The sequence below is a fragment of the Nymphaea colorata genome, chromosome 1, assembly GCF_008831285.2.
Source record: "Nymphaea colorata isolate Beijing-Zhang1983 chromosome 1, ASM883128v2, whole genome shotgun sequence".
In the NCBI taxonomy this organism is placed as follows: Eukaryota; Viridiplantae; Streptophyta; class Magnoliopsida; order Nymphaeales; family Nymphaeaceae; genus Nymphaea; species Nymphaea colorata.
In genome coordinates this window covers 18,406,910-18,467,857 of record NC_045138.2, presented here as the reverse complement: position 1 = coordinate 18,467,857, position 60,948 = coordinate 18,406,910, and the positions used below count along the sequence as shown (strand labels likewise).

The 60,948-nt window shown below is 38.9% G+C and overlaps 4 protein-coding genes across 6 annotated transcripts; 1 reads left to right on the top strand and 3 right to left on the bottom strand.

Annotated features, from left to right (window-relative positions):
• Positions 1-550: 550 nt before the first annotated feature.
• LOC116267430 (leucine-rich repeat extensin-like protein 3) lies at positions 551-1,972 on the bottom strand. Its single transcript, XM_031649142.1, has one exon. The coding sequence runs from the start codon at positions 1,874-1,876 to the stop codon at positions 686-688; it is 1,191 nt and encodes a 396-aa protein (XP_031505002.1). The 5' UTR covers positions 1,877-1,972; the 3' UTR covers positions 551-685.
• A 3,982-nt stretch (positions 1,973-5,954) lies between these two features.
• On the bottom strand, positions 5,955-14,419 carry LOC116245805 (sulfate transporter 3.1-like). Its single transcript, XM_031617370.2, has 12 exons — positions 13,714-14,419; positions 13,312-13,519; positions 13,025-13,196; positions 12,401-12,466; positions 11,642-11,755; positions 9,366-9,482; positions 8,488-8,614; positions 7,996-8,282; positions 7,536-7,726; positions 7,342-7,427; positions 6,905-6,981; positions 5,955-6,303 (listed from the first exon to the last, which is right to left on the bottom strand). Exons 1-12 carry the CDS (start codon positions 14,030-14,032, stop codon positions 6,100-6,102), a joined length of 1,968 nt encoding a protein of 655 aa, XP_031473230.1. The 5' UTR covers positions 14,033-14,419; the 3' UTR covers positions 5,955-6,099.
• A 2,883-nt stretch (positions 14,420-17,302) lies between these two features.
• Positions 17,303-25,003, bottom strand: LOC116264175 (sulfate transporter 3.1-like). 2 transcript variants are annotated; one of them, XM_031644250.2, is made up of 12 exons: positions 24,607-25,003; positions 23,968-24,175; positions 23,673-23,844; positions 23,322-23,387; positions 22,440-22,553; positions 20,603-20,719; positions 19,625-19,751; positions 19,178-19,464; positions 18,905-19,098; positions 18,719-18,804; positions 18,275-18,351; positions 17,308-17,830 (listed from the first exon to the last, which is right to left on the bottom strand). In XM_031644250.2, the coding sequence occupies exons 1-12, from the start codon at positions 24,923-24,925 to the stop codon at positions 17,633-17,635; spliced, it is 1,965 nt and encodes a 654-aa protein (XP_031500110.1). In that variant the 5' UTR covers positions 24,926-25,003; the 3' UTR covers positions 17,308-17,632. The 2 variants fall into 2 exon arrangements, with proteins under 2 accessions (XP_031500118.1, XP_031500110.1); XM_031644258.2 differs by lacking the exon at positions 22,440-22,553 and having other exon boundaries at positions 17,303-17,830.
• A 22,840-nt stretch (positions 25,004-47,843) lies between these two features.
• Positions 47,844-50,797, top strand: LOC116259072 (trihelix transcription factor GTL1-like). Of its 2 annotated transcripts, XM_031636698.2 has the most exons (3): positions 47,844-48,015; positions 48,133-48,618; positions 49,309-50,797. In XM_031636698.2, exons 2-3 carry the CDS (start codon positions 48,149-48,151, stop codon positions 50,570-50,572), a joined length of 1,734 nt encoding a protein of 577 aa, XP_031492558.1. In that variant the 5' UTR covers positions 47,844-48,015; positions 48,133-48,148; the 3' UTR covers positions 50,573-50,797. The 2 variants fall into 2 exon arrangements, with proteins under 2 accessions (XP_031492558.1, XP_031492550.1); XM_031636690.2 differs by having other exon boundaries at positions 47,844-48,618.
• Positions 50,798-60,948: the final 10,151 nt, after the last annotated feature.

Sequence of the window (60,948 nt, the reverse complement as noted above, 5' to 3'; positions counted from 1 at the left end):
CATTGTACTTTGATTAATATTTTAATGTTTATTGTTGAAGCGGCTCTTCGTGTTGCGGACTGATATGCGCCTCATTGTTGAAGTCCACAAGTCCGGTGGTCCTCTATTATCCAACTATGAGTTAGGAAGCTTTTTTACTATAAATTTTTCAAGATTAAAATTGAATAACCCAGATTTCTCTCATTCGCCGCTCTATACCACTTTCTCGCTCATTAGATGTATGACATGAGAAAATAAAAAATACCATGACAATTAAGTAGCATTAATGCTTGACATCTTTTGTAGGTATCCGGCACAAGAAAATGTATTCTTATTTGGATTCAACTTTACTTAATCCAACCTTGTTTGGAAACAAATTTATATTAGTTTAGATGTTAGTATTCCGAACCCAAATTTGGATGTGGTTCTCCATATTAGTAACCGGCTGGCATCGTTAGCGGCAGTGAGTTCTCGTTACCTGATAGTAAACAATGAAAGACTGCAAATCAAATACGGAAATGCTACTTTTATTACTCTCTCAACAGAAAAAACATTGCTGTTTTATTGCTTCGATTAAATCGCGCTCCCATTTTTGCTCATACATCATTCTTTTCCTTCACTTCATCTCATTATAAAGGAAAAAGGCAACGTTAATCCAACGGAAGAAGAACACAGACGCTGTAGATTGCACTAGCTTCGCACGCAATCAGGGGTATGGTAATTCATAGTGTGGGGATGGTGGAGGAGGAGATGGCCATATCAGCGGCGGCGGTGGTGGTGGCGGAGGAGGAGGTGGAGGAGGAGAAGATGGTGGAGGTGGCGGTTTCCGGCGGCAGCTTACAGACTGGCAGTCAACTGGGTGACTGAGGAACGCCTCGCACTCCGCCACTGCCCTCTGTTCCGACTGATAGGGGATGCAGTTCTGTCGGTCGTCGGATCTGACGTTCCTCCAGGGTAGTTTCAAGCAGCAGGCGGGTTCATCGCAGAAGTAATTGTAAGAGTAGGTGAAATTCTTGAGCTTCGGCAGCTCACAGATGCTCGCCGGAATCTCCCCGGTGAGCCTGTTGTGAGCCACGTTCAGCTGCTCCAGGTTCGTTAAATACCCTATGCTCTCCGGTAAAGGTCCCACGAGCTTATTGGACCCTAAATCCAAAACCCTTAGGTTCTTCAGGCGACCTATCTCCTCCGGGATGCAAGAACTCAGGTTGTTATTAAGCAGCAGGAGCTCCTGCACGGTGGAGCTCAGCCTCCCTAAGAAGTTTGGCAGGCAACCCTTTATGTTATTGTTAGCGAGCACCACCACGGAGACCGACAGGTTCCCTATATTTTCCGGCAGCGTCGTCAAGAACCTGTTATTGTTCAAGAACAACGCGTCCAAGTTCATGTTAAAGAGCTTCGAGGGGAGTCGCCCCTCGAACTCGTTGAACCGGATGTCGAGGTACCTGAGGTTGTGGAGAGACAGGAGTGCGTTTGGGAACTTTCCGACGAACCGGTTGTTGCTCAGGTCGAGCTCGAATAGGAGGTGTAGGTGCTTGAAGCACTTGGGGATCCTGCCGCAGAACCGATTGGAGTTGATGTGGAAGAGAGCCAGATCGGTAAGTCGGCCTAGTGACTCCGGCAACTCGCCGGCGATGTCCTTGTGGTTGAGGTCAATGCCGGCCACCACCGTGGTGCAGTTGTCATCGATGGCCGGGGCGCAGAAGACGCCGGTGTATTTGCAAACGTCGTGGCCGACCCAGTTTCCGGTGACGTTGTTCGGGTCGGAGAAGATGACTTTCTTCCATGAATGCAGCGCAATGTAGGCATTGTGCAGACGAGAGTTGGGGAAGGTGGCCCTGGAAGCTAGTGGGAGGGCCAAGAGGACAAGGAAGAAAGGTAGAAGATGGTGGAATGCCATCGATTCGGTGCAGGGTTGCAGCCTATTTGGTGGTGTACATTACTGGTGATTCCATGCGAGAAACAAAGATAGAACAGTATGAGGATGAAGAAGAGAGAACCGATCAAATTGGAAGTGATAGGGAGGGAGGATTCGGATTTATAATCTTTGGAAAGCCATAGCCTAACTACGTTCTTGTCTTTTATCGTTTGGCAGGTGATTAAAATTTTAATACCATCCAGTCACCATAGAGATAAGTGTCTAAGTTAGTAATGGATGTTTTGTTTAATGGAAATTGTTGGTAAAAGGTATTTCCAAGTTGGATATGCTTGAAAATTTCTTTTTTGGTAACATGAATTTTATATAGCAGAGATCAAACAGAGAACTTCTCAAATAATTGAGATGATTTTATTTGAGTTGTTGGTACATGACTTTGCTAAGAAGCTTCAAAAAAGGCCGGTGTTTGGTGCAGCTATGCTTAGGATAAAGTGTACACATGCAAGAAGGTCTAACTAATTTGATTCCACTTGAATAGATTCGAGGGGTAGCAAGCGAAACCAAACTCGTTGATTGTTGGCAGGCGAAAGAGTTGGCGATTTCGCTTCTAGAACTGCTATTGTTCCCCACCAACTATTACAGGGGTCCTTCCTTGGAAGGGCATGTCTTCTTTAATCTAACTTTATCTTATTTTAGAAGGGCGTCTCTTGTTGAATCTAACTTTGTTTTATTTTATTTTTTCCTCAATAATCAAGAAGTGATGCATTTTTTATGATATGTACTTTAGATAATACCTTCATTTAAGAGCTCTGTTCACTTAAGAGTTAAAACTTTAATTATATTGCATGGTCAAAGATTCAATATCTCGTAGATGTCTGCTTGCCCAGACATTTTGTGATAGAAAATCTAGCTTGTTAGATATTTTTATGCGACTTCATGTTTTCTTTTTTCTTTTTCCAGCTTGAAGAATCTCATGCAAAATATTTACCTTACAGACAATTGTTTTCTTGATCAATCTTAACTTTTACTATTTCTGAGAATTAATTATCAGAGGTGCATCGACTCTCGCTCAAGTGCAACATATTGACCATCTTAGGGCAAGTAGAAGGTCAAGGTAACTGAAGTGTTGATGTACAAAATACATGTGCTATTCAAAACTTGAATTGAAGATGCTTGTTTTATTTGCTACAAAATATTAAAGGTACAATGGATTGGGTCTGTGGTACATTTGGCTGCTCCCATAGCATCAACTTCTTGATAATAAAAAATGCTATATTTTTCATAAAAACAATTTGAATCAAAACATGTTTTATATCAAAATAGTTTTTATAAATATGTTAGGATGTCTATATTTTATTTGAAATACTTTGTAGCAAAAAATTAAGAGGTCTGGTTTTTGTCCCTGACTTAATAGTCTGGTTTCTACCCATTTCTCTCTCTCTCTCTCTCTCACACTCATACCAAGTGATGAGTATCACAATTTGTTGGGTTGAGTGGCGTGTTATAGTTACATTCTAGTTCAATTCTTAGAGGGTGTTATCTTGATGGTATTGAGGAATGTTAAATTTGGGATTAGGGTGCCATTATGAAGGCTAAGTGGACCAATTATTGTCCCTTTCTCTCTCTCTCTCTCTCTCTCTCTCTATATATATATATATATATATATATATATATATATATATATATATATATATAGATAACAAACTATTTGTTGCTCAATGTGGGAAATTCTCATCATTCAAAATTCCTAGGATATAAAATGGGCAGGCTTGCGACCCTTTTGAGATGTGGGCTATCTTCTATTATTCCAATTACATTCTTGGTATCTTATTTTATCTCCTTTCCAACTAATATAGGTTGCTAGATAGTCCACATTCGATGCTCCTGTTCTTCCCCAGTAGGCAATCTCGGATCTGATCTCTCTCTTTCTCTCCCTCGCCTACCCAAGGTCTCTAGTGATGGGCACAATGGTAATCAATTAAAAAAGAAGAAAGAATTTTTTGCTGGTAAATGCTATAAGGTGTCCCTTGCTGTGTTCACATATGGTCCGTCCTGTCCCCTAAGTAGAAGACTATTTAGCGTATACTCTTAAGAAACATAGTTTTTCTTCAATGACAAGTCGCATCTAAATTAAAAAGCTCTGGATAAAGGATCCAAGTTCAGGTAGGGTCTGCCAAGACCTAGCATTCTTAGAGTCTAAAAACTTTATGTGGAGGAGCCAAGTTTGAGTTAGGTTCGTTACTTTTTCAAAATACTTTCCATGATCTTGAGCTTAGATTCTAACGTATTCTCGAAGGATGGAACATGTAAATCCTCCCTAACGTGAGTTGTAATCTAAACAAAAATTAAATCAGACAAAGTTTCATATGATTATTTAAAAAATTTAAACGTTGAACCGAAGACATTGCAAAAGTAATTTTCATAAAAGCAACAGAAGAGCTTTTTTGATAGTCTTCAGCAAAAATATAATTCAAACTATGGTTGATTTCTGCGGACCCAGACTGTTAAGAATTCAACTTGTGGTAATGATGCAAATGGAATATCGGATACATTAGATCATTAATTTGAATCCATTAATTAGTCGAATTTAGTAAAAGAATCAAATTTAAATTGTTTATTGGATCTTGGTTTAATATGCAGTTTCATAACTAAATAAAAAATTTAAACCTGCGCCTACCGTTTAGTATTTAGTAAAATCCGACTTATTACAAACGAGTGTTGGATGTTATGTTAATTGGCCATTATTTCCTCCCTCCCTCCCACACATTGTTGTCTGGCGTTTCCTCATGTTGCTGGGTTTCGAATATCACTTGCCCAAAGCTCTTTGAGACGTGGAATTGGCATTTCTTTTCATTATGATGTTCTTATGAGCTTTTATTCTTGAATATTCGAACACCCAACTTCGTTTTTTAATTATTTTTGTTGTTTTTCAGTTGAAACAAAATTCCTTGTAAGTTTATTTCATTATAATGTTTTTTATGAGCTCTTATTCTTGAATATTCGAACACCCAATTTCTTTTTGTTTTAATTATTTTTGTTGCTTTTTCAGTTGAAACAAAATTGCTAGTACGGTTCGGGCTACTGATCTCTGTTGTTCAAGTTCTTTTTTTTTTTCAAATTATTATGTTGGGCATCTTTTTCTTGATTGTTTTGTTAGAAATTACCATAAATTAGAAAAAAAGGTCAACAAAAATTTCAGTTAATATCTTCTGGATAGATGATGTCTTTCTTCTGTCTGTGAGGTTGCGATAGCAATGCACACGCCCTGAACATGGAAGTCCGTTCTGCCCTTCTGCACATCTACTATAGCAATGCACACTCCCTGAATATGGAATTCCTTTTTATTCTTCCTCCTCCCCGTCAAATATTTTTTGTTGTTCTTTGTCTATTGCGCTTAACATGGTTCTGCTTTTTAATGAGGAAAAGAAATTCTCCTCTGGCACCTCAATAAACATCTCAGTACTCCGGCAACTGATAATTTTTTACCTTCCTGTGATGTCTTTAAAAGATTTCACATGTTTGAAAGTTTCTGCATATTACTTCAGTGTGAATGTCTCGTATTGATGCTCTTTAATTGATCTTTTCTGTTTCTGAGACAACCATGATTCAAGAAACATAGTTGTTGCGTTTTAGTCCACTTTATTGCGCAATACATTTTACTCACAGAGACGCATCATAATTCGTCTACTTGGATCATTATTGGATTGAGAGTACAGATTTGGGTATGCAGTGTTTGATAGAGGCCTTCCTAGGATTTTGGTGAGATTTATGAGAAACAAAAAGGGATAACTGCAACAAAGGAACTCAGGCATTTACCACAATTAGGAAGAACTTAATTTAAGATTTTTAAGATATATTCAGTTTCCATGAATGGCACTTATCACTGTAATTGCATTCTTTGAAACCTGAACTTCCTGCCCTTCTTTTCTATTGGTGCAAGGCTAAAGTTTGTCAGAACAGTATTCTTTTAACATAGAGAGTTAAGAGATGCTGATTGCCTGTCCCTTTCGTAGTAAAATGGGCACTGGAATGCATGATTTTAGCAACTATTTTCCCGTTTGACAATTGAGCTACAAATTGCACTCCATGGCAACATAAAATATTAGCCAGAAAGATGACAACTAAACTTCAAACCTTCACAAATATTTAGGGAACCAACTATACCTCTGTACACTGCAAGACACATCTGATTCTGCAGTGCTTACTGCTCGGGAATGACAACAAATTCATGGCGAATGTTTGCACCATTAGACGTTGGAATGAGCATCATCTATGTCAATGGTGCTTGATTTGGTGATTTCTGGAGGTTTACAAGTTTTGCAGAGCATAAAATTGCAAGCGGCTACTGCTTCTTCCACAGTAAGAAAAAACCATTCTTGGCCTAGTGAATCGACGAATGTGGAATTCACCAATTTCACCATTACATCTTTTCCAGGGTTTGCTAATGCAAGCTGCATAAATCACAGGAAGGGAAATGAGGATCCTTAATTAGTTACTCCTATCATCTAATATCGTGCTAATCTGTATAGTGTATAGGCTACCAAGTCCTTTAGTCACAAATACTGCCAGACTAAGACAAATGGTGTGTTGCAGGCTTGCAGCGATCTGCCGATCATCATCTGATTAAGTGAAATATTCATTTGCTGATCTGATCATTATTTGGATTCAGATTCAGAAGCAAAAAAGAAGGATATTAGCATTCCAGACTAATAACCTAACAATTATATCTGGAAATCAGTGATTCAGATATCTGTCTAGACTGGAGTAAAAGTCTCGTAAACTTGATCCAAGTGTAACTCTGTATCAGATCTTCTCGCCTATTTCAAACCAAAAGTTATCAGAATGAGGATTTGTGTAGGTGCTTTGAGCACTCCTAATCATAACTTGGTGCTTTGCCATGGCAATTGCAAGAAGGTGAAAGTGCTGATCCTTCGGTTTTTTCTTACACAAATTGCATTTGCGTAAAGCAATCAATGCTTTCTAAACTTTAAACAAGCATATGGCTTTTGTTTTAAGTAAAAACTGAGATCTAGAAAGTAATAGTACTATTACCTTCAGTCCCCTCCTTTCCATGTTCTTTTTGGTCTCCTGTAGCAAGCTTATCCCACTAGTATCGATGTCTCCCACCGCTGTAATTCAACACTCAACCAGTTAACACAGATCCAGTAATACAACAGTTACTGCTATATATATCTTTCCTTTCTTACGCAAGGAAACTGCACCCATGTAGTGAGACTTAGTGGCACCAATCACCAACAAAAAAACAGTAAACCAGTGCGCTCACCCCCAGAGCATAGCTAGCTTGCACATCTGCTGCTCTCATGGGTTTTCAACTCAAAGTGCTTTCATGGAAGCAGAAGCACTAGTGAAGTTAGGCCTATATCACTGTGACAAGATGGAATTTCTTGTTTATTCAAAACGAACTACACCGCATACCACAAGTCCGATGACACGCTGTGGAACATCAACTTTCCATGAAATAGTCTTACCAGTCATGTCAAGGATCACATAATAGAGGATGTCCTCTCCAGAAGCTTTAAGCCTATCCTCTTCCTCATCAATCCACCTTAAGATTCTAAGAAAGTGGAGAGCACAAGAGTCAATTTTAAGATATCTGTGAGCAACATTTACACAGTCTGTAGCACTCTAAACAACCATGGAAAGAACTAAGAATGAATCTAACCTTTCCCTCAGATAGCTTGCATTTGCAAAGTACACTGGTGAATCAATTTGAAGGACAAGAATGCCAGGAATGCGTGTGGCAGTTGGGTACTGGATGAGACTTCGGTAGATTTCAGAGTCGGCGATACTGCCAAGAACTGAAGTTCGAGGCCTTGCAATGAAGAGAATAAGTCTCACCACAGACAGAGCAACCTGCAAAAGAAACAAGGCAGTTCATCACGATTGTTATCATAATCACAGTTAATAATGCTTCTATTATTTAGATCACAGATGAACCAATATTGTGCCTGTGCCGAAAAACACTCTATGAATTGGGTAGGACTCGTGATACTTCGAACTCTTAAGTCTTAAAACATGTTTCCAGTAAGGTTTCACGGCCTGTAATTAAGCACTTTCTAATTAAACAAGAACACAAACATGGAATATGTACTTAGAGGTTTTCAGATGATCAGAACACTTACCGCAATGATGAGGCCAATCTCTACATTCCAAAAGACAACCCCAAGGAAGGCAACTACGCAGACAACGAAATCGGCTTTATCAACCTTCCAGAGATGGATGAATGACTCATAATCGATGAGGCCAATCATTGCAGTAGTGATGATGGCGGAGAGCACAACAAGGGGGGTATAGTAGAACAAGGGTGTCAGCAAAAGCAGCGTTACCATAATAACAGTGGCCATCACAATGTTGGAAGCTGCAGTCTTACAACCAGCGTTGAAGTTCACCGCCGAGCGCGAGATTGGTGCTGAAAATTGTTCAGGAGAATGTCATGCAATTGAAACTACATTACAGATTAGAGCTAAGAATGCAAAATTCAGAGCCACTGGTCAAGGCAAGCATCAATATATTTCTGAAACAGAGAGAGAGACAGAGAGAGAGGATGGGAGAGGACAAGAATTGGGGACAAGAAAGAGAAAGAGAGAGAGAGAGAGAGAGAGAGGGGTGAACACCTGTGGTTATATAACAGGAAGTACATGACCCAACAATGTTCATCGTCCCAAAAGCTATCATTTCCTTGTTTCCGTCAATCTGATAGTTCTTAAACATCGCAAAGGTTCTCCCAATTGCAATCCCCTCCTGTCAATTTCCCAGAATATGTAAACTATCAAGCGGCAAAACGAATTAAATATCATTAGACTCCTGAGAATACTATGAGAACGAAAATAAGATTGGATTTACTCATGTCAAAACGTTCTTATACATCTGGCTGATGCAGCTTGCTAAGTCATATCTTTTATGGAACTAGTGCCTTACCGTCTAGTGAAATCCGCCTGTATAGGCCCCTCAAACCGCGTTCTTTCTTACCTTCTTTGTTATGTCCATGTAAAGTTATCAATCTAGATCCGAATGGAACTGCACGTCACCGTACAAGAACTTGTAGAATCTGATGCTTCATTTTTGTATTATGGGTGTTCCATGAATTTGCCTCAGGAAACACCAGTACCTTATACCAAACATCTCCATAGTGTTTTATGAAATTGGATTTGTTATGGATTTGAATGCAAGAGGCGGTGCCGAGTGCAAAGTTTATTACTAATAGAATATACCAAGATCAAACTTCTAGCTAGCTACTGAAATTCCTCTCAAACTTACTTGGGTTTGGTCCACGTAAAATGACCATTTACATTCTTTTCACTCCATCCGTATCTCACGTAAATCCAGATCCCGATCCAATTCAAATCCAAACCAGAGTCCTGCTTGTTCAGATACATCAGGAGTAGCAGATTTGGACGAAAGTTCTCTCATTTCACAAGCTAAAATTAGCAGCATGGTATCAAACGGTGGAAGCAACAAAGAGAAGCTTCGTTAGAAGGGGAGGGAAACCTACGGCAAGGGCAACGATGCCGATCACGATCCCGGTCTTAACGGTGAGGCCCAAGTACTGAGACGAGAACGTTAGCTCGCTAATGGATGGTGGATTCACTCCTTTCTGGAGGGTCCCAATCTGCAAAAAGCAAAATAAATAAGAATCATCTTAAAGACAGTTAAAATAATGGAATAACGTATGCTAGTTTTGAAGAATGTCTTTCTTGTTTATAATAATGGAATAGCGTATGCTTGTACATGTTCATTAACTGCTTGGATGGAACATTGTTGGAATCTGTATCTCCACATGTATCATTTTCAATTTGTGCATCTCATTCTATCTCAGTGGTAGACCTGATTTTTGACAAATGAGAATGGCAGTAGGTGGTGCTCTTGGTAATTGCCCATAAAAGTTGCTTGTTTGCATACTAAAACTGCCTCATAACTATTTACCTAGTCATTTGCTTATTGACATATGGGTGCCCATCAATAATTAATTTTTTGAAGTAAAAAATTTGTCACTCCACCACTGCTATTGTCATTTCTTAGCACATGGACAATTTCATATGTACCCTAATGGGATACTGATTTTAAATATCTATAACGGGTTGTAATCTGTACCCACATACCGACACGATTACTTGGGCAGATCACACATGTTGCCGTACCCACATACCAACAATAGCTGGTTGTAATCGTGTACCCGTGTTTGTACCCACATACCGACTAGGCAGATCACACGTATTGTCGTACCCACATACCGACATGGTTACTTAGGCAGATCACATGATTTAGGTACAGAATATGTTCACTCAAGTTTTTCTCCAATAATTGTTGTACCCATATATTCGATGGGTCCGACTGAACTGTTTAAAGAAAAATCGATATGAAAAAAAAAATTGATGGCCAATTAAGAAATCAGAATGGATTCTGATTTAAGGAACAACATCCAACCAGATTCGGACTGATATCAGACTTAGTTTTAAATAAATATCATATATTCAATGCTCTTACATTTTAAAAATCGATCAGATTTGATTCAAAATTCAGATTTGGATTCATGTGTTAACGTAAAAATCAAATTCAAATTGTGAAATCAGATTTTGGATTCGGAAATGGCTTTTTGTTCTTATTTGTATTCAAAGCTGAAAGTGAACATTCAAAAAAGTGTATATATCTAATTCAAATCTGATCCATTGACATTCTATCAAATTCACCCAGCCAACAAAACCAAAACCACAATCGCAGTTTGAGCTACGAAAATTGTTCCTTACTTAGATTGCCCTTGCTATCATAAATAGGGAGACTCAAATTCCACACTAGGCCAACTTGATAAATAATGGAAATGATGTGACACTAGCAAACTATTTACCTATACCATTCATACCTTTGGAACCATATATAGTTATGTTCAGAAATCATTTGGTGAATTAGCTCTAAAGATTTATATTTATTCTTGTGTTTCATGAATCTACCTCAATTTTTAAAACAAATTCATGAAATAGTGTCACTGCTACCAAACAACCCCTCAGAAACAATGTTATTCTATCTTATGTGGCATACCATAGGTTTCATCTCAATTAGCATTAGCATTATATGTCGAAAAAAATACAATTAGTGATACTTACGAGCTTACCATATTATGTTGTTTAACGTAGTGACATCAGAGAACCTAGCTACCTAATTTTCTGTCAAGTTTCAAACAATTTAGTATTAGTAGCAGGATTAAAGATAATTCTCGACACCATTTGTTCACTAATGGCTACGGCGGCATGCGCTCGGAGCGACACTTGAGGAGATGTTTGGCAACAGGCAGCAGCAGCGTTGTCAGTCTAAGTCTAAAATTTGTTGACCCCACCCAAAAGCGGAGTCACATACGGACCAGTGGAGCCCTTCAATGTTATTTTATTTTATAGTAGTATTTTAAAATATTTGTGCTGTTATATATATAATTCTCATTGTAAAGCTATATATGATCGAGTGTCATTCCAATTATTATTTTTTATTTTTAAAGCTCGGATTGACCTCACTCTTGCATGCCAAATTCTTTTGGGGTTACCAGCAATAGCAGTATTGTTTTTTCTTTTCATTTTTGTCAAACAATGGACGGGAGAGACTGCATGCACGGCCCAAGCACTCAAGTGAATGGTCGGGGCTGTTAATGACTAAAATGCCTTGGCCCAAATGTGAGAATGCCCGCAACAACAGAAGACTAACTATCAACTCAAAGGGGCATAATTGGGAAGGTGAGAAAACTCGTTCTTTTTCATGTGAAAAGAAATAGGAAAAGTCCCTTACCACTTGGATACCGTGTTCGTCGGCGTGGGTGAGGTAGGAAAGAAGGGTTCCAAGTATGACTGAGGTCAGTGGAGCCATGGCTGACATCCAGAACAGTCTCGGCTTTTTCTTGCTCTGCCACAGGAATTCAAAGAGAGAGATTAGTTAGTAATTCAGTATGTTCGAATTATGAACAACAAGCAGAAGCAGATCTGTACTACTCTTCTTTCTTTCTGACCAAATGAAAAGAAAGCATCTGTCTCTTTCTCTTGTTTATGGTAAAGGGAACAATGAAATTAAGATGGAAGACTTGCTGGTTGGTAGAACAATTGGAGATGATGATTGAGCTGACGATGATGATGATCTAAGAAAAACTCAGTCAATCAACAAATAAAGACATGCTTTAGATTTTTCAGATGTTACCTCCATGCCAAAATTTGTTACGTTCCTTTCAGCTAAACGTTCTTGTTTATTCAGCAAACGGAAGCTTAATTCGGGATCTAATTTGACAATGTTTCCAAAGAATGATCCCATTGTGAGGAAAACATGAAAGAAAGTGAAAATTAGGGGCAAACGAGACAGTTTCCTAAGAATGATTAACTCCCAATAAAAATAATATTACATACTTTTCCATTTAAGAAAAATATTTGGGAAATAAACATAAGATGAAGGGTGCTCAGCGTTAAACAATGTAAGAAGATTGCAACCTGAGATATGGAAATTGACAAAGGATGAGACAAATATTTTGATTGATTTTTTAGTTCACCGTATGAAGCTTACTATGTAGCGGATGAGGAGGAGGAAGACTAGGAAGGAACAGCCAAAGACCGCGCTCTGCCATCTCCACTGCAAAGGAGAAGCAACAAAATCAACAAACACAATAGTTCTTCACCATCAATTAAACAACTTCTGATCAAAGAAATCTGCTTTCTCTCTGTCTCTCCCCCTCTCACTCACAACCACCCATTTGAGCATTATCTATCAAAGAAGCCATCTATTTCAGACGGGCATGGATGTAGGTACGAGTGTGACGTCAATTACAGAGCCAAGTTAAAAAAATCTCACTCACTCACTCACACACACACACACACATATATATAATTTTAACTACATAAACACATATATTCATTGCTTACATTTACAAAATATACTATTAAATAAAAACTAATATATTATATATAAAAGATACGTAAAATATTAAAACATATCTAAAAATAAGAAAAATACAGCCACTGTATCCAGGGCCCCCGCATCGACACGGTTCTTGGCCTTTTCAGCCATACCCACGTTTCATAACCTGCCATGTTTTTTTTCTGTTGTATTCACCTCGTTTACACAACCCCCAGCAGATTTCTTGTCCGCTTTTGAGAAAATAAAAGCAGAGAAAATGAGAGAGAGATTAACCAGGTGAATCTGGGAGAAGACTGAACGCAGGACGTCGAGGAGGTCGGTCTCGTCGGTGAAGCGTTCCAGCCCCAGCAAGTCCTTCAGCTGCTGCAGGGAGACTACAGTCGCCGCCCCCGCCATGAACCCCACGATCGTCGCATGCGACAGGAAATCCACCATGAACCCCAGCCTGACCAAGCGCCCACACCACCCCATATATATGTATATATATATATGTGATGGCCGCTAATCAGAATCAATCTAAGAGATGATGAGAAGTAAATCAGAAAGATTTCTGTTCACACCTGAGAAATCCAAGGGCGGCCATGAACACTCCGGCGAAGAAGGTAGACCTGAAGGCCAGGCGCATGTAGAGACCCGGCTGCGTCGCTGCCGAGACCTCTTTCCCCAGCATCGACGCCGTCAGCAACGACGCCACCGCCACCGTACCTATTGCCACGTCCCTCGAGCTACCCATTAAGCTATATATCAACGGCGGCACGACGCTCGAGTCTGCACCCAAAGCCAAAGCCAGCTAAGACAAGGAATTAATTCATAAACTAAACTTATTTTCTCATCGATGCTGAACGCAAAAGAAGCCATCACTATGGCGACGGTTATGGTGACTGCAACCAGATGATGGGATCGACAAGAAATAAAATGTCGGCAGGATGGCTTAAGCGACCAAGAGAGGGAAGAGAACATACAGAGGCCGTAGATGGGAGGTATGTTGGCGAGCTTGGCGTAGCTGATGCCCTGCGGAATGGCGAGACTGGCGATGGTGATTCCGGCGATCAGGTCCGACCTCAGAAACTCCTTCGTGTACGTCGGCGCCCACTCCAATATGGGGAAGACATACTGGAGCGCCAGAACGGCTCTGCGGCCGGCCGACTGCCCCTTAAACCGGCGTAGGGGGTCGTCGGGGAAGAACGTTTCCTTTAACAACGCTTTCATCGCTTCGAAGAAAGGCTCCGGCGGTGGCACCGACACCCGACATGCGCACTCCGTTCCGTCAGCATTGTCCATCTCAGGGTGAAAAGCTAAGTAATTCCGGCCGGCGACGGTACCCCTCTACCGCGGCAGTGCCGGCAGGCAAGCGAGGATGGTGGCATGTGGTGGGGAAGGAACCCTGGCCTCCATCTTATAGTGCGAGAAGGAGTCATTTTCCTGGTTCACTGTGAGGCTTGCTTTCCACCATGGGGTCCCATACGAGCATACGTGGAATGTGGATGCTGGTGCTCCAACCTCTGTGTGCCGGAGCTGTTGATGTCGTCCTTTTGACGGGGCCCTGCGCCATTATTACATGACGTGTTTTACGTTTTCATTGGTTTTGGAAAGGGAAGGAACCGGGAGAAGGGGAGGTTGACGGGGCCCTCTTTGGAGGGGAAGGAGGAACTAGGGAGGGTGGCTGGGCCCTCCCTACCGGAAAACGGGGTAAAAGCGCCGTCGGCGACAGCTTCTCTTCCCTTCCATCACAAATACAGAAGGGGGAGGAACAACGGGCCTTCCTATTAGGGGGAAAGAATGAGGGAAGGCTGTCGCGTCTCGTCTGTCGGCCCCTCCCTGCCAGAAAAAAAGGAGGAGAAGGGGCCGTCATTTCCTCTCCATTAAGGGCTGGTCTGTTGAGCTTCAAAACTTGAAGCGGCAATATGTTACTACCCGATGCTTGGCTCCTTGCAATTTTTTCTCTAACATGTTGAAAAATGTTCTAATTATGTTTCGCGTTCATTATTAAACACAAAACAATATCATAAGATATTGCAGTTTTGAGTATTTTCAGAACACGCAAAAGAAATCTCTACAAAAACTCAGTTCCATTTTATACATCAAGCCCGATCAGTACAAGGTGCCAAGCCGCCGGCGTGGCTCAGCTCCGGAATTACCTCCGGCGATGTCGGTATGTATAAGTGATCATTTAATTCGATTGAGTCTCAACTTAGTCCAGAGGAAACTGGATAACGTGGGTTTGTGGTTTGGGCCCTTCACTTGCGGTGGTTGGTGAAAGTTGAGTGCAAGTAAGCCACGAAACCTTGTTTTGGAGGTAATCACCGAGGAATCCACCTTCCCTGCATAGCGCCCTCCATTACTTACGTTGGTCCTTACGTCACACGCAGCTATCAAACATTGGTTCCTACCGGTTTTCCCCGTACTGTCAACACCAAACTCGATTTCCAAACGAAGATTAATAAACATGTGAAATTTGACGAACATTTGAAAGATCAAACTGTATTTGGATTTAGTAAACATTTGAAACTTTAATTAATTCTAACAAATGCAATTGTAAGAAAATAAGACATCGAGCATGATTGGCTCCTACAAGTATTCCCAGTGTGAAGTTCCAATTTTGACGCAATATCTGCAATGTGTATGCCCATTTCCTGCCTTTTAATGTGTTACAGGGAAGATGTAGTGCAGAGCGAAGCGGCAGCGAAAAAAAAAAGATGCCATTTAAGATTTCAACTCAAGAAGTTTTGCTTCCAGGAAGATATTAGTATTAGGGTTGCAATTGGATCGGCTCTCAGGTGCAAGGGTCATGGGGAATTTGTCTGTAACCAACTTGACCCAAAATGTATTTAAATTAATGCTTTAGATCAACCCATTTGCAACCGGAATATTGCACTATCTCTAAGAGTCAAGACGCAAATGGGCCAGGTCGGTTAGTGACTTGATTCCTTTAATTAGTTTTTAGCTCTGCTGCATTTAGGTTGTGACTCTCTGTTTTCTGTCTGTTTTTTTGCCGAGGTTCCTTTTTCAAATAATTATGTTGGCGTGTTTTTCTTGATTGTTTTGTGGAAATTATTACAAATGGGCAAAAGATCAGCAAAATTTTGTTGTTAATATCTTGTGGGCAGTTGTTCTCTTATATTATAATTCGGGGGATGATGTCGTATTTCTGTTCTTGAGATTGGTATCAATCTGTTATGCATATGTTTCGTAATAGTCATTTTTCTTGAGAGTGTATCTTTTCTTGTTACTGCTGCGAACTAGTTATTATATTGTTATTTTTACTCGGTGCTTCAAAAAGTAGATGACGAAAGAATGGGAAGATGAGGATGGAGGAAGATGGCTTAAAAGATTCAGGTCGAAAAATTCCTGTAGAATTAAAGGTATTTGCTTTCAAAGAATATTTTTGAGCATCTTCCTAAACTGAACCATTTGAAAAAGATTCACGTACCTAGGATACATGACTGCTTCCAATGCAGTATCTACTGATATCCGTTACTTTCGCCCTTCTGCACATCTTTAACAGCAACCCACACACCACGGATTTGGAATCCCCTGTTACTCTTCCTCTTTCCTGTCAAATAGTTTTTGTTTATTTTTTCTTATTGCAGTCAGCATGGTTCTGCTTTTTATAGAAGAAAAGAAGCTCCGGTGGCTCCTCAGTAGATATCTCAGAATTCTTGCAACTGATGAGTTTTTGACTCCCCATTATGCCTTTAAAAGATTTCACATGCTTGAATGTTGCTGAATAGTTTGCTGTATATTACTTATCACTGTGAATTTTCTGGTATATATTGTTACCCTTTGATTGTCTTTCTTGTTTCTAAGGTAATGATGCTTCAAAAAACAGAATACTTTCTGCTTTTCATCTCAGGCATTCCTTTGGTTTGGTACTGAAGTTTACATCCAAAGGAAAGCAATGGTTTTCTTCTTTCCACTTCAGGCAATAAGACCACCAGATTTATATAGGAGTTCATCCTTTGAAGAAGGAAACCCAACTAGAAAGCAGAATATTAATTGTCCTATAACCAGCATACTGTAGACAAGGAAAGAAATCATCGACAAGAAAGCTACATTCTGCTGAGGTGTTCTTCCAGAAAAGGCAAGGTTCATTCCCAAGACAGCAGCAAGATACAAGTTTGACGGGTCTTGATCTGCAAATGAAGTAGATAACCACATTTTGGTAGAGAAGTTTTGGAAATTTATTCAGATCTAGTAGACCAAATGCCAAAGAGACGGTTTTTTCCAAATGATCAACTATTGACCGTTCTGAGATTGTTATACTTCGTTTTGGATTCACAATTAGAGCTTATTTTGAGCTTATCTAAGACATTTCTGAAACTACTGCTTTCCTTCTCTTTTCATGGAGCCGGTGGACAGCATTTGTCACTGTTAATTCCATGCAAGCTGATTTTCTTGTCTTCTTGTCCATAGACGTGAAGCTATATGTTTGATAGAGCAGTATTCCTTTAACAAAGAGATAAACGGATGTTGATTGCCATTAGACCTGTTTGATTCTTGGCAAAATGGGCACTGGAGATGCATTGCTGTAGCAATCATTTCCATGTTTGATAATTGGCCTACAAATTTCCAACTCCATGGATGCTGTTGGACAGCAAGACGATAAGCATTAAAAAAAAATCATGAAAATTTTAGGGAATTTACACTTATTGTATGCAGTAGTTGACACATTGGCTAAATAAATCTGCCTTCGCACATATAACGAAAAGCATGTGGATCTAACAACCTCCACCTAATTAGTGTGAAGTTGCTTGTGGCATGCCTGCTTCACCTTCAAAAATTTCAAGCAAATTTGGGAAATCTCCAGTGACACTGCATCTGATGCCACAGCGCTTACTGCTGCCACACATCATGAGCTATTCACGGCAAATTTTTGCTCCATTAAACGTTGGCTTGAGCATCAATTATGTCCATGGTGGTTAAGTTGGGGATGTCTGATTTGTAAGTGTGGAACATAAACTTGCAAGCATCGACCGCTTCTTCCACTGTGAGAAATATCCACTCTTGGCCAAGGGAATCGACAAATTCAGACTTCACCAATTTCACCATTACATCTGTTCCGGGGTTTGCTAATGCAAGCTGCACAAATCATAGGATGGGAATCAAGATCGTTAGTTATTCCTAGCTATCATCTAATATCATGCTATCCTTTTTAGATTACCAAGTGGTTCTGTCACAAATAGGAACTTAAATGGTGTGTTATAGATGTAGCCATCACCATATCTGAATAAATGAGGCGCTTGTCATGGAGTAAAGTCTCCTAATCCAAATCTAACTCTATATTAGATTATCCTTTCTATGTCAAACCAAAAGTGAACAGAATGAGGATTTGGTAGGTGCTGCAGTACTCCTAAACACAAGTCCATGTTTGCCATGGCAACAACCAATGGGGAGAAAAACGCTTATCTTTATTATTTTTGCTTATGCAAATGGTATTTGTGTAAAGCAATTTATGCTTGCTAAACTTTAAACAACTATATAACATTCGGAAAAACTGAAATCTGGAAAGCATCGAGTCCTCACCTTCAGTCCCCTCCTTTCCATGTTCCTTCTGGTCTCTTGTAGCAAGCTTATCCCACTGGTATCAATGCCTCCCACCGCTGTAATGTAACACTCAGCCAGTTAGTGAAGAACAACACCCAGTTAAACAGAGGTTAGTACTACTATATCCTTTCCTTTCTTATTTAAGAAAACTTCTCCTAAGCAGTGAGGCTTACAGGCACCATGAGCAACATAAAAGCCAGAAACTAGTAACCTCACCCCGAGAGTCTATCTTGTGCAGCAGTGGCTCTCATGGGTTTTCAACTCAACTTTTTATCCTCGACACTGAACAACAGGTACTTCTTTTAGAGCTACGTCGCCGTGACACAGCGCATGGAACTCTATGTTGATTCAAGTCGAGTCACACTGCATATCAACATGACCTATGACACTATGAAAAACATCAATTGCCATGAACAGTCTTACCAGTCATGTCAAGGATCACATATTGGAGAGTGTCCTCCTCAGAAGCTTTAAGCCTATCCTCTTCCTCATCCATCCACCTTAAGATCCTGTGAAAGCAGAGAATACAACGAGGGTCAATTTTCAGAAATTGTGAGCGACATTCATTACATGTAGAATGCGACTCTGAACCATGGCAAGAAGGATAACCTTTCTCTCAGATAGCCTGCATTTGCAAAGTACATTGGTGAATCAATTTGAAGAACAAGAATGCCGGGAATGCGAGTGGCAGTCGGGTATTGGCTGACACTTCTGTAGATCCCTACAGAATCTGTGATTTTCCCGAGAACTGAAGTTCGGGGTCTTGCAATGAAAAGAACAAGTCTAAGCACAGATATAGCAACCTGCGAAGAGAACAACACAGTGTCATCATCATTACAAGTACATGCTGCTTAGAGTTTTGTAAATGATCAGAGAACGTACCGCAATGATAAGGCCAACCTCTACGCTCCGAAGGACAACACCAAGAAAGGCGACGATGCAAACGATGAAATCGGCTTTGTCAACCTTCCAGAGATGGATGGCAGCCTTGTAATCAATGAGGCCAAGCATTGCAGCAGTGATGATGGCGGAGAGGACAACAAGGGGGGTGTAGTAGAACAATGGAGTCAGCAAGAGCAGCGTGACCATAACAGCAGTTGCCATCACAATGTTGGAAGTTGCAGTCTTACAGCCGGCGTTGAAGTTCACCGCCGATCGTGAAAATGGTGCTGAAAATTGTTCAGAAGAATGTTATGCAATTGACACTTCGTTACAGATCAGAGCTAAAATGCAAATTCTGGGAGCCACTGATTAAGGCCAACTTCATTTATCTGAAAGAAACAAACTAGCTTCATCATCATCAGCCAGAGAGAGGAAAGAGCTGAAAACCTGTGGTTATATAGCAGGATGTGCATGACCCAACAATGTTCATCATCCCGAAAGCTATCATTTCTTTGTTTCCATCAATCTGATAGTTCTTAAACATGGCAAAGCTTCTTCCAACCGCCATCCCCTCCTGTCAATTTGCACAAATATGTAAACAAACAACTCCCCAAATAATTTAGTATCATTAGAGTCCTTAGAATAGTGTGGAAAAGAAAAATTAGATCGGATTTGGTAATGTCATCACATTCTTATCCATCTGGCTCATGCAAATTTGTTAAGTCATATCTTTTATGAAACGATTAGAGCTGCGGCCTCTAGTCAAATCCAGTATAGACCTCTGCAATCGTTTTCTTTCTTTCCTTCTTTCTCGTGTCCATGTGGAGGTACATATCAATCTGGATCCTCATCGAACTACATGTGATTGGAATAAAGCGTGTGTTCGGATCTGATGCTTATATTTTATAGGAATTTTCAAATTAATCGAAGCAACATCCACCTCCGAAGAGGTCATGGATGGACTGCGTTGGACGTGTTGCGTGAGGATGTAGACGGGTAGAAGCAAGCTCCGATCTTCGAACAGATAGCGTCTGGCCAAATTTTTTTCGGGTTCAGATAAGGAATCAGATGGAATCAGCCAAAACGGAATCCAAATCCAACTAGCTAAAAATTGGTCTGTTGGCATCAAATTAATGGGTCTAGCTAGCCAATGGTTTCAACTTATTCGGGTTTCTTCACCTGTTTGACTTGATACTGGAGCATTTGCATTCTTTCTATTGCTCATTTCTCATATAAATCCTGATTCAATTTGGATCCAAACCAGAGTCCTGCTTGTTCAGATAAAAGAATGTGAGTAGATATTGGATCTCATACATCCGCGTAAACTTTTGTTGTTTCACAACCTACTTAAAACCATGAGCAGCATGAATGATGAAAGCATCATCTACAAATTAAGAGGAAGCTTCATTGGGGAGGAAAACTTACGGCTAGAGCAACGATGCCTGTCATGATCCCGGTCTTAACGGTGAGACCCAAGTACTGGGTCGAGAACGTTAGCTCACTAACCGATGGTGGGTTCACTCCTCTCTTGAGGCTCCCAATCTGTAAAAAGCAAAAGAAACAGAAAATACCTTTAATACTGTAAAAAGCAAAAGAAATAGAAAATACCATTAATACGACTACAAACTATTGCTGCACGACGTGTCAACTCAAGAACTCAGCTCAAAGAACTTGAACTCAAATTCAACTCATTTATACAGTCAAGCTAGAGTTTAAATTTATACAGAAAATGTTACATGAACCAAGTTTGAGTTTTAAGAACTCAATTCATTTAAACTCGACTCAGCGTAAGAACTCAACTCATTTAAACTCGACTAAGCTCGACTATGTAAAATTGGTTCATCATAGCTGAATTAGTTAAACGAGTTAAAATAAATGAGATATGTTAATAGAAACAAGTTGAACCAGTTAAGTGAGTTGAGCTTGAGCTCTATGCTGTATTGGTTGAATCGAACTCGATCCTGGCCTATGGAGCTCAGCTCGAATTTGAGTTTTTTAGTCAAGTCAAGTCGAGTTTAAACTTATTAGACTCGTATGCAGCCCTACTAAAACTAACAACATATAATGACAATGACACCTGAAAAGGTGGAGGAAGAACGCTTTTTAGAGAAAAACAAGGTAGCTCCTATTATTTTTTGATAATAGAAACAAAAATATCCTCAATACCCTTATCCCTAAAAATTGCCAAACCTTTTTTAGGGTCGGTAGAAAAGCAGCATTGCTCTCTCCTTTTTTTCTTTTCTTTTTTTTTGTCAAATGATGAAGACTGGCCCGATACAGCATTCAACTCAAAGGTTGTGAGCTTAATGACCAAAATGCCTTAGCTTAAAAATAGGAATGCCCTCAGTAACAAAGAACTAACGACCCTTTATGAGGACACCCTTTATGAGGACACAATTGGAATGGTGACAAAACACTTTTCTGACAAATAGACGGGAAAGTCGTCACCTTATGGTAAAAAAACAAAATATTCCCACATGCCCCCACACCGTTAGGCTAGAAATGTTCAACGATCCAGTCCTGCTCAAACTCAGCTCGACTCGCATGTTGCTCATCTCAAGCTCGGGCCGAGCTTTAAGAAGGAAGCCCAAGCTCAACTCGGTTAACTGAGTGTGAGCTTGAGCTTAACTTGTTGAAGCTCGTTTAAGCTTATCAGCAAATAATGATCTCCATCGCCTTCACGTTATGGGAAAAACAAAATAGTAGCAATATTGTTTCATTGTTCTTCTCTAAAACATAAATTACTCACGTGAAGAATACTAAATAATTTTCATTTTTTATATCAAATATCAATTATACACCGATTCATCAAAGCTAACGTTGAAGCCAAAAAACCTCTTACCTAGCTTGCAGTTGTAGCTCGATAGAAAGAGGAGGTGGGAAGAACAAGAAGACAAAAAATAGAAAAAAAAAAAAAATATATATATATATATATATATATATATATATATATATATAGAGAGAGAGAGAGAGAGAGAGACAAATATAGAGAGGGTGAGAGGAAGGGAGAGAATCAAACGACATAATAATAGGAGAAGTAAAAAACAAATGAGCCAAATCGTTAAACTAGTCGAGTTTATCTAACTCGAACTCGACTTATTTGTAACTTGAGTTTTAACCCGAACTTACACAAAGGAGCTACAGTCGAACCAGAATTACATTCCTATGATCGGCCCCAGCTTTCACATCAAGCTTTCAATAATAGAACTCTTTCTCTCTCCCCTGTTTAAAATATGTGTCAATGGAGGCATAGATTACTTACCACCTGGATGCCGTGTTTGTCGGAGTGGGTAAGGTAGGAAAGGAGGGTTCCAAGTATGACTGAGATGAGTGGAGCCATGGCTGATATCCAGAAAAATCTCGGCCTTTTCTTGCTCTACCACATGGAGAAAGAGAGATAAGGACAGATACGAATAAATAATTCAGTACGTTCAAACAATGAACTACCATTCACTTTTTCGACCGAATGAAGGAAAAGTAATTGTCAGTTCCTCTTCAAAGATGGGGGACTTGAAGGCTGGTATACCGCAACCGTGTTTACGTAGAAATGACGATTCAGGTGAGGATGGTGATGTAAGAAAAAGTAGTCAGTCCAATAGCAGATAATTTACTCTTCATTAAGACCAAGACCACCAAGCAATGCAACTGCTTCAAGACGATAGGAACAAGGTTTGACAGAGATTCAGGTGGTCATCAACAAAATCTGAGGTTAGCTAGTCAACTTTAGCTGCCAACCAGTTCAATACATGTTCATACATGTTCATGAAGATTGGGAATAAGAAATAGAAAAAGGGAGTTCACTTCCTTAAATTCTTGGCTAAATTGCGACACTGTATTGAAAATTCGGCGATGCTTTATTGTTTCATTCCTAACCTATAATTCCAAACAAATCGGGAAAGGAATTCAAAATTGGAAATAAAAGGTAGGTCAAAGAAAGGACAGTTCGACCCCTCTAAAAATTATTAGCTCCCAATTGTAAAGTAATATTTGCATGAGAACTTTCCATTGAAGAAAAACATTTGAAAAGTAGACATTAGAAAAAGGGTGCTAAAAGTCAGAAGATTGAAGTCTGAGAAATGTTGAGACTGACTAAGGATGAGACAAACATTTTGCCTCGCTTTGTTGTGGAGTTAATGAAACTTACTATGTGGCGACTGAGGAGGAGGAAGATGAGGATGAAACAGCCAAAGACCGCGCTCTGCCATCTCCACTGCAAAGGAAAACAACAAAATCAACAATCACAATCATTCTTCACAATAAATTAACTTTTTTTGCAGAAAGTTTACTCTCTCTCTCTCTCTCTCTCTCTCTCTCTCTCTCTCTCACACACACACACACACCAAGGCATGCAGGCTTTATGCACAGACCAAGGATTCACCTGCATCCCGTCCTTTTCTGTGTTTGGATTAACCTCATTGTATGCACACATTTAAATCAGGTATCGATGAACTACTAGCTGATTTCTAAGAAGAGAGAGAGAGAGAGAGAGATTAACATTGTGAGACTGGGAGAAGACTGAGCGCAGGACGTCGAGGAGATCGGTCTCGTTGGTAAAGTGTTGCAGCCCCAGCATGCCCTTCAGCTGCTGCAGGGAGACTACGGTAGCGGCCCCCGCCATGAATCCCACGATCGTTGCATGCGACAAGAAATCCACTATAAACCCCAACCTGACCAAGCGAAATGATACCCCCACGAAAGGAAATAGTACAAAAAGCAAGTCAATATTCTAAGAGATGAAGAGGTGAATCATATCAAGAACAGGGCAGATGCTTCTCTCTTTCTGTACACACCTGAGAAATCCAAGGGCGGCCATGAACACTCCGGCGAAGAAAGTGGACGTGAAGGCCAGGTGGATGTATAGACCCGGCTGCGCCGCTGCCGACACCTCCTTCCCCAGCATCGATGCCATCAGCAACGACGCCACCGCCACCGTACCTATTGCCACGTCCCTCGAGCTACCCATTATCGCATAGATCAACGGCGGCACGAAGCTCGAGTCTACACCATAAACCAGACAAAAGTCACAAGAAAATTAGGACAAGGAATCAACTCGTAAAGGAAAAGACTTCACATGATTATCATGATGATGCTAGCTGCATGTAAAACAACCTGCTAATATTATCCTTATCGAAAAGAAGAAGCTATTTTTGCTGTTACTTTTACTTTTATCATCACAAAAGTTGCCGTTATGCTTGGGTGTTTGCTAGCTTTTGTGTCAGAAAAAACCAATGCAACGAATTCAACCCCACCAGATCATAACAGACGGTAAGAAGGAAAAGAACAAATTGAGTTTGTTCACTAGCAACCCACCATCAACAAGATGGTTATGGCTGTCACGATGACTGCAGATGAAATCATCATATTCATGGGATTGGTAACAAGTAAAATGCCGGCAGGATGGTGCTAATTAACTATGAAAGGGAACCTACAGAGGCCGTAGATGGGAGGAAGGTTGGTGAGCTTGGCGTAGCTAATGCCCTGCGGAATGGCGAGGCTGGCGATGGTTATTCCGGCGATCAGGTCCGACTTCAGAAACTCCTTCGTGTACGTCGGGGCCCATTCCATTATGGGGAAGACATACTGGAACGCCAGAACGGCCCTGCGGCGGGCCGACTGCCCCTTGAACCGGCGAAACGGGTCGTCGGGGAAGAACATTTCCTTTACCGACGCTTTCATCGCCTGAAAGAAAGGCTCCGGCGGCGGGACCGACACCCGGTGCGTTAAATCCATGTGCCCGACATTGCCCATCTTATAATAAACAGGCAAAGAATTCCAGCCGGCGAGAATTGGGCGGTGGGGCGGCGAGGATGGTGGTGGCGGGGATGGAGCACCGGGACGTCCATCTTATAGAGTGCGAGAAGGCGTCATCTTTCTGGTTCACTGTGACGCTTGCCTTCAGCCATGTGGGTCCCAGCGCTGTAGACGTGGACTCTATTTCTCTAACTTCTGTGGGGCCGCGGTTGTTGACGGGCGTCGGTTGTCGGGTCCTGCATTCCTATATACGTGTCGTGGTTAGCCATTTAGCGGCGGACACGTTTACTGTGTCCATTGGCTGGACAGCCATTCCAGTGCAAACCGCGTGGTTATAGTTTCGTAGAAGATACTTAAATGTTGTGGTAGATCTGTCAGTATTACATGCTAAAAATTAGGAATTTAAAGTTTGATGAGAAGGAGAGGTCCTAAGCATCTCAAATCACTACAGACCTAAAAAACTTAGACATGAAGAAGAAGTTTCAGTACCATCTTTATTTTAATAAAACAAAACATAATGTTTCGTTTGATTATTAAATGTTTCTTAAACCAAAGACATTGTGTTTTAAGCTTCTTACAAAATGCACCATGTAAAGTAGATTTTTCATCGACAATTAGGAGTTGTTTATTAACATCAACAAGCTGTTATGTCCTAAAAATTAGGGAAGATTTATATAACAAAAATCTAATGTTACAATATTCTGTAATTCTTTTCTAAATTTTAGAACAGATTCATGAGATATTAACAATTTTAAGTCACCAAACTCACCAAAGGTGTCCAAGTAGATAGGTGGCTCAGCTTCGCTGAGAAGTTGTTATGTATAAGTAATGGATTATATGATGGTAAATTTGAGTGCAAGTTGGACCCGGAACCTTTTTCTTGTGGCTAATCTTGGCAGAGTCCACCTTCCCTGCGTAGCGCCCTCGGTTGCTTGCGTCGGTCCTTGCATCACATCGACGGCTGTCCATACCACGCGTGTTTAGGCTAACTGGATCTCACTTAATAATACAACCAAAGTCATGTTTGGAACTTGTTGGGGAGTGCGTATACCATCGATCTCAATCACTTGAAAGAACGTTAATGCTCTATAATCGAGCTTACAAATTAATCAAGTGGCCGATCAACAGCTTTAGCTTGCTCGAAGAGTGAATTGCTTTTCGGCGACAAACTCTCGCCCCCTAATACGACAGCTACGTGCCTCCCTGTACTAATCGTTTGAGTGCAATTCGCATTAATGAATATCCAGTTATCATAGCCTTTTCTTTCATAAGAAGGTCGAAGATTGCAATAAATGCGATTCACGATATTAAATGAAACTCAAGCACAGTATAAGTATAATTGGAATATTGTAATGTAGTGTTACATAAATCTGCATCGACTTTTAAGATAGATCCATGAAACAATGATGAACTGCTCCTATTGTCAAACAATAAAACCTAACCTAATGCCTATAGAAAGTATATGAAGGCCAATTTGGTCACACCAACTTATCTTCATGAAGCCAATCTCAGAAAATGAAGATAGAATAAGAAAGCAATATGATAAGATGTAGGCATCTAACTTGCACCAAGTAGGGAACGTAAATTTCATTGATCATGAATGTCTAGCTGAATTTCTTTTGTCCTCATTATACGAAGAAGACAAATTCAACTTATTGCTAACTGGAGGAAGCCATTTGGTCTAACTCGATCTGTAATGGCGGTTTCCGAAGCAAGTGTGCCAACTTGACGGGCTACCATCTTCCAAAGTGCTCTGTCTAGAGACAGTGACCTCCAGTTTTTTTTTTCTAATTACTTGATTTTGTATGTGATTTTGTATGGTTGGCTGACGCAGGAGGGGTGCATCAGGGTCTATTTCTTATATTTTGGATTTCATTTAATTATTCTCATTTGTTAGGATCCAGATCCAAGATCTGCTTTTAGTCTGTTTAAAGATGCTTTTCTGTAGGGAGCTTGAGTTATCGACATTCGAAAAGCATAAAGATTGTTTGTGTTCTTTTCTGTAAGTTCCGTTTTTGCATTTCTTTCGGTCTCTCTAAAGACATTATTGATCGTAGAATAGAGGAGAGGTCATCTTTTCCACCACATCAGTGGCTGAAAGCAGCAATGATTGAACTTCAAATTTTCTCACTGGCAGTTCTTTTGCGACAGCAACATCCATCCGTCTTGGCTTACCAGTTTGGATATATAAAATGTTCGTGGAATTAATTGAGAAAAAATATTCAAACTCTAGTGTGAATAAAATGTGAATTGGAACTAAATACGGTCAAAATCTAGCTTGAGTTGACCTCTAAAGATATTGTCGTAATGTATGACGTGAGAGGATAAGATATACATGGAATGACGAGCATAAAACATAGATAATTCAACAGCATTTGGTCATATAAGAATGCACTGATCGAGTGTTCAAACTTAGGAAACGATCGCCTCTTTTTTATTGAAAGCAACTATACAGTGTGCTGGCTAAATGGGGGTGGACAAGGCATAGCGTTTGTTTGGGCTTCTGATGTGAAGAAAATTGGCGTGACTAAGTAGGATTTCTTGTTGGGTTAGTCCATAGCTCACCTCCCTGGAACCATTGAACAAGCACCAAGAAAAGATTGAATTAACTTGATCATAAGAAACAAGGTTTTGTTTCAATGGCATTCCTGCCGTATGCTTACACGCTTGTCTCTTAGATTTTGTGTTTTTCCTGTCTTTCGCTTAACTGATCATGTGGTAGCCATTACTTCCTTGTAAATTTGTTAATATTCTTGTGTTTTAAGGCAACAAATGCGGTCATCTAGAACATGGTTGGCGTCAATATGCAAGTCCTCATTTGTTTCGAAGTTTTTATTTTTGCAGTTGGAACTTCTTGAAGGAATTTGAATTCCAAAGAGTTGCCTAGACCCACTTGCTTAATCATCTTGAAAAGAACCAAATAGCTTTTTATCTGTGGTTGATGAAGAGTAGAACCTGCCAAATTGACGATGGTTCACTAGCTGGCTAGCTGGAGCACAGTTGGGGTTGCCTTTAAAGACCTTTCTTGAGATGGCGGCTTCTGAGGAAGGCGGTCAGGCTAATATTCTGTTACCTCTAAGTCTCACTTTCTGATGTTGTAGTCATGGAGTGCCGTCGATTATTCAAAGTTATGCCTCAAAAAGCAGTACAAATCAATTAAACAGGCAAGAAATTTGGCAGGAAACTTGTAAGACAAAGTTTGGCAGCAGAGTGTTTCCTGAATCCGCTTTAAATATTAGAGCAGATACTGAAAACGTAGGAATATATGTAGATTTTATGAATCTGTTGCAATCTTTATATCAGATCATATAAAAATATGTTCATGCTGCCAAACCACTCATAAAAGAAACACAGATCAACTAGCCATCAAATCGCCCTGACAGATTGAACAATGGTGTCTTCATTAACACCACCAAGGTATTTAAATTCCCAAAGTGACTGAGGTACTCCTGAGTAAAACAAAAAAAAAAAAACGGAGCCAAAACACACAGCTTCTGGGACACAAATGAAAGATCCAAACTGTGCGTGCGTTTGGATAATGGTCTAAAAAAAAGGTTTTGAGAAAACCAAATTATGTGAAAACTAGTTAAAACCCATTTTTCAAAACTTTGTTTAAATATTTGGATAACAAGAAAAAAAAGCTTAGTTTGTGTGATAAGAATAAGTTCTCAGTCAGTTTTAATGTTATTTAAACGCTCTTGAAATGACACTTTGGAAGCACAGCCTGGTTTTGCTTCCAAAAGCTGGTTTTGAGCTGTCATCCAAGCACCGCCTATTTTTTTAAGATAATTAAAATGTTGAATAACATTTCAAACATCCCTGAAGAAAGAGACTACAATTGACTGTTGTGGTCGAGCAGTTGATCTCCTCACTCCTAGAGTCACAGAAAATTAATTATGTATGAGTTACTATCACACGTAATGAACAGGTGGGAACAGAAGAATGTGAAATTAAGAGAAGATCGTGATGGTTGTCAACTTGAAGACGTCAGCTTGAAATGTGTATATGTAGTGGGAACATTAATAATGTGAACATAATTTGGCGGATCGCATAGTCTGATTACCTTAAAAAGGATCTGTTTTGCTTTGGTAGAGCGAGACCACCAATCATGCAATGGCTGTTAGATATGGAGGTCGTCTTCTCCGATTTCCACACTGGACCTCAGGTGGACCCTGGAATGCAAGGAGCCAAACTCACATTTAGTTCCATTATCTGATGGCGTCTGCTTCTTGATTGAGTTCACATGGGATGGGAAATTGGGATAAGAGCAAACAGGGCCTGCCAATCAGTGAGTTCATAGTGGGAAGAGGAGGAGAAAGGAGCAACCTGATCCCACCACACAATCATTCACCAAACCATGGAGATCATCATTTCCTGGACCAAGCAAACAGGTCCAAATGGATTTGAAGCCTGAGTTTATTTGGGTCTCCCGTTTGAATTGAATGCTCGATTGAGAGAACTATCGATGCCAGTAAGACGACCAAGTAGGAACTATATCAAATGGAGGCATTGAAAACCAAGGCAGGTAGGCCGGTCACTGCTTCTTGGCAACTAATTGCATTTGGAATTACAGCTTGAATGCGATCACTTTATTTGAGATGGTGGTATGGTCCTGAACGGAAGATATGTTTCTTCAAAAAGTAATTAGTTATTGAATATTTAATGGACACGTAAGTCCGCTTGGAGTTTGTGGCCCTGCACCCTGATTTCTTGGTTCCTTAGTGCTGCGTGAAATGGTCCTTGGGTGCTGTCCATAGGAACGTTGAGGGATGGCTTGCCATTTTTGATATATATAAAAGGAGGAAACAAAGGGAACCTAAAAGTATGCTTATTTAGAATCCCACTAAAATTGACAAAATTCACAAGAAAAGTAAGTGGTGTTATTTCAAATGTCTCACCTTACACGGCCAGGTGTCCAGTTTGGCGGCGTGAGCGTTGTCACACAAATGGGGAAAGAACCATACCACCTGATTATTACACAGAGCCCGATAAAAGAATTTTGCTGGGCAAGCCTGACTTGGCTGACTGAATTGTTGGCTGACTGAATTAAGAGCTCACGTAAAACCCAACCTTCTCTCTTTTATATGTATATATATATAAATGAGAGAGAGAGTCGATAAAAAGAAAATATATAACAAAATTTGGAGACAAGAAATACCTAAATCATGCTCGTGCTGACTTAAACAGGTCGGTTCTAACCGATTTTTTCGAACAACACCAGTACCGGGTACCAGTGGCATTGAAGACTGAAAAAGGTGGAAGGACATTGAATGACAATAAAATTTGTTAAATAATAAATTACACAAATGCCCATACACTTTAGAAAAAAAAACTCATAAAAGTGAGAGTTACCTAAAATGAACATAATGCATAACCTTTATAAAAATACAGGCACATCTCTTTCCTTCAAGCATGTTATTTATTTGTTAGGTAGAACGTCTTAACAGTCAAGTCATCATCTCTTCTTCTCTTTTTTTTTTCTGTTTTTCATTGTTTTTTTATCACTGTTCTTCCTCCATGTTTGATTACTGTGAATATAAGATCCTTGGTGATCTCAAGGATCTGAGATCCGTGGTGATCTCAGATCAAGATCTGCGGTTTTCAAATCAGACCTTCCATTTCAAGTCCATGATTTTTACTTGTGGATTTGAAATTCAAAGTAAAGATGGTTGTAGAAATCCACATTTTGATACAAGTGTGGATTTCAACTATTATAAATTTGAGTTTCAATTTGTGATCTATGAGAAATCAAACGTGCCTTTCGAATATGACTCTTTGGTAAAACAAACACATGCCGGAACAGGGAAAAACCCATGGTGGAGCCACGTGTCCTTGTAGAACCTCGAGATGAACATTTTTTTCGTTTGGTAAATGCTAATAGCATTAAAAATATATAAATGGGAAAAAATTGTGTTGTTGCTGTTAATAATAACGTTGTGCAATACTTACAAAACCAGAATGTTTTAGATATATTATCATTTTCATTGCTTGGTTGGTTTTTGAAAATATCATAGTTCACAATAAATTTACGGTACTTTTGCCAATATTTATTATATTATTGGGAGATGGGTAGCCGTTGGATTCTCAATGCATTAAAAAAATTATTCCACAAAAAAAATGCCATCAACATCAACTTAAGGGTGAGTAGGAGGTTTATAACCCACCATTGGTGTCATTAATTAAAAAATGTTCCAAATAATCGTGTGTGTCATTAATTAAAAAATGTTCCAAATAATCGTGTGTGTCATATTGGCGATGTTTAAGGGTGTGTTTGATTACGGTGGTGAAATGCAGTAGAGGAGGAGAAATAGTACAGTATTTTTTTTTCTTCTTTCAAAGATCAAAGCACGAAATCTTTCATCTCATTGAAACCTTTTCCCCCGGAAAATGCACGAAATCTTTTTATTTCTTAAAAATAAACTTCATCTATTCATAAAAATGCTATATTGCTTATCTTTAACCTTCGGCGGAAACAGCTAAAATGAGTTGCCGGATTTTTGCGATATCGATCCGGTGACAGAGAAAACCGTTGTCCGATCAACCTGCTTGACAATAGAATCTGCATCAGCCGACCGGCCATTTTGGGTACGAACGGATCCGGGTCATAAGAATCAGAATAGAGGTAATACAACTATACCAGTGTACAACTTCTCGTTGACACGTGTGAAGGAGTCAACCTGTTGAGTTGGATCTGGATCTAAATGGTATCCGACTTGGATCAACTTCAGACCACAGGTCCACCGATAGATTTTAAAGCATGGAAAAACTAAAAGAGGGTGTTTGATGAAGGAAACAGGAAGGCTCATTGAACCAACCTCCCCTTGCTACTTATAAAATCCTTCCATCGCTCCCTCTCTCCATCCCCAAATTTTTCTGCTGATCTTCCATTGTCTTCTATCTCTCTCTCACAGTGGTTATCAGGTGGTGACGGGCAGGAGACAAGCAACAACATGAAGGGTGGCGATGTGGAGGCCGGAGTGGCACCACCACTGTACCCGGGGATGATGGAGAACCAGAAGCTTCGATGGCAATTCATCCGGAAGATCTATTCCATCCTCACCGTCCAGATCGTCCTCACAGATGAATAATAGATTAATACATCATACACATGATAATGCCCAAAAGAAAATTTGCTTTCATCTGCAGCGTCCAAACTCAATTATCATAACTTATGATTTAAATGATCGTGAAATTAGGTTTAGGACGTAAAGCTGCTGTCAGAGCTGCACTATCTGCTGCAGCAATAAAAACTAAACTCTTTTCGATCATGAATGAAGAACATTATAGTGAATGAGTGCCACTATTGTAAACCGTCAGGTTCATTGCTGCCTTTGATTCCTTAAAATGCTTTGCATATCTGTTGCTTTGTACGAGACTGTAACTGTGAATCAGTTTTTTGATACGAAGGTAGCAACAGACTTCTTCTCCATGCATGTGCTTTCTTTATCATTTTATTCCTTTATTTCCCTTGGTCACAGATTTGGTTCTCTCTCTATAGGTTGATGTGTTATGATAATGGATCATATATTGGTGTTATTTTTAATAACTTAATTGGAGTTTAGTGCGTGTTTGAGCAAGTCTTCACCAGCTATTCATATTCTGTAACCAAATGAAACAGTTACTTTCTCTGTTCATGTGTGTGTATATATATATATATATATATGTGTGTGTGTACGTGCGTGCACACGGGCGAATGGTACTGCATTCAAATCATTGGTGTTGTTAACAGCTGATTTCCTCCTTTTAAGGTAGCATTTGTTTAGTTGATGAAAAAAATGTTTGGCATTAAAATCTCTGGTATTTAATGCTGGTTCATTCGTGGGGTGGAACAAAAAGTTCAAAGTTCCATAACCCCAACGTCTGCAAATACTTGATATTTTTTCATATTTCATTCAATGCGGTATAAAAATTAGTTGTTGTCTCTTAACTGTTGAAAAAACTATTGTTCCAACTAGCCATGCAATTTTGTAGGAACTTTCATGATCAGTCGCATAGCCACATGGTGACACGTGTGGGCAACTGCCCACACTAATCTCTTAAAATTTATTTATTTTTAATAGGCATCTTTCAACATCTATACTTATATATATAAAGGTCCCACCAAATATAAGTATTTTTAAACTAGTACCCTTCCAACCAATTTTTCTGGCTCTGTCATTACCGACAACAATCTGGTAATTTCTACACATGATCACCATATTTAATTATCTTAATTATAAAAGAGAACCAATCCCGCCCCTGCCACAAACTAGAAATTATCATTAGGTGAAAATTTTCACAATCAATTTTAGCATAAATAATTACAAACATTTCCATGCCATGGGAAAAGAATTCCCAAGGAAGATTAAACAACAATATTAATCCCAAATGATAAAACAGTAAGAATGTTTTATATCAAAATATTTTTTATAAGTATCTTAACAAGTTTCTATTTTATTTGAAATAATTTTTTGAGAAAAAAAATTAAAGGGTCTAGTTTTTATCCCCGACCTAAGTGTCTGGATTCTATCAGTTTCTCTAAATATTTGAGATTGATTTTTTTGAAATCCAACCTTACCAATATAACCTTAAGTATAAGTTGATGCAAAATATATATAAAGTTGATCATTTTTCTATTTTTACTAGTGTTTTTATAATGAGCAAAAATGAACGGCTCATATATATATATATATATATATATATATATATGAGCCATTCATTTTATATATGTCACACAAGAACATAGATACAAAAGACATCAGTCATTTCTCTCCTTCTCTCCGCACACACCCACGCACACACAAAAGACACCAGTCCCTTTGTTTTTAATGCTTTTACTTTCTCCAGTTAACCTTATGAATGATCTTTAAATCTAAAATATCATAAACTTATAAAAAAATGTTTTTTAATATGCAGATACAATTCTATATGATTTTAATTTGCTTTCATCATTTTGGTTATAGATATATGCAACGTGCCCAAGTTTCAAACCTGGTGTTCTGTATACAAAAAAAAAAAAGAAAACAACGAAATCAAGTGAAGAAATATATATCCATGTACTATCATATCATGTCATTTGGAAGGGGAAAAAGGGATATTAAGGTAAGGATGTCAATATATCTGATTTGGATTGGGGTTATCTGACTAAATAGTTTTCAAAAAAATTGGATATGGAAAAAAAATCAATATCTAATTAAAAATCGGATCATAATTGGATTTGAGAAATGACATCCGATTGAATTCAGATATACATAAATATCTGATTGGATTTAGATATGGATTTGGATTTGATTTATGTTTAAACAAATACCTTATATCTAATTCTCTTACATTTTGAATGTATGCCAAATTTGGTTAAAAAAATTGGATTTGGATGCTTATATAAAAAATTGGATTTAGATGCTTATATAAAAAATTGGATTATGATTGTAAAATCGGGTTTCGAATTCAGATATGTTTTTTCTTTGTTCATATTTAAATATGACTTTGAATTTGACTGCATAACCAAATGGCATGATGTATTTAATTTATTTAACAAAATGAAGTTTTTAAAATACACCACTTAGCACACAAGAATGAACAGCTCACAATAGGGACCCCAAGAACAAGGGGAAGGAATGAGGTTTTCGGCCTCTCACTCCAGTGGTAGAGTTCTCTCCCACTCACTCAAACGACTTAGAAAAGACATCTTTATTTTCAACAAAACATGGTTTCAAACATTATTTTTAAGAAGAAATTTAGTTGATTTTTGTTTATGCTATCAAATTAAGTGATGCCATTGTCTCTTAGCTTATGGCGCATAAAAAATTCAATGAACACCCTTAAATTTATCCATACTCAACATAGACAACTATCGACGGTATTATATGTATGATACTTATGAAGTTCTATATATCCTTGGAATATCAATAGGTATATGAGATATGTACTTTGTCATGGCTGCCGATGTACGCTCCCCAGTATTATATACAAAACCTCGATGCTGTATTCACAGTTAATATTTTGCATCGTGAACTACAAGTTCAATTAAAGGGCATTTGCTAAAAAGAGTATTATGTTTTTCAAGAACACAATATTTTTGTCTTAAAAAACATGATGTGATTATGTCTAGTGTTTGATTATTAGATGCAAGAACAATATCTAGGGACACGCCATGTTTCTTGAACAAGAATATTATGACATTCTTAGACCGTATTCTTTAAGAACATCAGGTACAAGAAAACACATTGTTCTTCTCATCAAACTCTCCCTTAGCATTCTCTTATTCCAATTTTACCGCACAAATCGGTGGCTTTGCCACATGTAGACACACGTTGTAAGTTGAGTCAGATGTTGGATATCATAATACAACAAGTGTCAAAAGCCCCCCCTTGGTTTGTTTTGAGTATAATTCAACATAGTCCAAAGATTAACAAATAGGGGGGACACGAGCTGATCAAGTTCATGTCACTTGAACTCGACTAGTTTATGACTCGAGTTTTAACTCAAGCTCGAGTTCAACACCTTCATTAAATGAGTCAAGCTTATATGGGTGAGTTCTAGTCAGAGTCCAAGTTGGCTTGGCCTGTTGTACACCCCTACTTACATGTGGCTCTGCATCTCCTTTTTTACAAGGTTGAACCTGGTCGTTCATAAACGTTATGTGTTCGAAACCCATAATATGCACCCTCCACTATATAGCCAAATCTAGTTGCAGCTCGTGAATTTTATGGGTTCTAATACCACAAATATTCTTCACTTACTACAAACTCGAATTGGTCTGCTTTCTAAGTTCGAAACAAGAACATGTACCTTACATTAAATGTAGGTCGTCCAACTCCCAAGCACAGCTTGTGCTACTATTCACAAATCTAATTGCATGAGAACTAAAAACCTCCTCCTTTCCCTCGCCAATAAGGCACAGAGTTGCATCCGTGTTCGACGTAGCGACAACACTGTCAATTAGGTACCTCAGGTCACCTCATACGTAGGGATGTCAATGTATTTGATTTGGATCAAATGTGCAATAGAACCATTCCAAGAAAATTGGATAAGAAGGAAAATTTAATATCTGATTAAAAAAACAGATCATATTTGGATTTAAGAAATGACATATGATTGGATTCAAATACAAATTCAGATATAAATGAATATCTTATTAGATAGAGATTCAGATCGAATTATTTACTTTTAAACATGCATCTCAGATCATATATACATTTTTAAAGTTGGTCAAATTCGGTTTTTCGATTAGGTTATATATGTAAAATTCAGATTCAAATTACAAAATTGGGTTTTGGGTTCAAATTCAGATGTGACTTTTCTTAGTTCGTATTAGAATGTGAGTTTGTGAATATCTGTAAAAGCAGCTACGATTAAGGGTATATTTGAGTTGAATCTTATCAGTTGACATCCCTACCCATACACCACATAGATATAATGCTAGCTAATAATGGAAGACCTCATTCACCAAAAGCTTAAACAACCATGTTATAATTTATGAATATTTTCATTTAGGAATGAAATCTTATTGAAATTGGAAATGAAAATGTTAGAATAGAACATAATTTATGAATCTGTTCAGAAATCTTATTAGAACTTGGAAATAAAAAATATAGGATTAAAAATAATTTATTAGTCTTCCATTTAAAAAAGAAATCTTATTGACAATTGAAATTCAACAAGCTGGTGATACGTATATAAAATGAAAAATCCACCACAGTCACCACCACTATTCACGGGGATGATAGAGAATCCCAAGCTTCTTTGGGCATTCATCCATAGATGTACTCCATTCTCCCTTTAAATATTATAATTAAAGTCTTTTTTTAAAATATAACCTTACCAATGTGATCTTAAAGATAGGTTGATGCACAATATATAGTACGTCAATTTTTTTTTGTTTTAATAGTGTTAATAGGCAAAAATGAATTGCTCTCAAAGCACCAACATTTTGGTAAAAGAAATCGATATTTTTCATAAAAACAACCAAGTTCAAAACATGTTTTATATCAAAATAATTTTCATAAATATATTAGGACGTTTATCTTTTATTTAAGATAACATTTTAGCAAAACAGTACTTCTGTCTATGCTGAAACGACTGTCCAGTTTAATCGAGTCTGGTTTCTTTTAGTGTAGTGTGTCTCCTTATGCGTCCTTCTATCATGTTCCACCCTCTTTATGGGTCTCTCACAACAAGATATTGAGGCACTCTCACTGATGTACTTGCCATATTGGTTTGTCTCCCAGATTAACAGGTGATGGTTGTTGGATTGCCAAGTCTTGCCAACAAAGCTTGTGGTATTTGTTTCGCCGTCAGAATTTTTTAGTGCCAAGCTTGGTGTTTCTAATTATTGAATACGATTCATGCCAATCTTGGGGTTTTATGTTGTTGGATTTAGATAATAACATGTAAGGGATTTAGGTATTAAATTTATGGTACCATGTTGTGCTTTTTAGATTCATATGCATAATGTTGTATGAAGTTTTCATTGTTGATTGTGTGTTTTATACAAGAAGACGCCTGAGTTATGCATTCATTTCCTTTCATTGGTTTCGTTTTGGCTGCCGATGTACGCTTCCCAGTATTATATACAAAACCTTGATGCTATATATACAGTTAATATTTTGCATCGTGAACTAGATAAAGAACATTTATAAGTTCAATTAAAGGGCATTTGCTAAGAAGAGTATTATGTTTTTGAAGAACACTATATTTTTGTCTTAAAAAAACATGATGTGATTATGTCTAGTGTTTGATTATTAGATGTAAGAACAATATCTAGGGACACGCCATGTTGGATCTGAATCTCATATTTGGATCCAGATCACATGCGAGCAGAGTTTTGGAATCCAAGCTGGAAAGAAACCCAAACACAGCGCTTTATGAACATAATGTTGGTCAGCTACATGAATTAGAAAGTATGGGACTTTGACCTATCAGATCCAAAACCAAATCACTAGCCTTTTTGACATTTTAAATGTGTATATAATGCTTGTAGATGAACCAAAATGTACTCACAATTATCAAACCAGCTTAAGTTAAGTTTTAAGAAACTATAGACCCTAGAAAACAAGTTCAAATAAAGATAACTCTAGAAAAGTCCAATTATCAAACTAACTCATAGTCTAAAAAAAAATCCTCAACCCTGACACCCCTCCTCCTCCTCTTCCTCCTCAGCCCTTAGTCCCCTCCCCTCCTCCTCCTCTCCTCATCGTCTTCTCCCTCAACACCACCACCCGCAGCCGTTCTGTTCTCTTCCACCGACATCTGAAAAGGCAGGTGTTGTGGTTCTCCAACCACTTGTTTATACAACGATCATGGTACCTATGCCTGCAGGGCATCTCCCTCGCTTCCCCATCTGCGCCAAACCCCTCCAAGCACACAGGGCACCGAGCCTTCTCATCCTCCACCACCATGCTTGCCGATGCCTCGATAGCTTCATAAAAGGAGGACAAAATATATTATATGGATTAAAAGAATTAAGACAGCTGAAATAAACTAGCATATCGCTTTGAACAAGTAATTCCTAGTTTAAGACAAATAATCCCAAAAATCATCCATTGACAGGTCTAATCCAACAAAAAAAAAAACACGAAGGGAATTAAACATTGCCCTATAGGAGATTAGAGACACCAATATCTTTTATGTTGTTGGCCTTATCCAAGAACACGAAAGGTAAACATTTAGGTGCAAACTTATTAAAAGCATAATATGGTAGATATGGAAAGCACCGAAAACCAAATGATCTTACACCGAAATATTCTTGTGGTATTTGCTACAACATATCAATGTCTCCCTTCTCCTACTATTGGGATGATGTCGTCATTGGAGAAATTGTTCCACAAACCACAAGAATATATTTCGGTGTAAGATCATTTGGGTGCTTTCCTTATCTAACATATTATGTTTTTAATAAGTTTGCACCTAAATGTTTACTTTTTGTGTTCCTTGGATAAAGCCAACAACATAAAAGATATTGGTGTCTCTAATCTCCTATAGGGCAATGTTTAATTCCCGTCGTGTTTTTTTTTGTTGGATTAGACCTTTCAGTGGATGATTTTTGGGATTATTTCTTTTAAACTGGGAATTACTTGTTCAAATCGATATGCTAGTTTATTGCAGCTTTCTTAATTCTTTTAATCCATATAATATATTTTGTCCTCCTTTTAGGAAGCTATCGAGGCGTCAGCAAGCATGGCGGTGAAGGATGAGGAGGCTCGATGCCCTGTGTGCTTGGAGGGGTTTGGCACAGATGGGGAGGCGAGGGAGATGCTCTGCAGGCATAGGTACCATGACCGCTGTATAAACAAGTGGTTGGAGAACCACAACACCTGTCTTGTCTGTAGCTTTCAGATGTCGGTGGAAGAGAACAGGCCGGCTGCGGGTGGTGGTGTTGAGGGAGAGGACGATGGGGAGGGGAGGAGGAGGGGAGGGGACGAAGGGCCGAGGAGGAAGAGGAGGAGGAGGGGTGTCAGGGTTGAGGATTTTTTTTTAGACTATGAGTTAGTTTGATAATTAGACTTTTCTAGAGTTAACTTTATTTGAACTTGTTTTCTAGGGTCTATAGTTTCTTAAAACTTAACTTAAGCTGGTTTGATAATTGTGAGTACATTTTGGTTCATCTACAAACATTATATACACATTTAAAATGTCAAAGAGGCTAGTGATTTGGTTTTGGATCTGATAGGTCAAAGTCCCATACTTTCTAATTCATGTAGCTGACCAACATTATGTTCATAAAGCGCTGTGTTTGGGTTTCTTTCCAGCTTGGATTCCAAAACTCTGCTCGCATGTGATCCGGATCCAAATATGAGATTCAGATCCAACTCACTCGGACTCCAAATGAACAAATCGCGTCGAGAATTATTTTTAGTCCTGCTACTAATACTAAATTGTTTGATAGCATGATTTCTGGAATATACTTTTTGGAAAACTTGCTCGTACTCGTCAAGCTCTTAGCTATTTGGCAATGTAAATTATATGGTTTTGCCAAAATTTGAGGTTTTAGTCTCAGGTCCAAACTTTTTAAACTTTTTTTCTGGAAAAGAAAGAAGAAGAAGAAGAACGCAATCGATCATTTTTAATTCGCGGCCATTAAACGTCTCCTAAGAAGTCGTTTGACTCGCTGTCTCTAACACAGAACAGTGCTGTATCAGAGTACTTAAACATCGGATACGGAAACTGCTGGAACAGGCGGAACGCACGGACAGTGAGTATTTTTTTTCGTGGTTTTGCAACTCTCTCTCAGGCGGTTGGCAATGCATTGCCAGATCTCTTAGGGCGTCTCATCTCTCTACCAGTTCTCCAAAACTGAACCTAGAAAATCATCAATCACAACAAGTAGAAAGTGGTGTCCCAATTGTCGATGAAAAGAAAGAAAGAACAAAAAAAGATTGTATTGGTGTTATCATAAGTAGTTTTTATTCATGAGTTAGATTGTCATGGGTTTAAATTGTCATGGGTTTAAATTGTCATGGGTACTACTCTTCCAAACTAAGATGTCAATGAATCGGATTCAAATCAGGTATACTTTTAACTATATTTGCTTTTTCATATATTCACATTTTCGAACCTGGTTTTGGGTTTGAATATGAATAAAGAAAAAATCATATCTAAATCCGAAATCCAATTTTACAATCCGAGTTTGGTTTTTATATCATATGCGAATCCAAATTTTAAACCGGATTTTTTCCCATTTTTGAAATGTAAGACTGTTAAGTAATATAAGTTATTTGTCTAAAAATAAATCTGATTGGATATTTATGTATATCCAATTCTAAATCCGATTGGATGTCATTTCTTAAATCCAAACCCGAGCCAATTTTTTAATTGACTATTTTTTTTTTTTTTTGTATCTAATTTTTTTTGGATTGGTTCGATTGGAGATCCGATTCAATTCAGATATATTGATACCCTAATTCTCAATTGAAAGAAATGACCATAAGCTCATTTAGGTCCCGAAACATCCTTAGATGCGATATGAGAGAGGTGCGCGATAGGGTGGGGGCAGGGAGGGATACCTTCAAGAGGTCAAAGTTTCACCCCATGCCCCCCTTTCTCCTTTTTTTTTTTTTTTTGAGATACCTCTTTGGAACAAGTAGCTAATTCATAGTTGCATAACGGTCCATTGAACATTCTAAGCAGCTAAAATATAAGAAATAAGCAAATAGATCTACTTACGAGATCATATTTGTAGTTCTTTTTGTAATTGCATACATGCGTGCTCACTGTTTGCAGTTCAGTAGAATAGCACTTGCAGGAATAAAATTGATGGTGTGTTGTCTACATGCTCCTAATGCCAACCAGCTATGATACGTTCCTCAAGGAGAACAGTAGAAGGATGTTTCTGTGCAAGTGAACTAAGCATATATATTAGATATATATATATATATATATATATATATATATATAAGAAAATATAAATACCAGAGAAGTAGACATGAATAACCAATGTTTCAACCAAGTTATGGGAAAGTGCTGATCCTTGGCTCTACTGTTGTAAATATTGGTTTTCATTTCTTATTGAAAGCATGAATATTAATGTGTCGTATGAGATATTTTAGAAATTAAAAAAATATTTTTTTTTATTTTATTTAAATATTGTCATCTATGAACTTAAATCAGCCCAATGTATGAATCCCTGCCCTGATACAATGTGCCAATTAGAAGTGAGTTTGAGCTGTTGTGCTAGTAGTTATGTTTAAAATATATAGGTAATAACCATTCAATGGAATTATTTTTATTGGGTAAAATAAACAATTATCAAAATAGTTCATTTTTTTTTAATTAATAAAAAGTGTTAAATGAGTAACATTGTGATTATGGAACTAAAAAAAGCATTTGATGACAACAAAATTATGTTCTTAAACACATATTCCCTAAATGCATACTCTGGAGATATAATGTGTTCTATAAACCTGCTCCAATCTTCATTAGGAACGAACACCCAGGAAGCTTCAACCTAAGCCTTCTCACAATGCTCCTAATTTCCCTAATGGACCACTTAGCCTGATATAACAATGGAATCAGCTTAAATTCATGGTTAACTATAGATTTGAGAGCACATATTTAAGACAATAGCACACTAACGTGCCTCAAATTCGTTATCTTCACTCAGGGGAGAGGGGAACTGACTGGATGTCCATGGATCTCAAGATGCAGTGTCTACAAATCCATCTTGTAGTCCTTATATCGTTCAATCGTAAGCAAGAATTTAAAATCCTCGGATCTAGCTTCCACCTTGCACAGGTAATCAAACACGCCCTAGTTCACAACAGGAACTAGATCCTCAAGACCCAGCGAGGGTTCAAGTTGGTAGTACTCCCATTGGTGCGTTGGTACATGAAGGGACAACACATGCGACCTCAAGCACAAGGTAGCTTCCTGTGTATAGTTCACGACTCATGGAGCAACCTGGTCATTTCCTGAATGTGGAAGATGACATTGTTTTTTTTTTTTTTTGTTTCGTAGTTAGGTCATTCCCTAGAGTTTGTAGATCATCAATCCAGTGCATTCCAAGCTCCTCCATTAGTTGGACTCAAATCATTGGAGACTCACTTTTAGTTGCTTGAGATGCTGAAGCATCTTTTGATGCTGGTGGGGATGAATTGTCATTTCACAAAGTACAGCAAGGAGGCAGCAGAGAAGAGCAACTTAGAGTAGCTTCCAGATTGAAGTGAGATTGATGATGCACTTATATATGTAAATCAATTAAACTCACAGGCGGTACATTTGTCTGTGTTTCATAACCCTTCCACTAATTGTTTTATGTGTCAAGAGTTGGGTCACATGGTACCCCAACGCGTACACATACTCACACACAGAACTGGAGGAGCACTTGTTAAAAAATACTCATATCTAGTGCGGCACTTGTATATATAAAAAAGATAAATGTTTAAAGATGATCATTTAAAAATAAATAAATTTTAAGAGACTCGTGTGGGCAACTGCCCACACCACTCGCCACACATGGTGACCCTTGAGAATTTGTACATTTATGGACATCAAATGATGCAAAGTGTACCGTGAGAGACGAGATAATTCAGGATGTGTGCTGTTGCACCAAGGACTGACTCATGGATAAAAGCTGGTATCAGATCCAAAGAAACCCTGCTCTTGGACGAACCCGAAAACTCATGGATCCATATATACTTGTTTATGGTGGATCGAGGACAGATTAGGACGCAAGTTGGTAGGAGATCCAAAACGCACACTCGGGACGGATCCAAAGCCCCAAAGTGGGATTGGATTTGTGAGTAGCTCTGTTGGCAGGATGAGAAAAGTGAAGGGAGCGGCCGGGCATTTTCATATATGCCAAAATCCTGAACTGCGTTTCAGTTATTTTTCTTTCCCTATAAAATAAAGTTTGAAAGAGATGGGAGACATTTTTCTCGATATCCTAGTCTCTTCTCTCCTTGTCTTCTTTTTGGCCTTTCCCCTTTTCATAAACCCTTGGTGTTCTAGTTTATAATGTATATAATGAGAATCAAGATAGAGAGGAAGAACTGGGTGTTTGTTTCAAACGCCAGATGAGACAGACCAACACCTTGCTGGATGCACGAGCGAGGTTCATTTTCCTACCGACCGTGACAACAAGGGAGAGTCATATAAAAGGGAAGGCTAATTACGTAAATTAACACCCAACACAAGGAGGGCGCATAAGGAAAAGATGAGTCGACGGACAAGGACGTGACTGTCCCTCACGCATGGGACGGACTACGAGGCCCCTAATCGCCGAGGACAGGATCTCACCTCAAATCACAGAAAGACCACCAATCTCCACGGGACAACGTGAAACGCACGCAACAGCTTTCCGTCTGCAGAAAACGAATGTCGGCAGCCTAACGTACTGCAGTGGCCTCGTCGTTATTTCTTCCCCTTTCAGGGTCGTGTTCCAATCTCGCTGCTGGGAAGCATAAAGTCTATGCGTGGGATCTTGTTCGCAATAAAATGCCAAACCCGGCGCTTTCATTCGGCGCAGGAGGTCACAGAAGTTTACCAAAATGCCCTGAATTTCGGGTCAATCTTCCGGAAAGGTATTGGATCCTAAGTGACTGATGCTACGTAATTCAAATCCATTTAGTTTGTTTCACTTAAGAGTTTAGATCCATTTCAAATGGGAAAGGAGAATGGCACACCCAGCGGGTCTCAGTGCTCTGTCCTGGATCATGCCCCATTTTCCATTTTTATTAAAAATAATTTAAAATAATTAGGAAAAAGCGCCCAATGATCTTTTTTTTACGTGTTTTCTGCTGGGTCACACCTTTCCTATGGCAAGTCAAGACAAAGTCTACTCATTGATGTGTGTCGGTACGCGATGCATTAATTCAATTTAAAGGTGTCCGGTCCGTTTGCTTGGTAGGTGGATTCTATGCGCATTAAACAATCATTCTCACTCTTCCGGTTTGGCGGATCATGTCGTCTCAAACTGAGCATTAGGTGAAATCCACTGCTCAAGCAAACAGTAGATTTCACAACAGCGGATTGCATATCCACGTTAATTTATAAAAAAGCATGGATTTTCAGTGGAGGGGATTCGACAGGAGATCGGCAGTTTTAAGATCCTTGGTAAACTTTGGTATGAAACGTGAAGCTACCAAACAATGCAATAGTATAATATAAAGAGAGTTGTAAAGGGTATTTAGTTGGAAGTGGTAGATTAAGATTCAGGGTTTGTTTAGATTGCAGTTCAAAACCTGCCAATGTGCCATTTGATGCGTATTTAGATGATATCTAAACCGAGTTTTAAACCTTGTTTTGATGAAGGACCTGAAAAACTTGTCCGTTTTTCTTCGTAAAACTGATTTTTAGCTTCAAACCAAGTTCTTCACTTATCAAACAAACCCGAGACCGTGTCCTTGTCCAACTTTCTACTTTCGAACCTGCGCGTTTGCTTGGCGGAAATATGTCTCAAGACATTTCGTCTTGTCCGTACCGAAAACCTTTCAAACACACCTTTACTCCGGTCATTTAAATTTTTTGAGGAAAAAAAAAACGCCTGTAGGGACCACAAATGCCATTTTAGGGAAATCATTTTTCAAAATTAGTTATTTATAAAATTACTGAAATACCCATGACTTGCTCGTATTCACGAAAATGTGCTCCATCCACGTGCATTGGGAATATTCTGTCAGGGTACATGTCGGTCGGTCGGGCGTACCCCTTAATTCATCGATTTCCAGAAATCGTCCCGGATACGAAGTCAAGGACAGGAACGTACCTCCCTTTTTTTATCCCCGGGCACAGATCTGATCCGGCCCGGTTTGTTCTAAACAACCGAACCTAATTTTGGCGCTCGGGCTTGGTCCTAATTTTGGTGCTCAAATACTTTAGATTCGAGGAATGATGAGTTTCAAATCCAAAAAACTGATCTTTTGAAAATTTTCGTATTTGATTCGTAACACCAAGCGAACAAAATAATAATAAAAAAGTATCAAAGACTTGTTGCTTATTACTTAGCCAATGATCCTTGTATTTGAGATGAGTAATCTAAACTGATCAGATATTCAACTGCAAGGGGCACATGTGTCAAAAGTCAGTGGATGCAAATTGTCCAGATCCGTTTTAGCTTAACTAACACATTGGAAGTCGGATCCGGATCCGATATGGTACATTAATCAAACATGACAAGACCCTTCTCACATCGAAGCATGTGCTTCCTTACTTATATCGAAGACCTATCATGATGTATGTCCAAACTAGGTATTGATTCTTACACTATTTTACAAAGGATGAAAAAACATTTGAATTTCATGTTCGGACTCTCAACTTGGAAGGCCAAAGATTCATGAATTAGTACTTGGAAAAAAAAATCATGGAAAGTCGAATTGAAGTTTTTAAATTTTAACATGACCGAAATTTCAATTTTCAAATTGTTTACATATGACAATTAAAATTTTCTAAAATTTACATGTAATTTAAAAAAAATAATTGAGATGAGGGTCAGGGCTCATGCGAGCTCTCCCTCGCCTCCACCCCTGCCCCTTGGCTTGGGTTCAATGTACTATCAACTTGGTATGGTATGACATTGTATCCTATTAGCATAAGATCACGCTTATAGGAATAGAAGTTGCAAGAGGTGTTTATTTTCTACATCAGTTCGACCAGTTTGACCTGCTACACTATGTATTTCAAGACAACTACATCAAATTACAAAACCAAAATTTAGGTCAACATTCACCATGAAGCTTTCCTCTCCTAGGCCTAACTAAGGCTTGACACAGACACGAGTCTCGGCCCGCGCTCCTGTCAATTTAGGATTCTGCCTTAGAAGAAAAATGAGACATAGCATGAAGCGTTAGATACATAGAGTTGGCCAAGTTTGGCCGACCCCATGACCCACCAAGAGTACTGTACGCTGCACTAGGCTCATGATCGTACTCAAGGCTGACCCACTTGGCCAAGATAGAGCCGAAATAAGCTTTAGATCCGCCTCGGGTGGGTCAGCTTACTCATGAAAGCTTATATGAGATCAATAAAACCCATGCCTTCACGATCTCTGTCTCCTAGTGCCCGGCTGTCCCACTTGGAGGACTGGTAAATATGGTTGGGCGGAAGAAACATCGGCGTTCAAACTTAGATACTTTAGTGCCAAATGAAGCCATTGTGTTTGAGACTTTGATCGGCTCAAATTATATGAAAGAACCATTTGAGCTGCATATGTATATAAAGGTCACACCTTAAAAGTAATATGACCGAGAATCTGGATTTATTAACTTTGTTCGATTATGCGAGCTTTTCAGGTGCTTGGGCAGCCTTATAATGGAAATGCACACGCTGCAGAATTGGAGTTCAACAGTATTTGATTCGGTGTTTTTTAATTAAACACCCTTCAAAAACTTAGTTCCACATGCAACTAGCGGCACCACCTCAGTAAGACCTTTTGGTGCTTTTGGTGACATTTCTACTATGTTTCAGTTTGCATATCATTATCTTAACTTTTGCAGCGTCATGAAGTTGACGCCATGGAAGGTACAAACGAAGAGAATCCACCTATATGTGTTCATCTTGACCATTGCACCAACTCCTTCTTTTTTCTTCATTAACATATTTTCTTAGTGTCAGTACAGGCGGTTAAGTTTGCTAATTAAGTTCAAAATGTATCATTTACAAAATATTTATTCCTTTTTTCATATATATATATATAACGAGCATATTCGTGAAATAAGATTTAGATTTTAACTTGCTACGAGTTAAATGTATATTATTTACAAAATAAGTACGCTCATTCATAGTTAAAAATATATTTGGTGTAGTTGTCATCGACAAGGCAAAAAACTTATTCAGGCCCACAGTAAAGCATAATAGCATCTTTGCTTGCAATTGACGATTTTAGAGTTGTATAAATGAAAGAGTTAATTGCTTCCTCCATGAGGAGTTGGGTGCAATGGTTAGGGTGATGGTGGTAGATGGTCTGTTTCAAATTTCGAAGTTGTCAACTCTTTATATTGCCCAAGGGACGGTTACCAACCAACATAGAAGTTGAAATGCACTTTAAAATAAACCCTATACCTTAAAGGAATGAGAGGGAGGTTGTGTGAAGACTTCGACAGGTGGTGGGAAACTCCGCTCTCCCGAACAGACTTAGTTACCTTCATGTTGAAGATAATTGGCAGCTCAATGCAAACCAGACGAAGATCCAAGGGGGGAGAGTCTTTTCTAAGTTTCAGGTCTATCTGAACCATCAAACTGAAACTCCTTGGTCGCTAGCTAGAAAGCCGAATTGTGAGAGTTTGCATGGATAGGACTTGTGGTAAGTTGAGAGGGATGCGCGAGAAGGAGGGCGGCCCTGTAAATTTACAGAAGAAAACGAACCCTAGGCTGAGAAAGATAGGTCTGCTCACAGTCAGATGAGGCAGCTGCAGCTGTCACAGTCTTTGATTGGCTGTCTCTCTTTGAAAGAATCCTATCTCTCTCAATTTCCTGCATTATCATTATCTTCTTCACATGCTTTTCTTTAACCATGCCATTCTGTGCCTGACCCCCCTCTCTCTCTCCCCCCTCTCTGTGCTCTCTCCCCTCTTCCTTTTTTAAACTCCTTTTACTGTTCATGCTCCTGTTCCCCAGTGTTAACTCTCCACTTCCAGTGCCCTTTTGCAGAAAAATAGAAATCTAAGTAAAGAAAAGTAAGCGAAACCACCATTCTCTCTCTCTCTCTCTCTTTCTCATTCTCCCTCTCTCTTTCTTGTTGTATTAGTTTTATTTGTGGATTCATTTTGACCGTGAGTAAAGAGAAAAAACAGGGGGAAGACGTAAAGGATGCAGTCAGGCCTAGAGTATACTTCTCTCCCTGATCACATCCAGCAGATCATATCATCCAGATCTGGCCTCCATCACCTCTCCCCACAGCCCTTCTTCAACCTCAACCCCGTTATTGACACGGAAGAGCACCACCATCACCACCAAATTGAGAATTCTTCAGGCCACGAGCTGCATCTGCTGCACCACTTCCACCAGCATGGCCTTGTGCAGGACCCAATTGGAGGTCACCATGAGAAGCCCGCTGCTGTTAGCGGCATGGAAGAAGAACAAGGAGAGGAAGGAGAGGGCGAAGATCAGGAAGAAAGGTGTGCTGCGGCTTCGGAAATTGGAGGGGAGAAGCCTCTCCACGAGCACACAAACAGGTGGCCTAGGGAGGAGACTCTAGCGCTCTTGAAGATCAGATCCAGTGTGGAAGCAACCATCCGCGACTCAAATTTCAAAGGAACCGTTTGGGAACATGTTTCAAGGTATGCCTTGTCCTCCCACCCGGCCATATCGTCTGCTCTTTCTCCTTACAGATCCAAAAAGAAGTGATAATGCTTGTGATTTAGTACACATATTTTTGCACAAGACAATTAGTACTAAGTACAAAGTCATTGCGTGTCTTTGTGCATCTGACAGCATCTCAGTTTAATTTTCAGTATGGGGTGAAAGTTTTATGAGGAATTGAAAGATGGGTCTTGTTGCATATGTATTTCTTTCTCTTTGAGAACATAAGCAGTGGTGCAAAAACTAGTGATTGCTACTGAATTGATGTATTGGCACGATATACCTCGATTGCACTTTGGGGTCTACTTTTTCTGAAGAAAACTAAGATGAGTTGCTTAAGAAACTAATTTAGTTTTTCATTTTCCTACCCTAAAGACCCCAAGAGCTCGACTGCAACGTCTCTTGCTATAAATTCAGCCTTTTCCCTTCTGCACCTAATCGCGGTTTAGATTATTTATGAGAAATTCTTGACAGAGACTGCAAGTTCTGTGGTGGGTATGGACTGAGCTAGAAGGTGTCCATGGCCTCTTCAATTATAGAAACTTCACCCACCACTTACATTTTCTCATGTTGGGATACACGTGCGCCTAGCTGGCTTTGCAGGCCGCACGTGTCACCGCATGGAGTAGAATAAAATGGACTTGTGATATTTTCCCTGTGGAATTCAGGAAGCTTGCAGAGCTCGGATTTAACCGAAGTGCGAAGAAATGCAAGGAAAAATTCGAGAATGTGACCAAGTACTACAAGAAAACAAAGAACACGGGGAGGCAGGATGGGAAGAGTTACAGGTTCTACTCCGAGCTTGAGACCCTATTCAACAACAATGGCAGCAGCAACAATTCTAAGCTTGGTGCTTCTGCAAGCGAAGAGCAGACGCTGGCCTTAGAGAAGAATCACGTTGATGGCACATCGGAGGAGGAGACGCTCGAGAACCCATTGCTTCAAGATGGATCTGCGGGCGAGAACACGAGCAAGAAGCGGAGGAAGGGGCAAAACTTTGAAGCAATGAAGGGCCTATGCGAGGATATGGTGAAGAAGATGATGGCACAGCAGGAGGCGCTGCAGAGGAGGTTCCTGGAGGCTGTTGAGAGGAGGGACCAGGAGAGAATGGAGAGGGAGGAGGCGTGGAAGAGGCAGGAGATGGCAAGGCTGAATAAGGAAACTGAGATGAGGACACAAGAACAAGCCCTTGCATCAAGTAGAGAGGCGACGATTATAAGCTTCTTGAAGAGGTTGACACAAGACAACATCCATTTGGAGGGTTCCCTACCAAGCTTTGAAGAGGCACATTCCGGGCCTACCCCCAACCTTAACCCTCTCTTTGACCCAGAACCAGACCCAGCTCCAATCAGCACACCAGGTGATGTGAGCTTGGACCTGCAGGGACTAGACGCCAATGGCAGAAGCGGAGCAGGCCCCCTTAAGAGGTGGCCGAGCTCTGAGGTCTGTGCTCTGATAAAGCTCAGGTGCAAGCATGAAGAGAAGTTCAGGGACGGCAACTCCAAAGGGTCGCTATGGGAGAGAATATCCCAAGAGATGATGCAGATGGGATACATGAGAAGCGCCAAGAGGTGCAAGGAGAAGTGGGAGAACATCAACAAGTATTTCAGGAAGACCAATGGTGCGGCCAAGTTGCGGCCTCCCGACTCCAAGACCTGCCCCTACTTCCACCAGCTGAGCAGCCTGTACCAGAATGGGGTCCTCTCATTCCCTAAGCAGGAGGAGCAACCACACAGCTCGAAGGTGCTGGAAAAGTGCTCGGAGAAAGGAGTTGCGGCCGAGAGTGGATCGGCCGAAGCGACGGAGTCGTCGGACTATGTTGGTGGGATGATGCATATGGATGGTGGCGATAATCTGGATGGTATGGAGGCTCAATCTTCTCTGATGGAAATGGTGTGCAAGCTCTCCTCCAACTACGATGGTGCTGTCTGAGTCTCTCTCTCTCTCTCTCTCTCTCTCTCTCTCTCTCTTTCCCCTTCTCTGTGGGAGCATCAAAGGTTGCCAATATGCAATATTTGGTATATGGGTGTTGAGGTAATAACGTATTGTTTTGGAAGCTACAGAAGAACAGAAAACTTTGAATGTGTGTTTGTTTCATTCAGCTGGAAAAAAGGGAGAAAAGCAAAAGAAAAACAAGAAAGAGCGTGCTTGTTGCTACCTCATTTCTGAAATGGACTCTTCACTCTTCAGCTCAAGCCCTGCATGGGTGTTTCCAACGTAATATCTAATATGCATGTAGATTTGCTTGTCCTCTGATCTATGGGTTTGTGAGTGACGGAGAGAGATGGAAAAGATAGAAGCCTTAAAATTAATGTTAATTTAGCAGTAACCAACATAGAATGGGAAATTTAAGATGCATATATATACATATTCGGTAGATTTTGTCGTCCAACGTCTGTATTGGCCGAACTACAGTCCGTTTCTTAATTTAAATTCCAACATGCAGTATATTCAAAATGTCCAAATCTACTTGTATAAACGATTTTTTAAAATGAGGGAATAATATAAATTCACATGTTTTTATGTCAAATATATATATATGTCGAATGTCTGAAAGCTGAAATTTAAAAATTTGTTACTAAAAAAGTCATTATATTAGCATTAACAATGCTTTATGAAGCGAAAACAATTTATATTGTCTTTAATGATTATTTGCAGTCTTTTAGTAATAAATTTTAAATCATAGGCATGGGGCATCGGGCAGCATTGATTTTTCCTATATATATGTATGTCTCCAAGGGAAAAAGTTATAAGTTCATAAACAAAATTATAAACACACATCAAAAATTGAAAATTTTTACAGCCAGCAAGATTTAGAATTTTAGTATGAGAATTGTTTGCACATTTCAACCATCGACATAAATATATATATATATATATATATATTAATAGAGCAGTGTATATATATGTGTGTAGGGGTGTGTTTGAAGTAAAAAAGTGCTTTGTTATTCGCTTCGATTACTCGATCCTCTCTTCCACTATCATCTATTCACCGGAGTTAGGGAGAAAGAGCTCTTGCCTTAAAGAAGAACATAAAAAGTTACTATTATTATCATTACCAGAAACTAAAACTGCAGCACAAGCCACGTTCTACGACAAAGTGGACAAATTATTAAACTATTAGACATATATGTTTTTATATGGAAAACGGCAATTACTAGACTTTGATGGGAATCATCTGAACCATTAGTTCTAATGAGATCTTATGATTGTAAATATAAAAGTTAGCCTGTTTTTAAAAGAGTCCTAAATACCCTTCCAAGAAAGAGAGGTGAAGAAAAAAGACGGAAACAAATGATTTTCTTTAAACGAAACTCCTCATCTGCTTTGAGGGGTATTTTTGCAATTTTGAAAAATGAACTTGATTTCTATATTTAACACTTAATCTCCACCATTTAATCTCATTAAAATCAATGGCATAGATTGTTCTCATTAAGTTTGGTATATAAGGGTATGATAGCTTCCCATTTTTCATATATATATATATATATATGTGTGTGTGTGTGTTTTCGAAAATGAAAATTGCAAGTTGATCGTTAACTTTCTAAAAACTAAGGGGATGTTTGGATGAAACCCAAAAACCTGATTTTGCATCCAAAGCTAGGTATTTGAAGTGTTTAGGTGCCATCATAAGACAAGCCCAATTTTGATAAAACCTAGTTCCATTAAATGGATTGAAAAACCTGACACCCATTTAGGTTATTAGAAAACCAGGTTTTAGGTATACCACCCAAACAAAAAATAAAAAGTAAAGCCTTAAAACTCATTAAAAAACTTGCTTTTCATAAAGTCTCTACATGAATTTGCTCCAAAATGCCTATTGAAGATCAATGGGTTCTTGTACTATTAATGCACTAAAACAAAAGGGAAAAAAAACGTTACACCATTCTCAGAACCGTATACTTCTTCACATTCCTCTAGGCATATGAACTGCCATACTGAAGGCAAGCACGCTATCTCTATTTGGAAGTCACGGTAGGCACCTATAGGCCACAATGGACAAGAGCAAAATAAATAACTTCTGCCACGCTGTGGAATCCTAAGAAGAAATTTTAGTAAATGGGCGGAGAAGGTGACAAAAATGTGACTCACCAGAGCGTACTCCAGTACGAAGCTTTAGGCGGAACACTGGGACTCACATTAATGGGATGCACCCACTTTATCCAGAAAAGTTGGATAAACAGGGAAGTTGCACCTGCTTTGAACTGCGTGTTCCCAACCTGTACATTTCCGGCACGTCTTCAGCAAACGCCTTACGATGTCAGCGTTACTGAGCCATATTCTGTTATGGTGTTTTGTTTGAATCCGCATTTGAAGGCATTTGGTTTGTATCCCGATTCGATATAGTCGATGCCTCCTGGTTTCTTTACATCTTTGTGATTTGTTCTCATCGATGGATACAACTAGATTGATGTTATTATACCTGCAAAACCGTTCATCTTTCTGCAGAAATCAACTTCATCATTTTTTTTTTACGTTCAGGTACGCTCAAATTTTGATTCATTAATTCTACGGCGTACAATGATCATATTCAATCATTTTGGCATGTTCTGTATATAAAATCTTGCACATTTGTTGGTTTCGATCATGAACAATGATCATATTCACATGGTTACAATTGATCAACCCAATTATGAAACTCAACTGGTGTCTCTAGACGAGGCTTAATTTGCAATATCTATATCTTTACTAAATCTGAATATATATATAATTAATAATGATCTGGCTTAATGGGCTTAGTATAGCTGGTGAGAGTGGGTGTTTGTAAATGTCATGTGTCCGTTTTGATTGCCTGTGCATGATACCCTATTGAGCCATTAAAGGTATTAATGCCTCTTGAGCTGAACATGGCCCACTGCCCACTAAGGCCCGGACATAGGCCACCAACTCAAGGGGTAGAGTGGAAGCTTCAACCTTTTCTATTGGGCTGTGGATTATTAACTTCCTTCTTACACTCGAGGAAAAAAGATGGTGCTAAACTTGACTGGCGAAGGCCCTCAGTGGATATGTATCAGATAAAAATATTGCTGTCTTGCCATATTAGATGAAAGGAAGGTTGCTGCAGTACACTTTCAAAAGCTTTATTATGGAAAATTTTCTCTTAGATAAAGGTGTTTGACGCATCAGACCACATTTGTGTGTATTCTTGTGAGGTTCTTGATCAGTTTTTTCTTTTCTCTGCAGCTACTGCGTGTTCATTCATGGTGTCAGAGCACTAATTAAGAAACCATAGCCGATTCAAAAGCATCTGCTTCGTCGGGCACATGCGTAAATGTCCCCTCGTGTCATCACTTGGTACCCGCTTCTAATAGCACTCAACATTCACTCTTCGACTTATTTCGTACAGATATGTTTTTATATGTTAACTGAACAAACAGTAATATAGTGGAACAAGAGTCCCCATGTGGGCTTGTGTAGTCAGTTGCCCACACAGAAATGTATGTGGTTTACAAATTAAACGTCTTCTCGGCAAAGATAAACTAACTATCGGCCCTTATTCTTTTCTTTCTCCTCTTTTCAACGGCTAGTTACCGTTGAAGATTAATTTGATGATATTAAAGTTCCGTTGATCCGGGTTTGCATTTTGTGTATGAAATTTTCTTAATAAACGTGCCTTAATTAAGAAATCGGTGTTGAGATGATTTGATTTGCAAAGTTCAAAATTCCAAAGCGAGTTACTTTGTAGACAAACTAGTAGATTATAAGATAAGTAAATAAGTTTTGCGCCACATGAGACAGCTTCTGCCATTCCTGCATATATGGTGCTCAAATATTTTCTCTGACATGTTTATCTTCAGAAAATGAAAAAACTGCAACCTGAGGCAGCTTTTCATCATTCATATTCAGCTGCAGAACATTGAAATATGAGCCTATTCAGTACTAGATGGATGTTCAATCTGTTTTATCCTATGGGTGCAACTGGAGGAAAATATTTTCCGATCTCGAAGTCTGTGTCTCAGTTAGTCCTGGACCAGATCTCATTCGATCATCACTAATATCGCCAAGATCAGCATAATCACCATGGCTTAAGGCTTATCCCAATTATACACAAAGAACTAGGTAAGTTATGCAAATCACTGTAACTGTCGAATTGAGCTCATCGACCTGAAACTTGTTCAAGTCCAAATTAAGAACAATAAGATGTAGAAATGCAATAATATTATCATCCTGATTACCATTGCTGAACAGATTTCAAGTGAAACCATCGATTACCAGTTAGTCCTTAGATTTTCTATTTTCTTCTAGATTATGTAGTTCTGCGATCGGTTCTTGTTATGTTCTTGTCTCTTTTCGGTAAATTTTTCTGAACCTCAGAATTATGATTATCCGTTCACATTTTAAGTTCCGAAATAGTTAAATAAATAAACTGAAGCTCATCTATGAATCGGATCTGGTACCTTGAATAGAAAACCTACAAAGCTAGCCGACCAGATCTTTGCATCATACTTGTTGCATTCGATCATCATGCAACTCCACTCTGTTAAACCCTGAACCAATATATACATTTTTTGAAACTTCCCTATGAATATTGTTGATAGGTCATTAGTTCGCTTCAAGTGAAAAGCTAGTGTTGATCACAATCTCCCGGGTTTCAACAGTTCAACCAGAGACCATTAGTGCATTGGTGATACACATCTATCCCTTGAAACTCATGTTCTTTTCAGTTTTACATCTCAATGCACTCGATATATGCATGAAGTTGATGAAAATTAACGTCCTTGATCTTTCTTTAATTTTCTTGTTTAGGGTTATATGTTCAAGAAGGAGTTAGCAGATATATATTATTTAGCAGTTTATGCTGAAGGAGAGCAAATTTTTGCATTCTGTAATTTTCTGTGTTCATTTCAAATCATGTTAACTCGTCACCAAATCCAGTAATAAATTTAAGCGCATTAATTTTTATGAACTAGTACTTTTTTTTTTTCTTTCACATTTATCTAATTAGTTTTCAAATAGAGAAAATAGGGAATAGGCCAATATATTAATATTGGGTGAGATCAATTTGGATGCAAATTCCCTCAGATCCAAAAGGATCTGCATTCAGTTTCTCAGTCATTGCTGTTCTTGAAAAAAAAAATTGGATGACATTTCCTAGTGGTTAGTACTGTAGAAACATGAATATCAGATGCCCAAATAAAATCTTATAACGTTTTTAAAAATTAACAGATCTACTCTACTTTTTCAATTCCTAAAATCCGATTTAGACATCGGATTTTCCTAATCTTAAATTTATGCCTCCATTATCATACATGACGCTACCTCATGGATACTGTTAGACAAATATATATATATATATGATATTTTGAATATATCATGTGCTTTCTGGCAGAATAACAGCTTTTGTTTGGAACCATTGTGACAGAAGGGCTAAATATGAGTGAAGATATTTGCTACTGTACACTACATAAATAAAGTCGCAAGTTGGGCAGCTCGGCCTGTAACTTCCACCTCCTTTTATTTTTTCTTTTCCTTTAACATTTTTTCCTTTGTTGGCTCAGGTACTGGACATGTGGAATCAGTTATTGCAGTATAAAGATGCAGTGCAGGAATTTGGTGCGCGTTCATTGAATGCTGTCTCCCACCATTCATTCTTCGCAATATGGGAAAAGAAGCTAAAGTTTAGTTCACGTTGTGGGTTGCCACTGCTTGCAGCATGAATTCCTTAAATAAGACCGACTAACTAAAGCAAGACCTGCCTCTTCCTTTTCATTTTTCCTTTTCCTTTTTGATTTCCTCCCGATTGGTACGTAAAGCCATTTCACAAATTAAATGAGTTTATATATATATATATATTAGTGTAAGGTACATGTTCCTTTTTCGAACTTAGAAAGCAGACCAGTTCGAGTTTGTAGTAAGTGAAGAATATTTGTGGTATTCGAACTCATAACATTCACGAAATGCAACTAGATTTGGGTCCACAGCGTTATGGGTTTCGAACGCATGACGTTCATGAACGACCATATTCAACTTTGTAAAAAAGAAGATGCAGAGCCACATGTAAGTAGGGATGTAAGTAGGGATGTGCAACAAACCGAGCCAACTTGGACTCGACTAGAACTCGCCCATATAAGCTTCACTCGATCTCGACTCATTTAGTAAAAGAGTCAAGCTTGAGCTTGACTCGTTTAACAAAGGTGTCAAACTCGAGCTTGAATTAAAACTCGAGTCACAAACGACTCGAGTTCAAGTGACATGAACTCAACTCGTTTAAACTTGATCAGCTCATGTCCCCCATATTTGTTAATCTTTGGGGTATGTCGGTAATTTTTGATGAATTTACCATTTTTTTATGGTTTCATGTTCATTTAAAGCAAAAAATATATGAATCAAATGAGACTGAGCTTAAACAAGTCGAGCTTGAATTAAACTCAAGCCAAACAACATGTGGCTCAACCAAGCTCAAGCTGGCCAAACTGGACCATGGCTCGCTCATTGTACATTCCTACATATAAACCATATGCACACTTATACGGTTTAAAGAATAACTGGATTCAGTTTTATAGTAAGCCTTGCAGGCCTATGAGATTTGAACTTGTATGTTTATGAGCTGAAGCTGGATGCAGTCTGAATCAGAGTCCATTACTGGGTCTAGAGAAAATGGATAGGATCTATGGAGTTCGCGTGAGACCTAAGAATGCTAATGGATCCAGTTAAAACCCAATGTTCTCTTTACCATTTCCAATTTATTGGATGCTCATATGTTTAGAATTAATGAATTCAAATGAAGAAAAGTATATTCTATATCCAAATGCAACTTTTAAAGTCACATATAAATCTAATCAGAATTACCTGATTGTAAATCCATAATTGAATCTAAACTCAAAATTATGATACGTTTAGATATTGAATATAGGAAATTTTAGTGGACATATTGATTCGATCCTTGTTTAAAGCTGAATCTGAATCTGAATCTGAATTCAATCAAATCTCATTTCTTAAAACTGAATTCAATCCGATTCTGAATTAAACGATAAATTTTTTTTCAGATCCAATTACTTACCTAAAACAGTTCAGTCAGATAATCAATTTGAATCTGATCCAATGACACCCCAGTCAAAATGCTAAATGCGGTGGGTAAGATATAATTGTTATGCATATTACGATGCACAGTTTTTCTATTGTAACATGCACATGATTAGACACGGAGATTCCAGTATCATCTACACACTCCTTACTAGTTACAAACACACACATGTGCAGGCATATAGAGGCCACACACAGTGTGTACTTGAACTATAGAATTAATAAAAAATTATCACATTTAACATCAAAATATCCGAGAAAATGCACATGCATTAATTGCATGTGGTATCATAATTGTAGTACTGCTTCATTGAATTCAACCTGAGGGACATCGATTTCAAGGTCTTCAAATTAGATTCCACCTGACTAAGGAGTTGGATTTTGGACGTTCAAGTTGGAATAGGTCAATGTCTAGAGTTGGGTGGAACATTTGGTGGGGGTTCTATCTGGAACTAACTTGTAGATAAAGGAAAAGGATACTGATTTTGGTGGTAATGATTCTTATCCAAGACCCGTATTCTTGATGTTGGAAACCCCTTATGTAGTTCATAGTCCAAGTTCAATTATGAAAACAATACCTAACACTGATCGATTTGCAGTGGTTCGTATCCAGTCGAATTATTTGATACAGTACTTACATCGATCCAGTAAGGTAGAAGTAACTTAAGAGGCATGGAGATACCCAAAAGAGGCCGAAGATCCTCCCCTCTTTTCCCAATCTTTGGGGATCTAGGGCTGCTTTGAGACTTGGGTGAACTTAGGTTTACTTCCTTTAACTCAAGGTTAGTGTCTACACCATTTGTAGTTCAGAGAAATAGTGCTCACAAGAATCAAATGCATGAGATTCTTAATTGAAATTGAATATAAAAAGTAGGTTATGGACTAGACCTAGAATCAATATAAGAAACATTTTTATTTTCATCATAGCTGAATACGTTGCCTCTTATATTTTCATCAATATAAATGGGTGAGCGTTGTTGCCGAGCCACAAATTGAGAAGCATAAAATGTTTCCCTTGCTAAACAGTCTTGGGAGTGACAAGAGTCCTTCCTTGTATATTTTTAGAAGAATTAAGTTTCATACGAGGGTTGCTAATCAATTTTAAAGAAATATTCAAATTCTATATAAGACGACGAAGGAGTTGAAGCAATGTTACAAGCTTGATCATCAAATTTCTTGCCTTCATACTTTAGCAAATATGCCATGTCTATACATGCTTAAGATGGGATTATAAAACCCAATCCTGAGTTGTTTTTAGATACAAGGCTTGACTTCCCAACTCAGCCGAAAAATGTCAGCAGAAGCAAGCTACTCGTACGCACATGATCGGCATTAGTTCTGAAATCCCCCCTACAAGTGTGTGTGTGTGTATATATATATATATATATATATATATATATATATGAAACATATAACTGGGTGTTTATATATGTGTGTGTGTGTGTGTTTAATGTAGTATATATAACTAACATTTAAAATACATGATATATATATATATATATATATATGTGTGTGTGTGTGTGTGTGTATATATATAATGTAGTATATATAACTAACATTTAAAATACATGATGACATGAAGGCTAGGTTTATACTCAAAATTCTGTTCCTTGGGGCTTTGAAACAAAACATTATATGTTTCATGCATATACTAATGTTTTTCCTTTCGTGAATCAGCTAGCAATATTCGATTCATGGGAAGATCAGGGTCTCATAAGGGAAATCATAATCAATCGGTCCACATATTCGGAGTTCCGATTTGCAGCGTTAGGTGTACGTTACGTTTACTGGCTTGTGAATAAATTTAGAGACAAGAACGAGAAGAGTTTAACTTTCGGAACTCAACTAGAAGACCACTTCACTCATATTCCAACTTCAGTAACCACGATTTGTCTTTGTGTGCAACGGTGATGTGCATGGAGAATATAATGTAATAATGAGTATCGGGTTTTTCATTGGGGACCCAATCACTAAAATTGTAGTAGCCCTGGACCCCGGGGGCAGACAAAGGGGTGTGTTGAGCGCTTCGGCTTCTTGGCAGTAGCGGAGCCAGCGTGGGGCTGGCGTGGGCGCCTGCCCTTGCCAGCCCAAGATAGCTCCACGTTTTTGTCTGCATAATGTTCGTGCATGTACTGGCTTTGGCTTCTGTTTTCCTTTTCATAAAATTAAAATTATGGGCATTTCACATGCACGAGAAAGAAACTCAACTGCTTATAGCAGTAGCGGAGCCAGCATGAGCGCCTGCCCACGCCAACTCAAGACAGTCCAAGGTACTAGTACATAGTGCCCCATAGCAAAAAAAATCTGGCTCCGCCACTGCTTCAGTTCAGGGTATCTCCATACCTCTAAGAAAATGTGGTTCCCTCACAGATGCTGAATTGGGGTTCTTCATGGGCACCAATCAGGCAACTGAAGAGTGGGACTCACATGGAAAAGGGTGTACATGGTGCAACCCTACCAATGCTTCCCATAATTGATGTACATTATTTGATTATTCTCAACAGAAAGCAAATGACCTTTAGTTGTGGCTCGATGAATCCATATACATTGCTTTTATGTGGATCCAATTGCAATTGGGGTTCAGGTTAGATGTTGCCATTATCATGAGTGATTGTTAATCAGTCAGTAACTAAAATTGGGCTTCGCATTTGAAGGGAGAAAACTTAGTCATTACCTTGTATTGGGTTGACCTGGATATGTTTGCAAAGATCAGATGTTCTTCATGCTTAGGAAAGTTAGATCCAATTGCTTATCAATTAGTCATGTGCTTTACATTTTACATCCAGATCCTGAATCGGTCCCATATATGGTCCACTGATGGAACCAACAAAATAATACTCCAATTTCATAACTCCAGTCTGATTAGATGAACCTTATCATGTTAATGTCGGAGCAATCATTCACAGATCTATCATTTGGTGATGAAGGCACAACATCTGCTTTAATTGAGATCCGATTTGTTAAATTTAAGTAATGCACCTAGGATCCAATTGATAATCACATTCCGATTATATATTTAGCCAGGAAGCCAAATTAAATGGATAATCCTATCTAGATAGGTGCAAAATTTATTGCAGCTAGATCAGTGAGAGTGGGTGTCGCCTCCTTCCTGTTCGATCCGATCCCAAGTGTGAACCTTACGAAGCTTAAATGAACCTATTAGGATAGACTCAACATTTCCCGCAGGTCCAAATTGATGGAGTAGATTAGGTTAGACTCAACATATATAGGTCCAGACTAACCAAGTAGATTAGGCTACACTCAACATGCATAGGTCCAGATCC

Excerpts from the sequence above, each read along its gene's own strand:
- LOC116267430 (XM_031649142.1), bottom strand. The coding sequence starts at position 1,876 with ATGGCATTCCACCATCTTCTACCTTTCTTCCTTGTCCTCTTGGCCCTC.
- LOC116264175 (XM_031644250.2), bottom strand. The coding sequence starts at position 24,925 with ATGGGCAATGTCGGGCACATGGATTTAACGCACCGGGTGTCGGTCCCG. Across the intron at positions 19,099-19,177 it reads AGGTTGGCCTTATCATTGCG|GTTGCTATATCTGTGCTTAG; the intron begins GTACGTTCTCTG and ends TTCTCTTCGCAG. Across the intron at positions 17,831-18,274 it reads TGGAAAGGAGGGGACTGAAG|CTTGCATTAGCAAACCCCGG; the intron begins GTGAGGACTCGA and ends TGATTTGTGCAG.
- LOC116245805 (XM_031617370.2), bottom strand. The coding sequence starts at position 14,032 with ATGGACAATGCTGACGGAACGGAGTGCGCATGTCGGGTGTCGGTGCCA. Across the intron at positions 12,467-13,024 it reads TCTTCTCCCAGATTCACCTG|TGGAGATGGCAGAGCGCGGT; the intron begins GTTAATCTCTCT and ends TCTCCTTTGCAG. Across the intron at positions 6,304-6,904 it reads TGGAAAGGAGGGGACTGAAG|CTTGCATTAGCAAACCCTGG; the intron begins GTAATAGTACTA and ends TGATTTATGCAG.
- LOC116259072 (XM_031636698.2), top strand. The coding sequence starts at position 48,149 with ATGCAGTCAGGCCTAGAGTATACTTCTCTCCCTGATCACATCCAGCAG. Across the intron at positions 48,619-49,308 it reads GTTTGGGAACATGTTTCAAG|GAAGCTTGCAGAGCTCGGAT; the intron begins GTATGCCTTGTC and ends TGTGGAATTCAG.